General features: G+C 30.5%; 4 protein-coding genes across 4 annotated transcripts; 3 read left to right on the forward strand and 1 right to left on the reverse strand.

The window, feature by feature from the left end:
* Window positions 1–25482: 25482 nt before the first annotated feature.
* LOC124945221 (protein-tyrosine-phosphatase IBR5) lies at window positions 25483–30033 on the forward strand. The gene is made up of 5 exons (XM_047485611.1): window positions 25483–25923; window positions 26944–27043; window positions 27823–27880; window positions 28031–28137; window positions 29453–30033. The coding sequence occupies exons 1-5, from the start codon at window positions 25687–25689 to the stop codon at window positions 29779–29781; spliced, it is 831 nt and encodes a 276-aa protein (XP_047341567.1). The 5' UTR covers window positions 25483–25686; the 3' UTR covers window positions 29782–30033.
* A 6027-nt stretch (window positions 30034–36060) lies between these two features.
* LOC124945100 (GDSL esterase/lipase At2g42990-like) lies at window positions 36061–38567 on the forward strand. Its single transcript, XM_047485472.1, has 3 exons — window positions 36061–36462; window positions 37659–38157; window positions 38236–38567. Exons 1-3 carry the CDS (start codon window positions 36088–36090, stop codon window positions 38433–38435), a joined length of 1074 nt encoding a protein of 357 aa, XP_047341428.1. The 5' UTR covers window positions 36061–36087; the 3' UTR covers window positions 38436–38567.
* Window positions 38568–46620: 8053 nt separating this feature from the next.
* On the forward strand, window positions 46621–47422 carry LOC124910355. Its single transcript, XM_047450989.1, has one exon. The coding sequence runs from the start codon at window positions 46684–46686 to the stop codon at window positions 47284–47286; it is 603 nt and encodes a 200-aa protein (XP_047306945.1). The 5' UTR covers window positions 46621–46683; the 3' UTR covers window positions 47287–47422.
* Window positions 47423–49753: 2331 nt separating this feature from the next.
* LOC124945027 (protein disulfide-isomerase like 2-2-like) lies at window positions 49754–53956 on the reverse strand. Its single transcript, XM_047485390.1, has 9 exons — window positions 53740–53956; window positions 53394–53552; window positions 52384–52497; window positions 51663–51820; window positions 51246–51345; window positions 50992–51168; window positions 50763–50908; window positions 50493–50639; window positions 49754–50076 (listed from the first exon to the last, which is right to left on the reverse strand). Exons 1-9 carry the CDS (start codon window positions 53866–53868, stop codon window positions 49896–49898), a joined length of 1311 nt encoding a protein of 436 aa, XP_047341346.1. The 5' UTR covers window positions 53869–53956; the 3' UTR covers window positions 49754–49895.
* Window positions 53957–72089: the final 18133 nt, after the last annotated feature.

Raw genomic sequence — 72089 nt, forward strand, 5'->3', positions numbered from 1 at the left:
GAAGAGGATGAGTCTAAACTCTTAATGAATTTATAGCTCATGCATGAGTGGTGTGTTTGACTACAGTACACACTTGATAAATTTCACCCATGTGAGAATAGAGGTGGGGCCACTTCTATGAAAGTTAGACAACCTTTAAAGAGCTCTCACGAGATGCAGAATCGACGCAAGGCCAAAATGTGTCACACTGCGACGGATAACTTTGGAAGAGAAATTAATGTGACAAATAAGTTCACTAATTCATGTCTGAAATGAGGTTCATAGAGGTTTTAATCTCACAGACATTTATGTGAGTCTTTACTTATTTTTTCTATGTACAAGTTCATAGTCCAAAAGACACTAGTACTGATGCATTAATTTTTTGCGCTCTCGAGAAAATGTTTTTTAATTAATTTTTAAATATGTGGGGATTGTTGGATAAATATAAATATTAGTTATTTCTAAATTATTATTCTAATTTAATCATCTATTAAATTATGTAATTAATTTACAACGTTCAAATTAAAGATTTACATATGATTAATTATCCCTTAAGTTGCGTTACTGATATACAGTAACAACCTAAATCAAAATTTTAATTACCGTTACTAATATCTTAATTTGTGGGATTGATTTGCATTAATTGTGATCAATTAAGAAAACGTTTTGTCATTATATTATTCTCTCTCTCTATATATATAGAAAAGAGTACACATATACTTTTTCAAAAGAACAATCCATATTATCGAGAGCATCTAAAACTATTATCTTTTGAGCTTCGTTAAGAAGATTGCGACATTAACGAGAAGAGTTGTTGAATCCTGAGAGGGAGCGTCATTAAAATTTTACCGCAATGAGTAACCTACTCGAGGAGGCGAAATCTCTCTAAGGATAGTGACCAGCACGCCTTAACTACAAATCTCGATACGTTTTTTTATATAATTTTATTTAGTTACAATTGTTTGTGGAACTTATTCTTTATGTCGTATTCATATAGATCTAATTTCTAACAATACATAATTACGTAATATGTTTAATTTATATAACTGTATATACAAACATCACCTTAATAACATAGAACTCATAATGACCAATTCAATCCAACAACAAAAATTATAGTAGTGGTTTGGGTTAAATGATTTTTTTATCAAATCTAAATTAAAAATTATGGAATAAATTGGAGTTTTAAATGGTTGGATTCATTCTTTTATAAAAAAAAAAAGAGACAACATTTTAATACTAATTAATTTGGAAAACTGAGTTTTGGTTTTGAATCAATCCATTTAAAACTATGAATTAGATTTACATAGCTTGAATTAGAATCCAAAGTTTGGTCTGAACTAAGCAAAATAGATTGTGTTATCCATCAATCACCCCTATATTGCATGTACGAGAAGCCAACTATAATAGAGATGACAACATATAACATCGATATAGAAACTAACTGCAATGTCTTCACTCTTCCAATGCATTTTTATATTTGTCCGAAAATGTTATAGTTAATCTAATCACTATGCTTCCATTATTTCCCGTGTTAGAATATTAAAGCTCAAGTGAATAAAAAATATGATGCTTGAATGCATTTTGAACATATGAATTGTATTATGATATAAAAACATGCCACATCTAAAACAATTTTATCAATGTTTCTTACTAAGAGATGCATCCAGAAAATTGTTTATGTTTGGGATCCAGAAACAAATACATTGACCCAAACTCTAAGTTGTCCTAATATTCTACTTATAAAAAACTAAGAAAAAAATTACCTTAAAAATGTGACTTTATAGTTTAATTCAATATATTTTTTATCTAATTATTAAAAAATATAATACAAAATAACAAATTTGATAAGTAGGCATTCATTTAACTTTTTTTTATCATTAGTTCACTGATTTTAACTTCATTTTTCGGTCAACCAAAATTATCATTTCTTACATAATAGACATCTCATATTACTAATCTCTTAACCTTATTTTTGCACCCTATCATTTCTTAAATAATAAACATCTCATAATACAAATCTCTTAACCTCATTTTTGCACCCAACTATCTCAACAGTACCAATATTTTATTACCAGTCTCTTATCCCTCGACAAATCAATCATCAATCTCTCTCTCGACCTGACAATCCGGACATTTTAAAAATTAAACATCATTATATATATAGATTAGTTAGTTAAAAAGTTGAACTTATATTATTTTAAATGTCCCACGTTCATCAAATTTGGTGTTGAATTTAAAATATAAAATGTTATTAGCCTAGTTGGTTAAAGGGTTATACTTGTTTTGTTAAGTTGCAAGTTCGAAACATACATATAGTATTTTTAATTTTATTTTTAACCGTTTTAAGTTTATGGGTGGGTCAACCCACAATCCGACCCAAATATTCATTTACTCTCATATATATATATATATATCCAAATTAACCACAACTCTCGACCCGGAATTCTGGACACTTTAAAAATTAAGCATCATTATATATATATATAGATTAGTTAGTTAAAAAGTTTAACTTATATTATTAAAATGTCCCGCGTTCATCAAATTTGGTTTTGAATTTAAAATATAAAGTGTTATTGGCCTAGTTGGTTAAAGGGTTGTACTTGTTTTTATTAGGTTGTAAGTTCGAAACATACATATAGCATTTTTTATTTTATTTTTAACCGTTTTAAATTTATGAGCGGGTCAACCCACAATCCGACCCAAGTATTCATTTACTCTCAAATATATATTCAAATTAACCACAGCTCACGACTTGGCAATCCAGACACTTTAAAAATTAAGCATCATTAACTATATATATTGTTAAAATGTCACACGTTCATCAAATTTTCTTTTGAATTTAAAATATAAAGTCTTATTAGCCTAGTTGCTTAAAAGGTTGTATTTTTTTTGTTAGATGCGAGATCGAAAAATACATATAGAATTTTTAATTTTATTTTTAACCGTTTTAAGTATCCATTTACTCTCACATATATATCCAGATTAACCACAGCACTCGACCCGATAATCCGGACATTTTGAAAATTAAACATCATTATATATATATATAGATTAACAAGATTTTTCAGCCATTTTCTAAATCATTATTAATGTTTTGTAATTCAAGTCTAAGTATCAAAACATTAATCAAATAACATTCTTTCTCAAAGTCTCTTTTCAAAACATTCTAACATTTGGTATCAGAGTCTCCATTTTCTACCAATCCACATAACTTTTTATTATCTAATCTATCCAATCCTCTAATTTTATTCCAATCAACCTTCTACCAATCTATCCAAATTTATTGTCTCAACAAATATCAACCATCTCATTCCAGAGTTTAATGTCGAAGACTATGATTTTTGGTACGTAAATATGAAGACTATCTTTTGATCTCTTAACCAATGGGAGATTGTGGAGAATGGAGTGAATGAGCCAGAAGAAGAAACAAAACTCAATAAAGCTAACCTAAAGGAACTAAAGATGTCTCAACAAACCGGCGCAAACGCCTCTTTCCATCCTCCATAGAGAAGTCACTAAAACAATCTTTACAAGAATCATGTGTCCGATACAGCCAAAGAGGCCTGAGAGATCTTATAGAGTGAATTTTAAGGAGATATGAAAGTCAGAGAAATTAAGCTCCAATCACTACTTAAGAAATTCAAAAATACAAAAATGAAGGAGACATAGACCCTCATGGAGTTCTTGACCAAAATATTTGATTTGGTCAACTAGATGAAATCTCATGATGAAGATGTCATAGACTAGAGAATGGTGCGAAAGATTCTTATATGCCTTCTTGAGAAATACGATCTCATCGTAGATATCATTGAAGAAAACAAAAAATTTGTCAACACTCACCGTCCAAGAAGTGATGTCGTCCTTAAAATCATTTGAGCAACGGTTATCTAGACACTCTGAAAATCCAATAAAAAGTGCATTTAAGTCAAAGCTCAACACTAAAAACAACGAACGAGATGATAACTCAAGTTCTAACCAATCAAATCAAATATGGAAGATATTCAAGAGGACGAGGTGAACGTAACTCAAAAGGCAAGAAAAAAGATATCACATCAAATTGCAAAAACTGCTATAAGCCAAACCACTCCAAGAGTGACTATTGGTATAAAGGTCAATCTTGATGCAACAGATGTCATCAATTCGGTCACCTCACTAGAGATTGCCGAAGTGGAAACACTCATCAAACATGTTAGGCTGAGGATGAAGGAAGGACCGATCTATAATAACAATGTACTATGTGTGTCGAGTTTGAGCTAAAATTACTCAGCCTCGAACAGTTGGTGGAAATGGGTATAAATTGTGCTTCAATAACAATGAGTGTATTATCTTTTATAAAAAAAGATAAGTCAAAGGTGTTCATCAATATCAAAATGGTCGATCAAAGTTTTGCTCTAAACATCAATATTGTATATTTAAAAGCTCACTGAGTTTTTACCTCGAATTACCGAATCTCAACGTTATGACATGAACGACGTGATCATCTCAACCTCCAAAACCTAAAGGATTTGCTTGAGAAAAATATAGTTCAAGGATTTCCTTGTATAGAAGAAAAGCAACATGTATGCGAAGGACGTGCGTTTGGAAAGCAACATCGACTTCCTTTCCCAAAAGGAGTATCATGAAGAGCTAAAGAAAAACTAGAACTTGTCCACAAAGATGTTTGTGGACCAATGAACTCTCTTTCTCTTGCTCATAATAGGTATTTTGTTATATTCATCGATGACCATACTCGTTTGATTTGGGTCTATTTCATGAGACAAAAGTCTAAAATATTTACACTATTCAAAAAGTTCAAGAGGCTCGTTGAAAAACATACTGAATGAATGATAGAGGCAAATAATACACTTTTAATGAGTACAAGTTTGTGAAGATGAAGGAGTACAACGACAATTAATAGTAAGGTACACTCCTCAACAAAATGGTGTTATTGAGAAAAAAAATCACACGATTGTTGAAATGGTAAAATCAATGATTCACGAGAAATTTTTACTCAAAACCTTCTAGACTGAAGTAGTTTACACCACTATTTACCTATCCAATCTATGTTCATCCATAACCATACCAAACAAGACTCTGTTTGAAGTATGGAATGATAGAAAACCATCAGTGAACCATCTCAAGGTATTCAAAAGCATGTGCTACTCTCAAATTCCAAAAATGAAATGAAGTAAACTTGACGAATCGAGTGGAAAATATATTTTTGTTGGCTACAATACCATTAAAAAAGGCTTTAGACTATTTAGCCTAAAAGAATGTCAAATTATTATTAGTCAAAATATTCAAGTTGATACAAATTCTTCGTAGAATTGGGAAGAAAACAAAGTTGAGGAAAATGACGTTCTAATGATCACTAATAATGATGAACATATTTCATTAGTGCCAAGTACACCATATCCTAGCTTAGATTAACTCAATGAAGAAAGTTATAAATTAATTGATCTGACTTTATCAAACTCCTCATTCCTTAGTTCAACTTCAAAGAAGTACAGATCAATTGACAATAAATATTCTACATTCAACTATTGTTCAGTTGAGTTCGAGAATTTTGAAGAAGAAATCAAAGAAGAATTGTGGAGAAAATCAATGGAGGAGAAAATTCATGTGATCGTGAAGAATCATACATGGAAGCTCATTGACAAGCCAATCGACAAAGAAGTCATAGGTGTAAAATAGATCTACAAAGTCAAACATAACACATATGAATCCATTCAAAAGAATAAATAAAGGCTCGTTGGGAAAGGTTATTCTATACAACCATGAATTGACTACGGGGTGACATTTTCTCTAAAAGCTCGGATAGACACAATCCAAGTTATAATCATAGTTTTAAAGTACACGGTCTGACCAGAGGTCCAACCGGTCCGACCGCCAAACGGTTGATTGGGCGGTCCGAATTTTTACTTCAATATGCTTACCTTTCGAATCGGTCAAAATCTGGTCCGACCGGACAGATCAACTAGAAAACCAAACTAGATATTTCCATTTCGAAAGGTCTAATCCAAATGTATGTAATGAACTGAAATACATTCATCTTGTTCAGTATTTCTCCTCTCTCCTTTGGAAGCTCTACTTAGTCTTTCAGATCTATTTTATAACCTCTCGATTGTTTTTTTCTTCTCTGCAATCCGTTATAGCCTTCAATCCTCAATTCTCTTCCACGACTTCTTCAAATATATATCAAACTACAATAATTTTTTATGCAATTTCTTGGTTTTCATTTCCGATCAAACAACCTGGCCGCCACTAGATCTGTCTGCATTTCTTTGTACCATATCTTTATTTCACTTTTTTTTCATACAACTGTTATGGAAGGATAATAAAGTATCATCTGTACTTTTTTTCATATTAGCTGTTATGAAGGATAAGAAAATATCATGCTGTAGTGGTTGGTATTATTGCCTATGATAACATCTGTAATTATTGTTGGGAAGGAAGTCATATAATAAAGTCTTGTAATTATTTGGTATGTTATTAATTTAATTTTCAAATTATTGTGTTTAATTATCTATGTATTTAATTATTTTTTATATGCTTAAATGATTATATATATAATTTATGTACCAATATATTTAAATTTATTTAAAAAAAGAAAATTATTCCGGTCTAACTTGTGGTTCAACCGGTTGGACCAGTCGGACCGAAGTTCACAAAAGAAACGGGTTGATGACCGAAACGGTTTTCAGAACAATGGTTATAATTGCATTCGCCGCTAGTAAAGGATGAAAGCTTTATCAATTTGATGTCAAGTCAGCATTCCTCAATGAAGAACTAAAAGAAGAAGTGTATGTAGATCAACCACAATGCTTCATTCTTAAAAGAAAATAAGATAAGGTCTATAAGATCCATAAAACATTATACTAACTAAAACAAGCTCCTTGCGTTTGGTATAGTGAAATCGACAACTACTTCAACCGAACATTATTCGAGAGGAGTAAAAGTGAAGCAACATTGTATATCAAAAGACAAGGTATTGATATTCTTGTAGTGACTTTGTATGTTGATTATTTGATTTTTACTATAAAGAACAAGAAATTATCAAAGAGTTCAAAGATGACATGACTCACATGTATGAAATGAACAATATGGGTCTACTTTGACATATCTTGGGCATGTAGATCTACCAAGAAGAAGATACAGTCTTTATCTGCCAAAACCTAAAGGAATTGTTTGAGAAGAGTATGGTGCAAGGACTTCCTCGCATAGAAGAAAAGAAACACGTATGCGAATGATGTTAGAAAGCAACATCTACTTCCTTCCGTATCATGGGGAGCTAAAGAAAAACTAGAACTTGTCCACACCGATGTTTGTGAATCAATGAAATCTCTTTCTCATGCTTAAAATAGGTATTTTTTTATATTCATCGACGACCACACTCGTATGACTTGGATCTATTTCTTGGAAAAAAATGTCTGAAGTATTTACAATATTCAAAAAGTTCAAGAGGCTTGTTGAAAAATAAAGTGGATGCTTCATCAAAACCCTACGAAGTGATAGAGACAAAGAATACACTTTGAAAGAGTTTCACAAGTTTTGTGAAGACAAAAGAGTAGAACGACAACTAATAGTAAGGTATACTCCACAACAAAATGGTGTTATTGAGAAGAAAAATCAGACGATCGTTAAAATGAAAAAATCAATGATTCACGAGAAATGTTTACCCAAAACCTTATGGGTTGAAGTAGTTTACACCGATGTTTACTTATCCAATCGATGTCCAACCACAACCATACCAAACAACACTCTGTTTAAAGCATGGAGTGGGAGAAAATCATTGGTGAACCATTTCAAGGTATTCAGGAGTATGTGCTACTCTCAAATTCCAAAAGTGAAATGAAGTAAACTTGACGAATCGAGCGAAAGATGTATTTTGTTGGTTAATGTACCATGATAAAAGGCTATAGACTATTTAGTCTAAAAAAAGTCAAGTTATTATCAGTCGAGATGTTCAAGTTGATGAAAATTCTTTGTGGAATTAGGAAGAAAACAAAGTTGATAAAAATGACATTCTAATGAACACTAACAATGATGAACATATTTTATCAATGCTAAGTACACCAGATCTTATCATTGATCAATTCAATGAAGAAAACCATAACTCAACTAATCTAACTTCATCAAATTTCTTATCTTCGAGTTCATCTCTAAAGAGGTACATATCAATAGACAATATATATGTTACATGCAATTATTGTTTAGTTGATCCCAAGAATTTTGAAGAAGCAATCAAATAAGATTCATGGAGAAAAGCAATGGAGGAGAAAGTCTATGTGATCACGAAGTATCACACCTATGACATGCTAACCGACAAAGAAGTTATAGGTGTCAATTGGATCTACAAAGTCAAACATAAGACAGATGGATGCATTCAAAAGAATAAAGAAATACTCATTGGTAAAAGTTATTCTTAACATCCAAGAATTGACTACGGGGACACATTTTCTCTAGTAGCTCGACTAGACACAATCCGAGCTATTATTGCATTCGCTACTAGTAAAGGATTGAAGCTTTATCAACTCGATGTCAATTCTGCATTCCTTAATGGAGAACTAAAAGAAGAAGTGTATATAGATCAACCTCAAGGCTTCATTCTTGAAGGAAACTAAGATAAGGTCTAAGAGCTCCAAAAAATGTTATACTAACTAAAACAAGCTCCTCACATTAGGTATAGTAAGATCAACAACTACTTCAACCGAACATGATTCGAGAGGAGTAAAAGTGAAGCAACATTGTATGTTAGACAATAATGTATCGATATTCTTATAGTCACTATGTATGTTGATGATCTAATTTTCACTATAAAAAACAAGAAAATGATCGAAGAGTTCAAAGATTACATGACTTATAAGTATAAAATGAGCAATATGGGTCTGTTAGACATTTTTTGGGTATGAAGAACTACCAAGAAGAATATACAATCTTTATCTTCCAAAACCTAAAGGAGTTGTCTGAGAAAAGTATGGTGTAAGGACTTCCTCGCATAGAAGAAAAGCAACACGTATGCGAAGAATGTGTGTTCTGAAAGCAATATCGACTTCCTTTTGTATCATGGAGAGCTAAAGAAAAAGAGGAACTTGTCCACACCGACGTTTGTGGACCAATGAACTCTCTTTCTCATGCTCATACTAGATATTTTGTTATTTTCATCGATGACCACAATCGTATTTCTTGGGTCTATTTCGTGGCAAGTTAGTTGACATGCAACCTAAACTATTAGCAAAATATTATATCATGTAAATCTATGAACGTGACTTTTTGAAATGTTGGAGTACGAATTTAACAAGTACGATTTTAACTTGATTCCTAATCAAGTATATTGGACGTTTATTTTTTAATGAAGGAGAACTAGCATGACACTCCACAGCCATGACCTTCACTTAAACTCAAAGCGCTTCTAGATGGAATCAAACCCGTAACCTTTTGGACTCTTAAACCGACTCTTAAGTATATTAGACATTTCTAATATCAAAGAATTGGAAGATATATGGCGTTCTCAACGTTTATGAAGACATGAAAACAAGTTTGACCAAAGGAGGCCAAAATTCGCGTAATCGAACTAAAATGAACAACTCTTAAAATTGTTAATTTGTGAACTATGTGGAAAAAATCTACCATGCTTAATTTGAGATGCTTTCAACATGTTTATTAATATTTAGGGTAGGCTTGTTTGAGGATTTTTATATTAGGTAATGAGAAAAGGAATGATAGGTGATGTTTAGTAAAAATATCTAATTAATGAATAGTAAAATGATTACCCTATACTAAGGATTCGTTCATTCTTCTTTAATTTGGGAGTTATGATATTTCTTTCTTTCAATCCTCATTCACTTCATCAAACCCTGTATCCTGGCCTTATTCTTTTCAATCATCTTCTATAGCTTCTCCAACTTTCCTAATTTACTTTATGGAATTCTAATCATCTTCTCCACCAGATGATTTCTCACTGTGTTTCTACTACTGGACACAAGCACAACACAAACCCTAAACATAGCTGGTAATTTTTTTTTGCTTTTAGTTAGTGAAGTTATGAGGCATATGTTTCTTTATTTTTACTTTTTCATGTATATGATGGGTCTAGTCACTCTACTTCTGTTAGTTCGTTGGTAGATTTTTTTCCTTTACTTTCAGATCTATCGTCTATTTTTAAAATGTATTGAAGAGTTCTTTTAGTATTTTTGTTCTACAAATTTTGTATGTATTACTGATGATATCTTTGACTAGGAAAATATATTTAAAAGAATGAAATTTTTTATTTACATTTGCATTTTGTTGGGAATAGGGTTTTTTGGACCGTTCTATCCATCAGAATATCATTCTTCTTAGCCTTGTTCCAGTTCTATGATGTTGTAGACAATTACTTTTTGGAAAAAAAATGTTCTTTTTTTAACCTTAGCTCATACGGCTTAGGCAGTGAGTTCCTCTTAGTTTTGAAGTTGACTAATATTTCACCTTCAATCTATAATCTTGTAACTTGTAGCATTTTCATCTCTCATTACAGTTTTGACTATCTTTGCACATGAATTTCTAGTTTGGATCATGTCATATTTGAATTGAAATTATTTATTTGAATCAATGTCTTATTTGGAATGAAACTATTTGTTTCAAAGATATGTTAGTTTCTCACAACAACACATATAGATAAAATTGCTTCCTTAATATGATCCCATTTCATTGATAAAAAATAATTTTTTATATTTGTTATTATTTTCTCCAAATAAAAATGAATCCATGATGTTCTTTTGCTTGGTAATTGAACTAGATACGGTTAATTGTGAAGAATCTTAACCCATTGTCATTATCTTGTTTTGGTATTGATCCTAAAATTTTCTTCTTCCTAGTATTAAAGAAAACTCATCTTTGTTGCCTTTAATTTTAATTCTCTTTTCATTGTCTTTTTTTATGTTGAGAAAGCTTGTTTTTTTGTTTATATCTTCAATGTTAATAAATATGACTGATTTGGTTAGTTTGTAACTTTGTCGTTTAATAGAGACTCATGATTGTAATAAATCTATTGTAACATAGGTTTAAGAAATAGTTATTTTCTTAATTTTTTTGATATAGATAAAATGTTTTGCCCTCTTAACACCCAACAACGACAAAAACTAAAGAACTTATTTTTACTTCAACAAACAACAAAGAACATGTTCGTTTTTTTATTTTCTCAATAATTTGTAGAAATTTGTTCCTACATTTGAGAAATGTTTCGTGATAACAAAACAAAAGAAGAAAAAATAATCTCTCAAACTAGATGATGGCTAGATTGACAATAGAATGTGATTCATCTTGCATTAGTGAACTTCAAATGGACATGGCAACATTTAGAGTATTATGTGAAATGGTAAGAGATATTAGAGGCTTGATGCCTACAAGGAACACATCAATAGAGGAGGTTGTAGCAATGTTCGTATATATCTTGGCCTATCACAAAAAAGTAGGACAGTTTCTCTACTTTTTTATCGTAGTACAGAAACTGTGAGTCGACAATTTCATGGGGTTCTTAATACAATTTGGAAATTACATTAAGTTTTACTGAAAAAGCCAGTACACATCTCTTAGGATTGTCGCGATGAAAAATGGAAATATTTTCAAGTACATTGAACATTATACATTTATTATTATAATACATAAAATTTTAAGTGAATAATTAGTTTCTGTTGGGTCAATTTATCTTGACTAACGATATTTTGATGATGAACATGAGTAAAACTTAAATAAGAACAAAGCTAAGCCGTCTAATTACTTTTGTGCAAGTGCATAAAAAATATGCGAAGTTAGACTTGGTTTGAAACAGGTCTATTAGACGTGCTGGTAGTTAGACGTGTAGTCTAACAGATATGTAGTTAGACGTGCAGTCTAACAGATACGTAGTTAGACGTACTGTCTAACAGATACGTAGTTAGACGTGCAGTCTAATATATACGTAGTTAGACGACAGTCTAACAGATACTTAATTAGACGTGTAGTCTAACAGATATGTAGTTAGACGTGCAGTCTAACAGATACGTAGTTAGACGTGCAGTCTAACAGATGAAAGTTAGACTGCGGGTGTCTAACTCCTTCAGACTAGTCTGAAGTGAAACGTAGTTAGACGTGCAGTCTAACTCCATTAGACTTGGTGGTCTAATGGATCTCTTTATTAGACGTAGAGAGTCTAACTTCTTTAGACTTGGTAGTCTAATGGAGCACGTCTAATGCATCGCTTCAGCAGTTGCTTGAACTTAGCATTCGTCTACCCACGATCAATTAATTGTATACTACTCCTACTCCACTCATCCGTGTAGCTTAGTACGACAGCCTGTTGCACCCAATGAATGAATGCCACATAAGTAAATATTCTTTCCACTACTTGTTCCTTGTAGGAGAGTTCTAGAAGAATGTTTGGCGCACTATCAGAGTGGTACGGCCACGATCTTTGTGCACAAAGTCTGTTGTACTCTTGTATTATGGGCGTCTTTCTAATGGATGCTCGTCACGTTTCAAAACAGAAGATTCGACCATTAGTATTTGTTCTCTATTTAAAGATCCTCAAGGACAACGGATGCACTGCTGGTTTTTGGCACTATCTCACGAATTGATATATGCTTGCTCACCTACTTACTGAATTCATACATCATCTTTAAGAGAGAGATAGCTAGCCAATAAACTGTATTTGATTCAAAGAAGTATAGTGAATCCTTCCGGTGGTTGAAAGAAGGGGTGACGTATGAGAGTTCGCTCTGATCATCCATAAACATCTTGCTGTGTCTCTTTCATTATGTCTTCTCTTTTCTCATTAGTTCTTAGCTTCAAACCTGAGCAAACGTTTCTACACTTGAATCGCTTCAAGAGTTTACAAGGATTTGTGAAGAATAGAAAGTCCCTAACAAGATTTCTATCAAACCGTTTTCCAGAAGTTGTCATTAATAGTTAGACCCCGTCTCTATTGATTACACTGATCCTATCATTTTATTTATTTACTTATAAATTTCACGTAAATAATAAGTCTTATTTTCTATAATTTTATAATTTTAAACATATAAATTAAGAGTCTATAATTATCAACTATAGTAAAATTATAGGAAATTGATAAGATCAGTGTAATCAATAAAGACGGGGGTCTAACTATTGATGACAACTTCAGGAAAAATGATTTGATAGAAATCTTGTTAGGGATTAATGTCACTTTCTATTCTTCACAAACTCTTGCAAACTCTTGAAGCGATTTAAGTGCGGAAATGTTTGCTTATGTTTGAAGCTAAAAACCAATGAAAGAAGAGAAGACAGAATGTAAATGACACAATAGTTTGTTTATGGATGTTCAGAGCAAACTCTTCTACGTCACCCCTTCTTCTAACGATCAAAAAGATTCACTATACTTCTTTGAATCAAATACAGTTTACTGGCTAGCTAACTGTTGAACAAAACAGACTCTGTTCAACTTACAATATGTTTAAGAATTTCACTCAACTAGACAGATTTTGATTATCAAATTAATATGTTTACCTGAAATTTATATGTTTAAAATTATAAAATTATAGAAAATAAGACTTATTATTTACGTGAAATTTATAAGTAAATAAATAAAATGATAGGATCAGTGTAATCAATAGAGACGGGGATCTAACTATAGATGACAACTTCTGGAAAAAGGTTTGATAGAAATCCTGTTAGGGATTAATATCACTTTCTATTCTTCACAAACTCTTGAAGCGATTCAAGTAAAGAAACGTTTGCTCAGGTTTGAAGCTAAGAGCTAATGAGAAAAGAGAAGACAAAATGTAAATGACACAGCAATTTGTTTATGGATGTTCGGAGCAAACTCTCCTACGTCACCCCTTCTTCCAACCACCGGAAGGATTAATTATACTGCTTTGAATCAAATACAATTTACTGGCTAGCTAACTGTTGAACAGAACAGGCTCTATTCAACATACAATATGATTAAGAATTTCACTCAGCTAGACAGATTTTGATTCTCTCTTGAACTTGAAGATGTACAGATCAGAAAATACAAGAGTATGAGATTGATAGAAAGTAAGGTTTCTCAAATCAGTACACTCGTAAAAACATGTTGTTCACTGATCAAAACTGGTATGTCGATCGTTTTTCTTGAGGATCTATATATAGAAGATAATCATCAACGGTCGAATCTTCTAGATGGACATGTGGCAAGCGCCCATTGGAAAGCTTCCATAGTACAAGAGTACAACAAACTCTGTGCACAAGTATTGTGGACCTACCGAACTAGTAGTGCACCGAATATTCTTCTGAAACTGTCCTTTACTGAACAAGTGGTGGGAGGAATATTCGCGTACGTGACATTCATTCATTGGGTACAAATAGCTGGTGTATTGGACTGCAAGGATGAGTGGAGCAGGAGTAGCATACAGTTAGTTGATCGTGGGTAGACGAATGCTAACTTCAAGCAGCTGGTGAAGCAAGGCATTAGACGTGCTTCGTTAGACTGCCAAGTCTAAGGAAGTTAGACGCCCACGTCTAATAGCGAGATCCATTAGACCACCAAGTCTAATTGAGTTAGACTTCACGTCTAACTACGTATCTGTTAGATTGCACGTTTAACTACGTATCTGTTAGACTGCACGTCTAACTATGCATCTGTTAGACTACACGTCTAACTACGCATCTGTTAGACTTCACGTCTAACTACGCATCTGTTAGACTGCATGTCTAACTACGCATATGTTATATTGTACGTCTAACTACGTATCTGTTAGACTGCACGTCTAACTAGAAACAAGTCTAATTAGCTTGGTTCAAACTAAGTCAAACTTAGCATATTTTTGATGCACCTGCACAAAACAATTAGACAGTTTAGCTTCATTCTTAATCAAAGTTTTACTAATACATCATTAAAATAACGTTAGTCAAAATAATTTGACCCAACAATTTCCCCCTTTTTGATGATGTTAAAACTTTGCACAATTAATAAGATAAGATAATCACTCATCAAATTAAAATAAGAATGACATTTATTCACAAACTTCAAGTGTAAGTTCCAAAAACCAAATTCCAAAAGCCAAGTTCAGAAACCAACAAAAATATTTTAAAAGAAAATAGATTATTGTCCTTCCCTTTTCACGTTTGGATTAGCAAACCTTTCACCAGTCAGGAGGTTGCGAAATTGAGGGAGGAGAGCACGACCACCTCTTCTACCACATCGGTCACCACCGCGACCTCCACCTCTTTTGGTTAGTCTGCAACTTCCTTCATCAACGGCTTTTCTTTTTGATCTGGTGCATGTCGAAGCACCTACTCTTAAGCTACTGCTGCCACCTCCTCTTGAGCTTCCTTCCCCCTTTTTAACATAATCAACATCAAGGGCAATACGACTTTTCTCTTTATCAGCGGCGGCTTCAGAATTTTCCACGGCTTGAATTGATCTTGCAAAGGAATCAGCTTGTTCCATACGTTCAGTGTCGGCTCTATTCATATGATTGGTTAGCTCGACCATTTAACCTTGAACAAGATTCATTCTAGCCATAACTTCCTAATGAAGATCCAGGTTAAATTCCCTTTCACCCTCAAACCTTTCAGACTGTCTTTTGAAGAAGTTTTTTTCGAATTTGGAATAGGTGTTGTTGACGATGTTGATCTCATAAGTGTTTCTCTTCATGGTCTTCTCCAATTCTTTCTGAGTTGCAAGAAAAGAAGAGAATTCTTTCTTGTTTGAACTGTGACCCTTCTCGAGTGTTGACATTCTAGACTGTAAGTCCAGCATATTCTTATGAATAGACTTCATCATCTTTTCCATAGAGTTTAAGTTCTTTGCACCTTCAAGGGAGATTTCTTCAGCAGATGACATCTCTGGAGGGCTGGCTGGAGTAGTTCGAATGGGACTAACATGAGTATGAGCATACACAGAGTGCTCTGGTTCATCTGCCTCAGAAGCATCCTTAGAATTTTCTTTATCTCTGAGAATATTTTCACACACCTTAAGAATCTGTTCAGAAGGTCCTTCGGAGTGAAGAGGTAGATCAATAACTTTTTCAAAGATATTCGCGGTTGTTATTTCAGGAGAGGATCGAGGAGATGGTGAGCTGGGAATGAACCATTGTGATAACATTAGACCTTGTGACGAATTATCATTGTTGTCTTCTTCCCTCTCAGCGGAAGGACTCTTATCGGATTCGTCTTCTTTCGATGGTTCCCCCTCAGATTGTGCCTCAATAGGCGGATTAGCTTCAGCCTCTTTCACTGGAGATTTCTCTATTTCAAGAACAGGGGATTCCAACACATCTGATTCCCGAACCATCGTTTGAATAAGTTCATCTATATTCTCCTCTTCTTCAGGTTGAACAGGATCCCGAGTCTAATTGATACAGGACTGAGCCAGAAGACGTTTTTCTTCAACAGACACATTCCCTAGTTCAATAAGGTGAGCAACAGCTTGCTCTTCTTCCGGTAAAATCAAGTCATTATCCTTAGAGATTTGTATCGGCTCGTCTTCATCTGAAGGATTATAAAACGGATTCAACCCTAAACAGTTGGCTTCATGAACATATCTGAGGATAGTTGAGCTATAGTTTTGCATGATTTGATCAAGTCTCTTTAAGGCCTTTTCTTCTGCATCAACATTTCTTTCCATTGGATTTAAGATTTCTTTTCTTGCTTTGAGCACAGGAAAAAGAGCTCGACCTCTGAGATTGGCTTCTACCAGTTCTTTCCTCTTGAGAGTTTCATAGGCCTCAGAGGTTTTAGCCCATTTTAGGACTCGTTTCTCTATGTTGACCAGCTTCAACCATTTCTCGCTCACACCTTTTCCTTTGATAACTTGATCATACCTATTGGTCATTCTGTTCATAACCCGTGTATCGAAGATGTTAATCTTCACAGCTGCTTTCACATTGGCTTGATCCATCATTAGATTGACAATGCAAGTTGCTTATAAAACTTTCTCATTGGATTCAGTTGCAATAGCCTTGCCCTTTCCAATAACCTCAACAGGTTTAGGAGTTGGCCTTGGTTCATCGATAGTTATGCCAACAGCACCCCTAGTGACTCTCATGATTTCGTGAGGAGTTAAGGGCTTGGAAAAATGCCCAGATAAGTCATTAGACTGAACTCCTTTTCTTGTCACAACGGACTTTTCATGAACACTTTTAGATATAGGTGGCTCGGTATTTGGCAAAATGGGAGCATGTTCAGATGTTGTTACAGCTATAGGGGTAATAACAGCACCCTGCTCTGTTTCGACAGTAATAGTAGCTTCAACAGCTATAGGTTCATTTTGACGGACAAGAGACTGAATCCTGTCAATACTTTCAACATTTAAACCAACTAGCTCAACAGTTGGCCCAACAGCATGTTCCAACACAGGAACAGAAGCATATACAAGTTGTTCCAACAGAGGAACACTAAACTTAGGCACTTCGGTCAGAGAAGAAGGAGGGGTTACCTTCGAGGATGCTTTGGATGATTTAGACGCCCTAGGCGCCTTTAACTTTTCACCTTTTGAAACGGAGGACTTCGCCGGCTTTTTCAACTGGATGGTTGATTGAGAAAGCAAAGACATCAGGATGGCTACAAGTGACGAGGAACCTTGCTTTGTTCTGGAATCGACCACCCCAAAATCTTTCTTCGAAGAACTCTTCTAGATATTAGAACTGGCCTCCGATTCGTTTATGGTTCTTGCTCTTTTATCCCCCGTAGAGAGGATAGAGGTTGTTGGTTGCTTGAAGCAAGTGACGGATCTGCCACCCGTCTGTTGGCTAGACGCGCCAGAGAAGGAATCCTTTGTGTTCTTCATTCTTGTGAGGGTGTTGGCAATGGTAAAGATGTTGAACACACGAATAGAATGAATAACCTCTCTTTCTCCCATAGGAACTCCCAAATGTTCCAAAAATCGGTTGAATTGGATAGCGAATCCCACACTCTCCTTGTTCTTAGAGTCAATCGACCCACACAGATTAGAAAAGAGCGTCGAAGCCTAGTTGACTTGATTTCCCTTAGAGATAGACGTCATATAGTCAAAACGATCCTGACTATAGAGATGAAATGAACCTTATCTTCCTTGAAGAGCCTTCGCAATAATGTTCCAAAAATCGGCTGAGTTGGATAGCAAATCTCACACTCTCATTGTTCTTAGAGTCAATCGACCCACACAGATTAGAAAAGAGCGTCGAAGCCCAGTTGACTTGATTGCCCTTAGAGATAGACGTCATATAGTCAAAACGATCCTGACTATAGAGATGAAATGAACTTGATCTTCCTTGAAGAGCCTTCGCAATAATGTAATTTAAGAGAATGAAATGGGGTTTAAGAACTTTCTTACTCTCATTCATCCTGATTTCCGAATCGTCGGTTAAAAATGCAGTCTTCATTTCCGTGATAGTTTCCGCTGGAAGATGAAGATTGAACGTGTGGCCCTCCAATGGAAGTTCAAAGAACTCCGCATAAGATGCCTCATCAAAAGATATAATTGTTTCTTTCACTGTTGCAGAAATAAAATCACTAACCATGGTTGTCGATTTGAAGAACTCCCGGACTTCTTTCTCGTAGAAAATAAAAGGGCCGCCGAGATACTTTCCGAGGCCGGAATACTCCAAAGATCTGAACATGTCAACCACCTTTTATTGATCGAAAGCATACACCGAGGCGAAATCCACCTGCAAAGTACAGTGACCAAGGGCAATCTTCTTGTAGGCCATTTGAGAGAAGATGAACAGACTCAAGATGAACAAAGTTCTTAAGAGAGAAGTATGGAGAAAGCTAAGGTTCTTGAGATATTTGAGAGCGTAAACGTTTCAATCGCATGCAATATGTCCTTAAATAGATTTCGAAGAGTCGCATGGCTTAACCGTCATTTTTCATAAAGATAGGACCCACTACTTAATGTTAGACGTCTTTTCTCACAGAGTCATCATTAAATTTATGGGTATATTAGTCATTCTCTTCTAACTTGAAAGACACGTGTCTTCATGTTATTTGAAAGTGACTGTTTTAATGTTTGAGCGGGAAAGTTATATGACACAGCATATAAGACAGCTGTCCTTGATCAGTCTAATGGCACACGTAGTTAAACGTTTTTCTTACTTCTACAATCCATATTCTCTAATCGTCTATTAGACGCATGATTTTATTAGACGCAAGCGTCTAATCATGTGTCTTATATATGTTTAACGTCTATTAGACGTCGACGTCTAATTACGCATGAACAACACGTATTAGACGTGTGTTTGGTTAGACGTGAGCATCCAATTGCTCTTGTCTTATAAACATCTAAACGTCTATTAGACTTCAACGTCTAACCGTGCAGGTTATTAACCAAGACACTTTAACTTAGAGACATAGAGTGTGTAATTAAAATACGTCTAAGTACATGCTTTTCCTTTTAGACAACCTTGTCTAATAGACCTATTAAAGCTTTATTCTGTGTACATCTTTATTTTTACAATAAATTTCCCTCTCAATTTATGCATGTACAGAACGAATAAATAAATGTTTTGAGGTCCTTAAGACCAAAAAATATTTTAAGACAGAAAACACTTAGTCCTTAGGAGTGGCAAGAGCCACTATTGATATTATATAGCATGTACTTAGAAGAGTATGCTTCAAGCTTCCTTCCTGCAGTTTCCCTGTATCACCTACACAAGAAATTATTTACAAAATTTTGTACTCACTTTAACTTGGGTCCTCAATCAATCAGTCCCTGAGTTATTTTTATGGATTTCTCATTTTGTGTTGCAATTAATGCGTATGATTTTGACTTAGGAGACGTCTTTCTACTAGCCACCAATCCCTTAGCTTTTGAGGATGTTTTTCTTTTAAAACTCATTGACTTTGAGTCAGGTTTTAGATAGTCGAACTTGCTAGTTGCAGCTAACTTGTTTTTCAGCCAACTAACAGTCGGTGGAACATAAGTTATTTCATCTTTCAAAGCTAACTCCCCATGGATTGGATCAGTGTCAGTTAGACTCCCTTTGACAAAGCTTATTGGCTTAAGCTTGTTAGTTACTGAGTTTAACTTTTTATGGGACTAGTTTGGGTCATTGCTATCAAATCCTAAACCGGATTTAGATCTAACAGGTTTCAACAGACTAATCTAATATTTGACATCTTCTCCACACCTTGTCCAAGTGCTAACAATATAATTTAACCTTTTGTTTTCAAAAGAAAGAGTTTGAATCTATTCTTTGAGCATCTCATTCTCAGATGAGAGCTCAACCACTTTATTTTTAGTAATGTTTGATTATGGAGTTTGAGATAAAATAGGTTGAGACACTTCAGAGGAAGATTTTATTTCATTCTGGGATTCTGATAGCTTTCTGTACTCTATGACAATGTCATTTAGTGCATCTACCAGTTCTCCCCTTAGAAAAATTTTAGAAGAGAAGTTAAATACCTCAGATTCATGAGCTTCTTCTTCTCTTGTCATGAAGTAAGCAACCTCGTCATCATCACTGTCACTAGATGAAGAGTCAGAATCACTATGGTTCTGTTTGTTCTTCCTGTCGCCTGCCAAGAGAGCCTTCAACTCCTTTTCTTCTTCCTTCTTCTTCTCATCACGCTTCGGCTTCCGACATTCCGATTGATAATGACCTAAAATACCAAAGTTAAAACACTTAACATTAGCTTTAGATTTCTTATTGTCGTTTGTATTTGAAGAGCTTGAGTTAGAGTTGCTCTTCTTCATGAAGTTGCCAAACTTCTTCACGAAGAGAGACATAGCATCGCTGCTGAGCTGTTGGGCAAATGTCTTCACATCAGGGGCAACTGGTGGCAGTCACCAAGGCTTTGGTAATGATGGTGGATGAGGGTTGATCTTCTTCAATCCTTGAGTTCAGCTCGAACTCATAGGCATTGAGATCACTAAACAGATCGAAGAGCCCGATCTTGTTGAGGTCTTTGGATTCCCTCATTGCCATCGTATTTATGTCCCACTCCCTTGATAAATCTCGCATGATCTTGATAGCAATCTCCATGTTGCTATAGGTCTTGCCAAGAATGGATAGAGTGGATATAACATTGTTGAACCTTGCGTTAAACTCAGTCATTGTTTCTCTAGGACGCATTTTAAAGCTGGCAAACTGCTGAGTGACAACCATGATTTTGTTCTCTTTGGTTTGTTCATTGGCCTCACACAGTTGGGTGAGTCTGTCCCAGATCTCCTTGACAGTTTCACACTCGATGATGTAGTTGAACATGTTGTCATTAAGAGATCTATATAGAACGTCCAATGCCATGTTGTTGAGGTTGTTCCTCCTCTTACCTTCGCTGATCCATTCGAATTTCTCCTTTTCTATTTTGATGGGACCATCTGTGATAACACTCCACATGTCATCATGAAGAGAAGAAAGATGAGCATGGACTCTCTTCTTCCACACAATATAGTTTTCTTTTGAGAACGTGGGGATTGCGGTAGCATTGGAATCTTTGGATATGATCGACATTTTTGGTGATAGCTTAAGAATAGAAACAAGGCTCTGATACCAATCTGATAGGATCGGTGTAATCAATAGAGACGGGGATCTAACTATTAATGACAACTTCTAGAAAACGATTTGATAGAAATCCTGTTATGAATTAATTATCACTTTCTATTCTTCACAAACCCTTGCAAACTCTTGAAGCGATTCAAGTGCGGAAACGTTTGCTCAGGTTTGAAGCTAAGAGCCAATGGGAAAAGAGAAGACAAAATGTAAATGACACAATAGTTTGTTTATGGATGTTCGGAGCAAACTCTCCTACGTCACCTCTTCTTCCAACCACCGAAGGATTCACTATACTTCTTTGAATCAAATACAATTTACTGGCTAGCAAACTGTTAAACAGAACAGGCTCTATTCAACTTACAATGTGATTAAGAATTTTACTCAGCTAGACAGATTTTGATTCTCTCTTGAACTTGAAGATGTACAGATCAGAAAATGCAAGAGTATGAGATTGATAGCAAGTAAGGCTTCTGAAATCAGTACACTCGTAAAAACTTGTTGTTCACTGATCAAAACGGGTATGTCAACTGTTGTCCTTGAGGATCTATATATAGAAGACAATCATCAACAGTCGAATCTTCTAGATGAACACGTGGCAAGCGCCCATTGGAAAGCCTCCATAGTACAAGAGTACAGCAGGCTATGTGCACAAGGATCGTGGCCGTACCGAACTGGTAGTGCGCCGAATATTCTTCTGAAATTGTCCTTTACTAAACAAGTGGTGGGAGGAATATTCGCGTACGTGGTATTCATTCATTAGGTACAAATAGCTGGTGTACTGGACTGCAAGGATGAGTGGAGCAGGAGTAGCATACAACTAGTTGATCGTGGGTAGACAAATGCTAACTTCAAGCAGCTGCTGAAACGAGGCATTAGACGTGCTTCGTTAGTCTGCCAAGTCTAAGGAAGTTAGACACCCACGTCTAATAGCGAGATCCATTAGACCACCAAGTCTAATGGAGTTAGACTACACGTCTAACTACGTATTTGTTAGACTGCACGTCTAACTACGTATCTGTTAGACTGCACGTCTAACTACGTATCTATTAGACTGCACGTCTAACTAGCAACACGTCTAATTAGTTTGTTTCAAACTAAGTCTAACTTAGCATATTTTTTATGCACATGTACAAAAACAATCAGACGACTTAGATTCATTCTTAATCAAAGTTTTACTAATACATCATTAAAATAACGTTAGTCAAAATAATTTGGCCCAACACAATCTCAATTGATCACAAACCTCTTATCCAACGTTTAACCAACCACTAACCCCCAATTGACCATCATCTTGTGACTCGCACTTTTTTCATATGTCTCTTTATCCCTTTGGTCGACAAACCACCCACCACCCGACCTCCATCTTGTGACCTCACACTTTCAAATGATCGTTAAACTAACCATTAATTCTGACCTCACACGACAAACCTCCCATCACATACGACCTCCATTTTATGATCTCACACTTTCAAATGCTCGCCAAACCAACTACTAATTCCGACTTCACACTCTTAGATGTCTCATATCATTTGTTTAAAAATTGTGCGTCATGTTTTTGGATTCAAACTCTGATCTTAAATATGAAATATAAACATTTTAACCCCGACCACTCAAGATTATTGAAATAATTTTATTATTTTGTGTATTTATATATATTTTGTATTTAATATTTATTATCAATTAGTTAATTTTTATATTAATTAATAATTATTTATACTCGTAAAAAATATTATATATATATGATGAGAGAAAAAAATATATTTATATAAAATTAATGATGAAAAATAATATAATATATGAGGAGTGATAGGAGAAGGAAAATTGAGGAAGGGATTATGTGTTATACTCATTTGTTGGAAAAATAGAAAAGTAAGAGAAAAGAAAGAAGAAAGAAATTATTTGATTTTTTCAATAAATTATGTCATGTCATTTTATTTCTTATTCTCTCACTCAACTTTTCTTTTTCAATCATTTCTCGTAAGGTAATAATAATTAATTTAGTATTAAACTCAGTTTTTTATTTTTTTATTTTTAATTTTTTTTAATTAATTTATTTATTTACATTTAAACTCATTATTATATATATATATATATATATTTAAATTATTTTTTTTAAATGTGATAGATTTAAATTATTATTTTTATAAATTAAATTATTTTTATTTTAAAATTTATTTTAATTTTAAAATTTAAAATTTAAAATTTATATTTTAATATATATATATATATATATATATATATATATATATATATATATATCAAATATTAATTTATATAACTTTTTAATAAGAAAATTAATAAGTACACCAACCACTTTTACTAAATTTTCAAAAAATTATTTTGTATTTCTATGCAATATATTTAAAATATTATTTTTTTTATAAATATGTACTTAATGTAATTTTTATTATGAGTGGTGTAATTTAACTTTTTCATTCAATTATTTATTTATAACAAATTTAGTAGGACTAGTTAAATTTTTTATTATATTATTATTCATAACAAATTTTTATTAGTATTTAGTCTAACTTTTTTATAAAATAATAATTTAATATATATTAAAATATAAATAATTAAAGTTATAAAAATAATAATTTAAAATATATATCAAAATATAAATAATTATGTGTGATAAAAGATAAAATATATTTATATAAAAATAATAATGAAAAATAATATAATATATATATATAATTAATGTAAGAGTAAATAATTAGGAAAAAAATTAGTTATTATTATTTAATATTTATAAAAAAATTATATATATTATATTATAGTGTTATTATATATATAATTATTAATAAGATAATATATTATATATATGGTATAGGATTAGTGGGTGAAAAAATATAAAATAAAAAATATTTATATAAAATTAATAATTAAAGAAAATATATATAATATAGTCTTATTATAATATATATATATATTAAGAAAAAAAATGATATATATCCGGATAAAAAATAATTATTATTATTATTATTGCATGAGTTTAAATTTTAAATAAAGAGAAAAAAAAATTAATGATAAAAGATAAAATATATTTATATAAAATTAATAATTAAAGAAAATATATATAATATAGTCTTATTATAATATATATATATATATATATATATATTTTAAGAAAAAAAATAATATATATCCGGATAGAAAATAATAATAATTATTATTATTGCATGAGTTTAAATTTTAAATAAAGAGAAAAAATAAATTAATGATAAAAGATAAAATATATTTATATAAAATTAATTATAAAAAATAATATAATATATATAAGATAATAATAACTAATTTTATTATTCAAATTTCAAACTTAATTTTTTATTTTTTATTTTTAAATTTATTTATTTATTTATATTTGAACTCTTATTATATATATTATATATATATATATATATATATATATATATATATATATATATTTAATTTTTTTTTATAAATGTGATATATTTAAATTATTATTTTTATAAATTAAATTATTTATATTTTTGATATATATTTTAAATTACTATTTTTATAAGTTTAATTATTTATATTTTAATATATATATATTTCAATTATTAATTTATATAACTTTTTAATAACAAAATTAATAAGTTTACAACTACTTCCAACAATTTTTTTTTTAGAAATTATATTCTATATTGGCATAACAACATATTTAAAATATTATTTTTCATAAATATTTATTTAATACAAGTTTTTATGATGAATAGTCTAATTTAACTTTTTCATTTTGTAGTTAATTTTTTATTATATTTTCTATTTATACCAAAATTTTATTAGTATTTAGTCTAATTTTTTTATAAAATCACAATTTAAAATATATATCAAAATATATATAATAAAAAATAAATTATATATTTATATAAAATTAATAATGAAAAATAATATAAGATAATAATAACTCATTTTTATTTTTTCAATTATTTTCTCTCCTATATCCTATATAGAATATTAAAGGAAACTATATAGAATATTAAAGGAAAAAGACATCTTTGTAATTAATAAGACATTTTGACGAGAATGTGTATATCCTTAGCAGCTAGGACAAGCGCCCAAGTTGTAAATAATACATACTACTGGAACAACAACAACTAGTTTGCCTTTGTCTATTATCTATTGCTTCCTGCAATGAATCTCTCCTCTCAATTTCGATAAATCTTTAGTTGTCAGACCCAAATCACCGATCTATTCGCATCTACAGCTTTCTTCAAGGGCCGACCGCTGTCCAATTTGCACAATTTTTGATCTGAATCTCATCTTAATCGAAATGAGGAAGAGAGAAAGAGAGAACCCTTGTGGGGTTTGCGGCCACTATCACAAGTTCGAAGAAGGAGAGGTATGTGGGATTTGTGGACATCGGATGCCTGTTCTATCGGAGAAAACTTCTCTCCAAGTCAGTGCTTTTCCTTCAGAGATCTTGCCGGAGTTTCTCTATCTGGGTAGCTATGATAACGCATCGCGCTCCGAACTGCTCAAGACTCAGGGTATCTCTCGCATTCTCAATGTAAGTCTAGTTCTCAAAAATTTCAATCTTTGGATTCAGGTTAAGGATGGAGATTGCGATTTGTCAATGGACAGTCTTGATTCTGAGATTGCATTTTATGTTAACATGCTCTAATGCTATTTGTCCCCTCAAAGGAAGAGAGTGATTAAGTTAGGCAAATAACCATAGTGAACCTTTCTGATCAAGTAGATTTATTAATTTGATGAAGTCTCTTTACATAGTAAGAACAAAGGGATTGATTATTAACAAATTCTGAAGCTTTTTGCAACTGTTGGTGGAGAAGATAATGTTCACTTCATTTCGAAATACCATTTCTGTCATATTTTTCCATCCAGATGGGGATGTATTTGAACTTAGTCCCGAACTTATACACAAATTTACTGGAAGTTTCTATGTCATATCTGGATTTGAAAACAAAAGTGTTGACCCAACAGGGAAAGGGTTAGGGCCTAACAAAATTCTGCCAAAAACTTGTCCATTTTGTTCTATAGAAAATGTAACTAAACAAGATATGAAGAAAACTGTTTGCTTCTTTGACTGGTCTTTTGAGATGACTATATATGGGTGTATTTGGCTAGACAAAATTTGAGCTGGATAAATTCCGTTTGGTTATCAGTCTACACTGTTTTTACTAAACTTTGGAATCATAATCGAGGTTTAATCTCATTCAGCCACACATTTTGTATGAAATGAGAAAATATTTGTGACAACTACAAATTTGACGATTTCTGATTGCGATCAACTGAAATTAGTATTGTTGATTCATTGGGTTATTCCTCTTTATTATCACTAATATTTTGGGTGATACAAACATTTTAAATTTTCCATTTGTCTTATGAATCCCTAGTATTTGGATGAGATTTCCTGCTACCACTATCATATTCATTCACATCTATCATCTTCGATGTCATTATATAATATATCATCTAATTTATTCATTGCAGGAGTTTTTTAGTCTGAAATAGCAGTTTTTTCACACAAATTTTAACCTGAAATTTTCATTGGCCTATCTATATGTAGACGGTACCTTCTTGTCAAAATCTTTACAAGAACTCTTTCACTTATCACTGTCTCCAAGATGATAAAAGCCTATCTTTTGATGATGCCATCCTGTTTCTAGGTATGTGTCTTTTCATTATGTTAATGTGTATCCTATATTGTTATTCTCTTGTTTTACCCATAAGTTAAATAGAAGATGAATCAGATTAAATGTTCAGCATGCCAACCTTATTGGTTTTTTGAGGATGTGAAGAATGTATCCATGGATGATTTCTTAAGTTTGCGCCATTTCATACCTTAGTAAAACTTGATGGGTCAATAGATTGCTTAATGTTTTAGTATTTTTCACTAAACGGAGGGAACAATTATACCTTCTTTTGTAGAGTGCCAATTGAATTTTGGGTGGAAACTCATTGCACGTGAAAGTGGAGTATTTCATATGAGATTCATTTTTGTTCAGGTCACGTTTTGAGTGTGCTTGATAAAATTGAAAATTATGGGAATATTGAATTGTAAGTGCCAAACTAATTAAGTGTCTTAGAAAATAAAGGTTGATAAACCAAAATGAAAATATCGAATTTATGAGAAGCCAAAATGATAGATCTTTAAATACAAACTTTAATATTGAAAAAGAAAAAATTCATACATGCACTTGTTCGCCTAGTTTTAAAGACTTGAAATTCTCCCTCCCTTCCTTTCTCTTTCGAGATGTCCTACTCTTGGTTGTTGGTATAATGTCTATGGAAGAATCTAGGATTGGGTTTCCAGATGTAAATCATTGGTGTAGTTTTTATAGTTCAGATCTTCCTGTCTGTTAACTCTTCACAATTTAGGCCTATTCCACTTGAAGTTCTCAAGTGTTGATAAACTGTGTAACAACTCGTTTTCTTTTTTGGTCAGAACAATGTGAAAAAGATAGAGCCCGTGTTCTTGTCCACTGCATGTCAGGGAAAAGCAGGTGAATTTCTTTGTGCAGACATGATTTATTCTCTTTTAAGTTTTATGTTTATAAATAGCATACAGATTACAGATGAGAGTTAAAATTTAAAAAAAAAAAAAAAAACTGTTGGTTTATTAGAAATAACATAATTCCTTGGTTCTTGAACAGGTCTCCAGCTGTTGTGATTTCCTTCTTGATGAAAAGCAGAAGATGGACACTTGTACAGAGTTATCAATGGGTGAAAGAACGAAGACCATCTGTTGAAATCACTCAAGGTCCTTACATAATCTCTCTTACTTGTTTTTTGTAAAAAATAATTTAATAAAATCTCTCTCTTTGTTACTATTCCTATTTTTTTTCAAAAGGTTGATAGGGTTTATATATAGATCTTTGAATTTGCACTTGACTGACTCATATTGAAGGCTTTGAAGAGCAATAATATAGTATATTCTTTGATTCGATTGGGAAAAAATTGGTTGATTTGATTGAAAAGAAGTGATAAGATTGGACATCTATGCCATATACACTAGGATTAAAATGTCATCTATCTCATATAACATATAAAAAACTCTCTTTTTTCCGACCATGAATATCATATTTCCTCTAGTTGATATGTACAAGATTGTTAATATTCTTCTTCAGGGCATTCATATTGTCTTATTTCGAGAATCAGTTCTGAATTTCCTAGAGTCAATACAAGAGGCTTAGATTAAATTTTTATTGAGAGCACCTGAATTGGAGTAAGGGTAATGAAGTTGAGTTGTTGTGCTAGTCTCCTCATGGCTTATTGAGGGGCCCACAAGTTGGCTTGGAGCCCTATTCATAAAAGAAAATGTATCAACAACTAGGCCTATTTTTTTTTTCTCGAGAGAAATTTATCATGAATCGTGAAACATATAAATAATTATAACAGATAAAAAAAACTCTCATATACTAGGACATATCCCTTTGTATAACCTAGAATTTAATCAAGAAAAGATGAAGAGATCAATAACTAGACTTTCTCTATTAGATTCCTAAGAAAAACTTTGGCAACTCAAGTATTTGATGAGTTTTGGTTACCCCACACACAGATTCGGGTTGGTAGTTAACTACCTCATGAGTTTGATTGAAGAATGTTAGTTCATAAACACAGATTATTCATAATCAAATTTCAATTTCGTAATAAACTATTGTGCCGGTTTGAAAACACTATTATTTTGTCGCAATCACGATTTCATTGGATATCAAGTAATTCATGATCCAGATAATTTCTAGAGCATGATTAAGATTATAGTGTGATTTTTGGCTGGTATATAGATTGTTGTCTTGATCATGAACAGATTACAATGTGATTTTTGGCTTCATTCAATACAAGTTCAGATTATTGTCTACATCTTTCTGGTTACAAGGGTGGAAAAGAGATTCGATTTCCACGTGCAGGGTCCTGCTAGGTTTTCAGAAAAAAGAAAATAATATAAGATTTTTCTAGATTATAATACAGTTTAAAAAATGCGTACCTTAAACAGCCCAACAATTAAAACTAGGTTATATTTTGTTTTCTTAAAAGATCTAATATATATAATGAATTTTGTTTTCTTGATTCTTTAGCTGTGAACCAGCAGTTACAGGAGTACGAGCTGAAGCTGTTTGGCCTGATTGAGAACATCAGCCCTCCTGCCTTACCAACCTTTCAACCCGAAGGTATGCAATCCTTCACCTTCGGATTCTCAAAACCGAGTGATCCACTAGCTCCAGTCCCAACATTCGGTGGTCTTCAAAACAACATTACATCGTCAATATTTTCCCGTCCGTTGGATGTTTCTCCTCTAGAATTCACATTCGGGGCTGGTCAAGCTCACAAGAACGCTTCTGGATCTTCTTATATGGCAAACCAAACGAATCCTAACAGCAACGATGTACACATGGATGGCTCTTGAACACCTGAGTATCTTCGGGTTTTATAGTCTTTGATCAACTAGCAGAATTCTGAAAAAACTTGGTGAGTTTTTATACAATGAAATATTTATGAATGTTGTTGTCGGGTTTTTATTGACTTTCATATGTTGCTCGTCTGGTTTGGCATGCAATCAAATTTTTTTAGTTTGTATGAGCCCCCTTGAAATCAGATGGTTTGCAGCTTCAAAGTAAATGAATTTATATACTTGTTTCAAGTGTTCTTATTTCTCTAATGCATGTGTTTAGATCCCTTTCCTTAGTTCATTTGGAAACAATTTTGTATTTGGATTTGTTCTCGATCAAGTTTAAACAAAAAAACGTCAATAATTCTATGTTATCTCATAAATTTATTGATAATTTCTCATACAAAACTTAGATTGAGGCCTAAAAAGTGTTTCTAAATGTGCTAGAAATGAAACTAGTCTAAATTAGTATTGGAAATAAAATATTAGAGAAAATAATATTTTACAAATATATAGTCCAATATGGTTCTTCATAGTAATATTTTTGAATGATTGTGTAGTTTATTATTATATATTATCATAAAGAGGATTGATAAACTCAACTAAAGATTCAACGAAAGCAGGTCCACGAATCCGACGTGGTCTGCTAGGTGTTCCCAAGTCATTAAAGCGTTCATTTCGGGTCTTGAAACCACTAATTTTGAGAACAAAAAAAAAATAAAAAAATAAAAATCCCGAAATGGCCGTTTCGGAACCTAAAATTACCGTTTTCGGACATTTGAAAATTTTCCCTCTTCTACCCACGTGACATATCGGTCATAATCGTGAACTTACTTTCATTGAATATTTTATTGTTAAGTTATCATTTTTCTTATCATAAAATGCTATACTATTAATTTATTAAATAGTCTAATATATCACTGTGTTAGCATTAAATAAAGAAATAGTTGATGTGACATTAAGCCTTTAAGTAATTTTGTTAGCTGTTCCAATAAGAATCAACCCCCAACTGAATTCTATAAACCAACTTCAATAATATTTAATGTCATGAGAAAAATAATAATTAATAATGTCACATAAATTACTTCATTTTTTTTTGTTTAATCTTCCCCATGAAAACCAAGCACTATAAGGAATTTATTCAATTATCAATTTATTTATTTTCAAAATTAAAACATTTAAGTAAACTTTTGTCCTAAAACTTGTCCAATAAACTATTTTTCTTACCAATTTATTTAGTTAAAGTGAAAATAATCTATCTTAAAAGGATCAAAATCTTCTATTTAATTTTTATTAAGAAATAATACTTTAATTTATATATATATATACTAATCACCCAGAAAATAAAAATAAATAAATAAATTCATTCAAGTATTGTTTTTTCAAACTGAAATTAATTCCATAATAATTGTTAACAACTATTGCTGCCATTAATTAATACTACTACTATTATTATATTACCAACTAAATCGTTATTCACTTCTCATTTATTTTCTTGAATTAGTCAACAATTTTTTTTTACTTTTGATATGAAATTAATCAATTATAAGTTAATTAATTAATTTTGGAAAAGAGTTTTGAATTAATTAATTAAAATGAGTTTTAGATTTATTAATAGAAAATCAATAATCCTAGAAAAAGGGTTTGAATTAATTAATTTTAGAAAATGAATTCTGGATTTAATTAATTAATCCTTTTGAAAAGAGTTTTTTTAAATTAATCAATAAAAAATCAATTAACTTAAAAAAAATTAGAATTAATTAATTCATTCAAAAACTTACAGATTTAAATATATATATATATATATATATATATATATATATATATATATATATATATATATATATATATATATATATATTTGTTTTTGACTAATTTAACAAAATATTTTTTTTGATTATTTTTGTGGGTAAAAAAAGAAGTGTCTATTTATATATTCAAACAATAAAACAAATTTATTTAGTATTATAATTTTACATATTTTAAATATATATATTTTTACACAAAATATTATATTATTATTGTTAATAATTAATATTATTATTTAATAAAAATTATTATATATTTTCTTAAAAATAATTTAAATTAAAAAAATATATATGTATCTAAAAATTTGAACGAGACTATATATATTTAAAAAAATAATTTAACATAATGTTTACCCAAAACAAATATCAATTATCTCATCCATTAACTCTTTAACAAAAGTGTGTGGGTAATTTTTTTTTAATTATATTAAAAATTATTTTTTAATATCTTATTTGGTATTAATTAAATAAAATAATGTTATTTATTAACAAATTTAATAATAATTGTTAGTTTAAATTTAACTTCAATCTTCGAATGTTTTCAAAGATACCTATATATGTTATTTTATTTTTGCTCTATTATAATTTGGGGAGTCGGGTCCAATTTAAGGATGCTTTTATAATATGTGATTAAACTTTGAATTGCTTTATATAATATATTTTCTTAATTGCTCAAATGTAACATTTCATTTATTAATAATAATTTAGTGTCAAATATTTGATTAATTTATATAAACAAAAATGAATCTCTACTCTCTTTATTTTTTCTTATTTGCCAAGCAGTTTATTTAGGGAAAAAGTCTCAAATAATTTTTAAAAAAAATGATCAAATTCTAATCTCCTAATACAATTTAAAATTTGAGTTTTGTATGATAAAAATAATTTAAATTCTAGTCCAAGTTTATTTTTCTTAGATTATAGATAGTACTTAATGGCCTATTTTTCTGTTGGGAAGCCTTAAATTTCTTATAGTTAATTTATTTTCCTTTGTCAAAAAGAATGAAATGTGACAAGAATTGAATTGGTGACCTTCAACTACTCCAAACATGAGGGCTAACATTGATTCTGGTCTTTTAACTACACTATATTGATTTTCATTTAATTTGATTTATATATATACTGGTTTTTAGTATTTATGATTTTGATATACATACTTTTTTATTTGTTTTGTATACACTATTGTTAAATAAGTAAATTATTAAAGTTGTTAGTAAAAGTTTATTAATAGTAGAAGATATTAGTTTCAATCATTTTTAATAACTCTTTTTAGGACTAATATATATATTCATCCTTAAGATTATTAGTGAATTTGAAAAATTTCCTTAAAATATACATCATCTAATAAGTCCTTTTACAAACAAAAAAAATTTAAAACCATTCATTTTTTTACACATCATAAGACATCTCATTACTATGTAATATAATTTTGATTTCATATATCTTTCTTTCCCGATAACTAACGAGAGAGAAACAAACAAATATTATTAAATTTATTAATATATATCTAATTAAAATATATTTTAAAATATTATTTTATTTAAATTAATATCTTATCAAAGATATTTAAATAAAATAGTTTTCAAATATATTATTCTTTATTTTTATTTTGTTTTTGTTCAAACTCAACTTCACTTGAACCTGCACATTTATAAACGAGCTCAAATTTGTTGTTTGAGATTAGTTCCACTCTACACCACATTTATAATATAAGTTGAATTTTTATTCACATTTTACCTGAAACAGCAAATTTAAGGTGATTTATAACAAACTAATAAAATTATTATATTTTACTCTCGTTATTTTTATAATTAAAGAGATACATTTTTATTTAGGAGAAAAATATTTATTTTATTAAATAATATTACTCTCAAGTCTCAAGTAAACTTTATTAACATATCAAATAATTTTATTTTATTTTTATATTGGCCTGGATTTAAACTGAAAATATATGACCAAGGAATTTGGGAAACAAATTAAAGATTTTGAGAAGATAAAAAAATAAATTAGAAATTTTTTTTGTTTATTGCACTTATTTTAAAATGATATATACTTTAAGTTTAAGGATTGAATTTTAAATTGGCTTAGACCAAATAAAATGTTTACTTGATTTGCAAAAGAAATTGTGAAGTCTTCTCTAGAACAATTAAACTAATGTACACGTTTATTAATTTTGAAATAACTGTATTGAAAAAAAAAAAAAAAAATTTGAAATAACAGAGTTTATAAATGTCTACTAGAGACATGAAATAAAAAATGTATTTATTATATACAATGTGAAAGCAAAGGCTTTAAGATAACAAGATTTATGAGTTTCAGAAACTAATGTCATGTAATTTATTGATCAAATATTTAATGACATGTAGATAAGATTCTATTTAAGACCTTTTATTTTTTTGATTTTATTTATAAATACAAATAAATTGTGATTTTCTAATAAGATTTTACAATAATTTTTATGAATAAATTATTCTAAATAAAAAAAATGAAAGATAGATGAATATTTATCATATAAACTAGATAATTTAGAGCAAATACGAATAAATAAGCTAAAGTCATTAAGATATATAACGTATAAGCTGAATAAGTTATAACAATAAACTGTGTTAGCTTAATCAAACTGAATTTATATGTTTTATCTCAACATTCTGAAATACTTTCCAATATGGCAGCACGAAATGTGTTCAATTTATGGAAGAAGATAGGAGTCTAAAATCAAATAGCAAAATGTGGAAGAAAAGAAAGAAGCGGAAACCAATGAGGACTCTAAAAGGGAATAAAACAATGAAATTGAAGGGAAAATGTTAAGGGACTACGTTTCTGTTGGAGAAGAGAATAAAGGTAACAATAAAACAGAAAATAGAGAAGATGAAGGAATTTGATTCTTAAACAAGTCAAGCTGTAACAGAGAAAACCAGAGAGGATGATACTTGTAGAGGATACCATAGCTAAAAGAAGCAAATACAAGAATCCTGAAACTCAAGTTGAGAACAACAAAGATAAGAATTCTAAAATCCTGAAAAAAATATTTCTATCAGATTAGTACGGGCTCGTTCAAAGAAAGATTACACAATGAGAATAAACAAGTTTCATCATCTTCATCGATTCAATCTCTTTTCATCGCAAAAGGAAGGGACAAGGGAAGGAGAAGAATGACACATGACGCAGTAGACTTATATGGAAATAAACACCATGATTGAGATAATTATGAGTTGCTATTAATTATAATCTTTTAGTTTGTAATGTTTATTATATGATTGTGTGAATGTTACTAATTAGATACTTTAGAATACGTTGATTGTCATCTTTTAATTATAGTTAGGTTCTATTCTAGTTATGATTCTTGACACTATCACTTTTAAGATTTTTAATGAATTGGTATTAACCGTTTATTTTTTAAAAAAATATCGTTGATCATAAAAACTCATACTATTAAAAAAATATATATATGTATGTATATACATTCCTTATTAGTTAATCTAGCTATCTGAACACTATAAAGCACAACCAAAATTTTCCACAAAATGAAACATTAAATATCCACACAATTATTTTATTCATAAAGTGAAAAATCTCTTTATTTTAAATGAAAGTTCATTAAAACCTACCACTTAAAGAGTTACAAAGATTATGGTACTATCTCTCCTTGGGTGAGTAGTGCTTTAACAAAAACTATTAAAAAATTATATATCTATATCTATATTTTTTATTTTTTTTAATATAAGAAATAATTTAAAATAATATAAATAAGAGTTGCATATAACACACAATATCAGGATAGATACATCATACAAAATACATGCTTGCTCTAATTTTTAAAATCTCTTTATCTCAAAATTTGAAGAAACTGTAAAAAGAGTTTAATTTATTTCTAAAAGAAACTTGCATGAGATGAAGAAAATATCAAGAATAACTTAACTAAAACTCATTAAAAAAATCTCACACGATTTCAAATCTCGATTTGAGTTTTTCCTTTTCATTTTTTTTTATGGAGTCTAAAAGTTTGTTCGAGATTTTTTTTTTAAATTCAACAATAATCAAAATCAACATCAATTAACATTATTCAAATAAATTAAGTTTATTACAATAAATCCAAACTGAAAAACTCAATTTGAAAAAAGTTTTTCACTAGAAATAGATTGTGCTAGATTCTTAATATTTTGTTAAAACAATATATAAATTTGCCATAAATAATGCAATCTTTACTCTAACAATGAAAAATGTTATCTTTAATTTCATTTTTTTTTTTAAATAATTTAATTTGTCTTGGAAATGAAAAGATAATATCATAATTATTACCACTATTTACTCCTCCACCATTACCTCTTTTCTTGAATTTACCTCTTAATGAATTCTGTTTCATGCAGAATCAATAAGGCTGCCAATATTTTAAAGCCAATTTAATGCTCTCAAACCTCACCCACATTAAATTCATCATTTTCAAATAAGATCCATCTCATCAATCCTTTATATTTATCATAGCCCCAATTCTCCATTTTTCTCATATCAGTAATCAAACATGTCTTCTTTCTACACTTTGATGATTCCATCCCTAATACTCTTAACTATTTTAAGAACAACCCTTTTCGTCGGAGCTAAGATTCCGGCGATTATTGTGTTCGGAGACTCATCAGTCGATTCCGGCAACAATAATGGGATTTCGACACTTTTGAAAAGTAATTTTGCTCCTTATGGAAGAGATTTCTATGGAGGAAAACCAACGGGAAGATTCTCCAACGGTAGGATTCCGCCGGATTTTATATCGGAAGCTTATGGACTCCGACCGTTTGTACCGGCTTATTTGGATCCCATGTTTAATATTTCCGATTTTGTTACTGGTGTTTGTTTTGCTTCTGCTGGTACTGGATATGATGAAGCAACTTCTCAAGTTCTGGTAATTCATTCATTTATTTATTTATTAAATATTAATTTCTATAAGTCTTTTAATTTTATTAGTATTAGACTTGTAAAATTTATTATTACTTTGTGGGTTCCTAGTACCTGTTACTATTTCTGGAAATCTCTACTTTCCCATACTTATATATCATACTTATATATCATACTGATTAGATCAATGTTTTCTTGAATTATATGGTAATTTTTCTAAATTTAATATTTCTATTTTAATTAATTAAATATTATTTCAATTGTCCTCTAATTCTTCACATTAATCACTCTATTAAACAAAATATTAAAAAAAATAAAATATATTAATACTTTTAAGTATTTTTACAATAAAATATCTTTCATCTCTTCAAAATCAATATTTCTAAGTTATTTGAATAAACTAACCAGTTATTACTTGTAAACTGGCATTTTATTAACTTAGATAAAAGAAAAAAAAGATTTTTTGTCATTTGTTTTTCTTCTTATCCTTTTCCTTTTATTTATTAAGTATTAATTCTTTGAGATTATTTCAAAATAATCTAATCATCCCCAAGCTTATATAAAACATCACTTTTTTAATCTCATTCAAACATGAAGTTAAATAAATTTACTTTATTTATAAGATTTTAAAATAAGGTATTAAAATAATTTGATATGTAATAATTATTTTGGTCAAATAATTTTGCCTTTTGGTATAGGATTATTTATATGCAATAATATATATTGATAAAATAAATTTATAAAATAAAAGATATTTTAATATTTTAATTAATGAATTAAGTGATATGATTATAAGAAAAATAATAAAATAATGTTTAATTATATTGAAGTTGTTACAAATATATTAACAGTACAAAATAATTTGGAATTAATCTTATGTGGGATGTTTGATCACTCAATTAACTAAGCTATAACTATTTGATATTGTAGTAATTTGATAGATTGATGGTATATTATTTTAATAATATAGTTATTTCTGTTATATATATTATTAAAGAAATAAAATTACAGATATTGAGTTTTAAATATTGGGTTTGGTTAGGTTGTAATTGTATTGGGCGGTGGTTGTTGTGGCACCATTATTTCTATTAATAATGTGTCAACATCTATACATAAAGAGAATTAAATTTTGATTTTTGTCATTATCAAAGTTAATTTAATTTTGTTTATTTGGTTACTAGTAAAAGATATTTATTTTTGCAGTCTGTGATACCTCTCTCGAAAGAAATTGAATACTTCAAAGAATATCAACAAAAACTAAAGGCGTATGTAGGCAATCAAAGGGCTACTTCAATAATTTCCGAGTCCCTCTACCTCGTAAGCATAGGTACCAACGATTTTCTCGAGAATTACTACCTTCTCCCAAACCGTCGATCCCAATACAACATCGATCAGTACCAGAATTTTCTTGCGGGGATCGCAGAAGGTTTCATAAGAACACTTTATGATTTGGGGGCTCGAAAAATCTCATATGGAGGCTTACCTCCAATGGGATGTCTACCACTAGAAAGAACTACAAATGCAATTATTGGAGGCCAAGGGGCAGCATGCATAGAAAGTTATAACAATGTGGCATTGAATTTTAATGGAAAATTAAGCGGTTTGATTGGTAAATTGAACAAGGAGCTTCCGGGAGTAACAATCGTTTTCGCTAATCCATATTACGCCTTGTATGATATGATCGCGAAACCTTCTATATACGGTAATGTTTTGTGTTAAGTTTTTTTTTACTATACAATTATTATCTCATAACTAATTGTTCTAAAATATTAATTATCAGGATTTGAGACGGTTGCTGTTGCGTGTTGTTCAACCGGGCTAGTCGAAATGAGCTATATGTGCGACCAGTATAACCCTTTTACTTGCGCGGATGCAAATAAATTTGTGTTTTGGGATTCATTTCATCCTACGGATAAGACAAACCGGATCGTATCTTATGGTTTATATAATGAAATCTTAAAACATGTTTTTCCTAATTAATTAATTTATGCATGCATATATTATCTTCAAAATAAAAATAGTTATTAAAGTATGTGTATGAATGTATTTCCTTTTTCTATAGTATTGTAATATATTTTGCTACAATTAGTAATATTGGCCATAGTATTATTTATCATTTAATTGTGCTTAATGATGTTAAATAAATTGTTTTTTTTTTCATATATATATATTTGGTTCCAGACATATGTTCATGCGATGCTCCCACTTCTAGTGACAGTGTGTGGTTGATTCTTTAAATAAGAAAATAATTAAGTCAATTATTTAATTCTTTTGCCCTTAATGTCCATCATCAAAACTCAACCTTTTTTTTCGGGGGTTGTTTTCAACTTTTTTTTTATTAGTATTCCACTTATTTTATTTCTTAATAATTAACTTTTATGTTTTTTTAAGTTGAAAAATATAACACAAACATTTATCTCCATTACTTTCGTTTTAATGTGTTTTTATTTTGAATCAAAACTCAACCTTTTTTTTCGGGGGTTGTTTTCAACTTTTTTTTTATTAGTATTCCACTTATTTTATTTCTTAATAATTAACTTTTATGTTTTTTTAAGTTGAAAAATATAACACAAACATTTATCTCCATTACTTTCGTTTTAATGTGTTTTTATTTTGAATCAAAACTCAACCTTTTTTTTCGGGTTGTTTTCAACTTTTTTTTTATTAGTATTCCACTTATTTTATTTCTTAATAATTGACTTTTATGTTTTTTTAGTTGAAAAATATAACACAAACATTTATCTCCATTACTCTCGTTTTAATGTGTTTTTATTTTGAATCAAAACTGAAACTTTTATAAAAATACATATCTACTAAACTATCTTAACTAGCTAGTTAATAAGTTATAATAACAAATAATTATTATTCAAAATTAAAAAATAATCATATTATTCCGAACAACTCTACTAATTTTTCGTTGATGAATTAGCTGAGACTTGTCTAAGTGGAGCGCAATTTTTCCTATTTCAATTTAAATCAAATAGTTAATGTTTGAACTAATTTCAACATATTTTATTTAGTAATTATATATTAATTTTTATTATAATTAAGATTAAACTTTATTAAAATACAAAGTTTAAAAACTTATTTAAACATCTATAATAGGTGAGTAATATATGTATAAAATAAACACATTATTTATAATTTTTATTAATGGAACGAATAATAAATTTGTATATTAAAACTGAATATAAATATTTGTTCTTTCAAAAATATTTAAGAATTTTTGATAGAAAGTTTAAGATATAATCCTCACAAGACAATTCAGAAAAATTGATATATATTTAGATCTAGAACATGACATTATAGATCAAATAAAGATCCTCGTTAAATTTTCGAATATATTTTTGTAATAAATTATTTTAATTTTTCGAATATATTTTTGTAATAAATTATTTTAATTTTTCGAATATATTTTTGTAATAAATTATTTTAATTTATCAAGATAAAGTATTAAGATTAATAAAATTAAAGTTATTAAAACTTAAAATATAATAGTATATATATATTAAAAATATTTGTAAAAAAAATAAAAAAAATTGAAGTTTAAAATAGGGCAAATTACCTGGGCGGCCCTCGAACTATCTCGATCGCTCATTTTTGGCCCTCAAATTAATTTTTGAAACAAATTGTCCCTTCAACTTTTATAAAGGTCACCGGTGGCCATTTCCGTCAACTTTTTAGTTAAGTTTAAGTTTAAAATATTATTTTTTTATATATTATCTTTAATCTTATATTTTATATTTTTATATATAATTATTAAATCGCTTATATATAATATTATATATATTATTAAATTTTATATAATTATTAAATCTTTTATATAATAAATAATATATATATTATTTATTTTTATCTATATATATAATTTATATATATTATCTTCAACTAATTTATATATAATATTTATATAATATATATTTTAAAAAATAATTTAAGTGTTAAAAGTATTTGAGTAGTTAGAAGGTTACAATTACTTTTAATTTTTCAAATTATTTTGTAAAATATATATTCTATAAATTATATAAATTTATTTATATATATATATATATATATAATTAATGATTAGGGATAATCCATATAATTTATTTTTAAACTTTGTTTTATATATATTAAAAATAATTTATTAATATATATATTAAAAATAATTTGAAAGATTAAAAGTAATGTAACCTTCTAACTACTTAAATACTTTTAACACTTAAATTATTTTTTAAAATATATATTATATAAATATTATATATAAATTAGTTAAAGATAATATATATAAATTATATATATAGATAAAAATAAATAATATATATATTATTTATTTATTATATAAAAGATTTGATAATTATATAAAATTTAATAATAATATATATATATAATATTATATATAAGCGATTTAATAATTATATATATAAATATAAAATATAAGATTAAAGATAATATATAAAAAAAATATTTTAAATTTAAATAGTTAGGTTTAACCAAAAAGTTGACGGAAGGCTACCGGTGACCTTTATAAAATTTGAAGGGAAGATTTGTTTCAAAAATTAATTTGAGGACCAAAAGTGAACGAGATAGTTTGAGGCCTAGATAATTTTCCCTTTAAAATATGGTCAATATTTATATTATTTGCATTAATGGTGGTAGATACAATTTCCACCTACCAACCTTGTGGTTTCACTATCGGCCAGCTCTACAAATTAAGAATCATGTCAATATATTGTCATCATAGAGGTCATATTTTAAGGTCTTGTTTGGAAAATTTTCTAAAAGTTGGCTATATATATATATATATATATATATATATATATATATATATATATATATATATATATATATATATAATAGTTTTAATTTTATAGTTGTATAAATAAGTAGTGAAATTTTCTTATATGAAAGTTGGAGATATTTTTGAACAATTTTATTACAATTTGGATATAAGACTAAAAATACTTCATCAACTATTAACAATCTTGTTGTTTGAATTTTATGATTTTATTACACTTATTATTAAAACTTGACTAAATTCATTTTCAAGATAGGTTTCAACCTATAGTTTTACAATAATATCAATATGATTCATGGTTTGATTTATGAATATGAATTCACTATGGTCAATAGAATTAATGTTTTTTCCGGATGTATATAAAATATCTGTAATCACACATCGGTTTCATAGACTTGATTACGAGATAAAAGAACTCTAAAATGTATCATTAAATTTATAGATTAGGTGTGATAAGTAAATTTTAAAAAATCAAATAAGTATTCATTAAAATGTTAAAACAAAATTACTAAATGTCATCATGCGAAGATTATGCAAGGATTAAGTTATCCCAACTTTAAACAATTACAACATAACAAAGTTCACGAGAAGGAATATCCAAACATATGAAAACAGTTTAACACAAATGAAAAGTAATGTTAATTAACTCTCATTTAATTAATATTTATTGACAAAAATTCAACAAAAGAAATATATAAAAAAAAGTAATAAAATTGTTGCCAAGAGACTCTTGGGGAGGGTGCAAAGTTCAATTTGATATTTAATTATAACATTTTCAATACCCAATAAAATATAGCTATGAGAAGAAAAATAAAAATAGAAAGTGGCTAAATAATTTTGATATATAATTTATGTAATTATAAAAAGTATAGGTTCATACAAGAATAAATATCACGAGTTCGATTATCATTTAAAATTCTTTAAGTTAAAAATCATGACAATAAATGTCATACTATTTTTTTTACATTCAAAACAAAAATAAAATAAAATTTGATAAGTGATATTATAATATGTTTTATTACTTATTATGAGATTTTATGTATAACACCCAATAGTGGAAAATATGATTTCATTAGATGTTTAACTACAATAATAATTTGTCATTATATTTGTTTGGTATCATGATGTTAGTAATATATATAAATAGTTCAAATGAATCAAAATTATCAAATAGTCCATAATTTGTAAACAAATTATCTTTTCAAACAAACAATTAATCTCACATTGGGATCATTATCTAATTGAGAGGCTTTGAAAGCTCTTGTAGTCTTGTGGATATAATTATTAAATCAAAGTTGGTGAAAACCTTGACATGTTATTGAGTATTATAATACTGTTTTCTAGACAAAAAAAAAAAGAAAAAAAATTGTCATTAAAATACTGTTTTTTACACAATTTTCTATCTGCTCATTCAAATCCAAGTTCTAAGCAAAAAATAATAAAGAGAAAATCATTCAAATTCAAGAATCAAAACTCATTGGCTGCAATTAATAGTTTCATTTCAACCATTTCATTATTGTTTTGTAATAACAATATTTTTTAGTAGTTTAAATAAATGTGTATATATTAAAAAGAAGTACTAATTTTATTTTATTATTTGCTAAATTAATAGTTTAAATGAGTCAAAGGCGTATGCATCTTTATTTCTCTTCTTTCTATGGTCAAAGACGGCTATATGTTTCACTTTTTTTTGAAAAAGAGGAAACACACCCATATTATACGCTGTTCTTTAATTATTTTTAGGAATTTCCATGTTATTTACTTCGAACTTTGTTTTTTTATGTTCATTATTAGCCTAGTTTAATTATTAATTATAGAGCAACCAATAAAATATTTTAAGTGACAATAATAGAAAATAAAACAAAAAATGAGATTAAACTTTTAAGCTCTACCAATCGTCAACAAACAGTCAACAAACAATAGAATATTATAGGATGATTTGTATATTTTTTTTTCTTAAACTTTGCGTCAGTTTGTATTTTTTATTTCAGAATTTTCAATAATTTTTCAATTGTTATGTGTTCTTGTTAGTGTAATTAATGAGCTTCTTGATTAGTTATTTTTTTGAAAAGATGTGGTTATTTTCCAAGTTAGATCAATTCACTTATTCTTTATGCTCTTTGAAATACATGGAGAGTCATCATATTATTTCTCATTACTTTTATAACCGCGTACTCTCTTGTTTACTCGAGGTTCCACACCTCAACTATGGTCCGCCTCTTTAAGAACATCTATTAGTGAGTTAACTTTCGAAATGACTTCATATATATGTTTTCGTAATTCAGTCTATTTCAATATTTCTTACTTATTTTATTTTATTCTCAAGAGTTTCGTATGTAAAATTTACTAAGATATATAATATTTACTAAGATAAGATCATTTTAGCTTAAATTTAACTAAGCATTTTCACGAGAATTGATACTTTATTGCTTTACATGATATTAGAGATGTCAATTTCAAAATAGACAAATGATAATCCAACATAATTGAACAAAATTAACATGATAATTTTATTTTGTTTGGTTTAACACACTTATGATCAACTTCAGTTGTTACATGTGTGTTGTATATTTAAATTTTATTTTACTAATTTATACCACTTTCTAATAAATATTTTTATTTATTAAACTATATATATTAGAATTATTTTAATTAAAATAGGTTTTAATATAAATACAAATATTATTTATAACATCTAAATTATATTGGTTTCATGTCACATGTGGAGATTATTCAAATGATAACATCACATCCTGTCCTAATCCTACACATTCACATCTTCAAGTGATTTACAATTTGCACTTTATTTAGTTATTTTTCTAGTACATATAATTAGGTATGATCTTCAAACTTAAAAATATCTCAATTTTCAAAAAAAAAAAAAAAATTGGGGTGAGATATAGAGGAACATATCTCTTACCAAACTCATCTATATCATACTAAAATTAAACAAGATATAAAGTTAAAGATATAAAAAGAAGATTTTCTAGCATGATCAATGCCAATGGATAATTTAATTAATTGTGCTACAACTTTTGACAATTTAATTATTTGTCTTACACCTTTTAATAACTATAGTTGCAAATTTACTTCTATTTTTTAAGAATGAACACTTGTATTATATATATTATAGTTATTATTTAATTTCTTTTGAAATTACTTCATAAAACAAACATACATCATTTTCATTTGATGGGGGTTATTTGATACAAAAAATAAAATGGGTGTGGATTTCTCTCTTTTCAAGCAATTTTTTCTGTCCTTTTTATATTTTGTTTTGTTGATTTAGTTTTCTAATGGTTAATTTTAGTTATTTTATTTTACTTTTTACAGAATATATTATTTTATTTTTTTTAAAGATACAATTAACTAATTGATTTAGTTTTCTTACAGAATGTACGTATAAATAGACGTATAAATATATTAACTAATAAAAGTTCATTAAAACGTATCTACTATTAAAAATTGATTCATCTATCCTCTATTAGAAATATGGATATTTTTTTTAAATCTTATATTTATTTTACTTTTCTTCTTTTTTATTATTAATTAATTAATTTATCTCATTTTATCTATTTCTTTTTTATTTTTACTATTTATCCTTTTTTCTATATAACATAGATTATTTTAAAATTATTTGGTTTTTAGAGACTAATACTTAAATATTGTAATGTATAAAGTAATTTAGTTTATAATAATATTTATTTATATTAAAAATTATAAATCATGGATCAAAGATTAAATAGAAGCCGGTTAATTTCATTTTTGTTTATATTAAAAAACACAAAAAAAAAAAAAAAACTCCACAAAAACATTACACATATTCTAGTAATTTTTTTTTTATAAAATTAGAAAACCTATTATAATAAAATAAACTCTTCACAAAACATTATAATAGAACAAATTGAAAGAGGATATAATAGAACAAACTGACAGAGGATAGAAGATGAAAAGAGAAAAGAGAAATTTAATAGATAAAGGAAGAAAATAGAAAGAGATAAAATGAGTATTTAATTAATAAAATTGAAAGAAGAGAGAAAAGAGAAAATATAAATATTTAATTAATAAATATTATTTTAAAAAAAATAATTAACTCTCTCTCATAGCAAAAGTTTAATATATATACCTTTAAATAAACTTTTATTAATATATATACTTTTAAATGAAAATTAAATTTATATTGAGAATTCATAAATAAATCAATAAAATTTGATCAAATCATACACTATCTATTTTAAAGATATATTTTAAAAAGTTATATTATAATTGACACACAATTAAAGAAAAATATCAATTATCCCTAATTTATACTAATTTTATTTTATTTAAATAATTTATATCTTTTGATCAAGTATATATTCATCCTTTAAATTAATTAAAATATCTTCAATTTGATTTTATAAAAAAAATCTTTCTATTATATATTAATACCTTTTATAAAAAAAATTCACCAAAATCTCTCAACATTTTAGAATCAATATCGGTCCAAATTTATATATATGTGGAATAATATATATATGAAAATTTATTGAAGCCACATTAAGTTTAACTTATTGTTCGAGATATCAATATTATCTAGACTTAAATACAATTTTTTTTTTTTTAAATTAAGAAAACTATCATTACACAACAGGAAATTTTTCTATTCAAAGTGTTTTTATACTCAAACACAAATTATCCCAAGTGCATATGGGATTTTTTTTATTAAATTAATTATTAAGAATGAATCAAACTACTCATCATTATTTGAACAAATAAAACAAAATATTTTCTATTGAAAAATCTCAAATCAACTTCTCATTAATATCAATCTTCTATCAATAAGTTCTTAGAAACATTATTCTAAGGGAAATTTTTTTGTTTGAAATCATTTATAAAAATATCATTAAAATCCAAGTCTCATTTTAATATTTCAACCAATATCATATAAAGAGTATCTAATATGGATTCTAATAAATCTAAAATAAACCCAGAAAATAAATAAATCATTTAACTCTATGGATGTAAATGAATTTATTAATATAAATTTTCATAAAATTATTATTTGTATGCAAAATAAAATCATCACTTCTTTATTATCAAGAATCCATAATATACATAGTGTTATTAATGAAAATCAAATCTCAAAAACAAATATTAAATAAAATAATAATTGATTAAATATTAAAAATATTATTGAATTTAATTTGGGTTCCAATACTTTAAAAGGATAGAATTTACTTAAAACAAGCATTTTTTTGCAGCTGAGCTGTAAGATTCTCCACTCCTTTTGTTGATGTGTTATATGTGATTACAATAAATTTTTATTATTTTGAAAAAATTAATAAATAATAATTTTAAATTAGTATAAAATTCAAATAAAAAGTGGTCTAAAGTCTCTAAATAATCTATTTTCTCCTTCTCTCTCTATCTTTCTTATCTCTCTCTCTCCAGTCTGAACATTACTTAGCCATGAAGAAGCTCTACAAAGGAAAAGTCCATCCATCATCGCCGTCGCCGTCGCCGTCGATCACCGACCGTCTTTCTCTACTCCCGGCCACCATACTAACCCTAACCATCGCACTTTCTCCTGAAGACAGGGAAGTTCTTGTTTATCTCATTTCTTGCGCCGGCGCCGGCGTTGCCTCAAAGACACCATCTTTCTCCATCGCTTGCGGCGGTGGAAGCGGCGGTGACCATTCAACGAAATCCGATTGTAATTGTTTTAGATGTTATATGAGTTATTGGGTACGATGGGATAAATCGCCTAATCGTGAATTGATTCATGAAATTTTGGAAGTTTATGAAGATTGGGTTTTTAATCAGAAGAAGAATAAGAAGAAAAGGAATGGAAAGAAAGGAAAGCGTGTTTTTCACGCACTAGATAGTACAGAGGAGATGTCTGGAATTGACTTGACTGAGTCGAAACGAGTTGATCTGAGTCGACCCGACGGCGGGAGTGGTTTTCCGGCGACGGCGCTGGTGCCGGCGATGGAAGAACAAGATAAGACCGGTCCGGTTAGAAAGATTGTGAACTTCATTGGAGAAAAGATTTGGGGAATTTGGGGGGTTTGATTTTTATTTTTGTTTTTGGTTGATCATATAATAGAAAATGCATAAGATGCTTTGTTAGAATAATAATCCTTTGTAGAGATGTAAAATTGTAATAATTTTTTTATCTTATAAAATGGGTTTGAAATTGAAAGTGCTTAACTAAATTTCATCTCTTTTCATTCTAATAATAGCAAAAATAAAATAACAATTTCAGTTTTGGAATGAATTAGGACAAAATTGATTATGCATGGTAAAGGCTACACTGTCAAAAAAGGGACCATTTTTAGATAATAAATATATAATCAAAGCTGATAGGAAAGTTACATATTGCCTCTTAAATCATATTTATGAACCCTAAGTTTTGTCACATTTGTTAGCTTTTATAAAAGTTATTGTAATTATAAGTTTTTTTAAAAATTTATTTGATTATCTATGATTATAGTAGAGGTGGCGATTCAAGTTAGTTTTAGGTTAACGAGTTCGGGTTGAGCGATATTAAACATAACTTGATCCGTTTAGTAATTTGTGTCAAAATATTTAACATGAATCAGACATGTTTATTTATGATATTTATATATCACTTAAAATGTAAGAAATTTAAACAAATTATAGAAAGATATCTAAAAATGTCTCAAAATTATTTTTAGTAACTCTTCTTTAAAAAAAAATCAAATAAACATTTCAAATATATATTTGACTAATTCAAAAAAATTGAAAATAGAGGATTCACAAGTTCCATTGACTTGAAAATACAAAAATAAAAAGTAAATAAATTAGTCTGAATTAGTCAAATGCCCAGAAAAAAATAATATATAATTATTTATATAAGATGATTTGCTTGGTGGTTGGATATGGAATGAAGACAATGATGGTCTTATTTTAAGTTTTGTAACACCTCTTCTGAAAGCTTGACCTTATTCTTTATTTTTTTAATGAACAATTATGGTCTTTTTAAGTCTACATTTATGTGAAAGCTTGACCTTTCCTGTTCTATTTTGAAATATTTTTTAAACTTAATTTTGAATTTATAAGGAAAAAAATACTAATAAATTTATGAATATCTGTTTTTTAGAATATTATCTCATTCAAATTAACAATTTAATGGTACATACAAATAAATATTTTCAAATAAATTTATTTAAAAAATACAAACAAAAAATAAGAGTATTTTTATCTTATTCTTTTCAAATAAGCTCAATTTTGAACATCTTCTGTAAAAGAAAAATAGAATTCTTAACCTAAAAAAAACTACCAAAGTTAGTAAGTCAACACACATTAGAGTTTGAATTATTCAAATAGTAGACCAAATAGTTAAGAAATTGTTATTTTTTTTTATTTTTATTCTTGAATGAAGGATGCTATCCGAATCTATAATTAAGAAAATGTTATTTTGATTTCAAGAAGACTAAACATGTGGGTGAATTTTTTTTCTTTCAAAACTCAGTTTTAATTTTGGTTCACACGGAGCTATAAATTAAAGTTAAGAGACTTGCATTATGTAAGAGAAATTTCAAGTTTTAGAAATTAAAATTAAAATTAAGATGACACTTTTGAAAAATTGAATCCTAAAGACAAAATATGCAATGTCTACTACTAATAAAAAAATTATTATTTTTTAATATTGGGATTCCTACTTATTTGATTTGATAATATTTCTGTTGGGTTGGGATTAAGCTTAGTACAGAGCTTGTATTATTTTTGTTGGAATTTTGGAAGTCAAAATATTCTATCTAAATTCTCGATTCAATCGATAACTCATTTATTTTTATATTGAGATGTGACTAGTATATAGTGGAGTTTTACGAAGTATGACTGATATTCATTTTTGTAATATTTGAGTTTTGAATATTTAAACTGATAATGACAACTTTAAATTTGTAGGTAATCATCTCTCGATTATTTTTTTTGATAACTATCTTATTCGAAAGAAACTGTCGAACATTTCAATAATCATAGTCGTCCGATATATATTATTTATAATGTTATTATTATTACGATTTTAAAATTCATTCGTAAAATCTGTGGTGTTTGAGGTTCTAAAAACTCAACCTGTTAGTTATTTTTTTTTCTTATTTTCATATTTGGTGAGTTTTCTTTTATTTTTTCTAATATCATTAAATAACTTACTATTTATCTTTGTACATAATGTTTTAAAATATACATGAAAAAACCCATTAAAACACTATTATTTGATAACAAATTATATTTATACAAAAAAAAAGTTTTTTTTTTTAAATTGAACTAATGAATAATTTTAATATCCTTACTTGTTTGAAAAAAATATTATTACTGCTGAATACTTCAACTCTATTAGAGTTGACTTCATGACTTCGAAAGCAAAATAGGTTTAATTCTTGCCTACTAAAAAGAAAAAAAAAACAGTTCTTACCATCTAGCAAATAATTATAAAGATTCACAAAAACTTTGGCTGAACTTTCTTCAATTATTCATTGAACAGGATAAGTCAATATCCAGAAAGAAAAAAAAGTGTACACTGAAAATAAGTTTAATAAGGAAAAATTCAAACAATTACTTTATCCATAATAATCTTTAAACATACACTTAACCAAATACCACATAAAATTGTTTGCCGTAAATACCAGAAATCCTCTCCATAAACTATATCTATCTTACAACTCATCTTTGGTCGCGGTTTCCTCACTCCCGCCCATAAGTTCTTCAAGGGAGAATTCGTCTTCTTCGATAATTTCTCCGTCTTTACCATCCCAAGCTTCAGTCTTCAAAATAACCGGGGAGTTACCAAGTGGCAAATTACCTCTACCTCCGTCTCCAGCTTCCTTTACAAACTTTCTGAAACACAAACAAATAAAATCAAAATCACATTTTAGGATTTTCCTAAAATTTCTTTTACTTTCATAAAGGAGATTTTTGGATTTTCCTACTGCAAATGTGCAAATGTGGGAGTTATAACCTAACATGTAGCCCAAGTGGAAAATGTCTTTCTCGGGTTCAATTCTCATTAAAAACGCTCTATTGAAGTGGGGAATCGTGCTAACTTTCTCCAAGAAATAAACCATGGTTTTCTAATAAAAAACAAGGATTTCCCTATCATAATTTTTAGACTAGAGTTTATTACATAGGAGACATCCTACATGAACCTCTTAAGTTCAAGACTGTTATCACTTAAGCTACAGTGGATACAAAACTATCATTCAGATCGAAAAATCATTTTTCTGAAAAAAAAGAGGAAAATGAAGGAAACTCACACTATGGGATCACGTTCAAATGCACTCCGAAGAGGAACATACACTCCTTTCTTCATACTGACAGCTACCATTGCCGGATAACCATATCCACCAACTCCTACATTCTTCTCCAGATCCGCCTGCTTACCTGCTGACGCCCACACGAAACTGCAACGGCAGTTGAATTGCAACAACATCAAGTACAAGCAGAAAAAATAAGCTGATTTTCTTTCCTATTTTGTTTTTTTTTTTAAATTCATTAAAGTTCTTAATTGCTTATGTTATATTCACCTGTATGGACTCCTCTTATACTTCTCGGCTGTGAAAAGCAACATTTCTAGGTATTTATTTCTTCCTTCAGCTTTAGAGTCAAGAATGTCAGGAAGGAAAGATATAAAACAAATGGCTGCTGAACCACACTTCTCATCCATCACATCCTGAATAAAATATATATAAAAGAGACTAAGTAGACCCAAATGGAAAAGTCTGAATTTTTTGCTTCTAATGGAGAAATGCTTACAGGGCCAGTCAATTCTGTGACTTCAGCAGGCAAACTATTTGTTTCCAGGATCACTTCAGCAAATGATTCAATTGCTGAGGCAGTTCTTGCACCTTCATAAGTTGACGGACTTCCCTTGTCGGCACCGAATACTAAGATGGTGGGAAATCCTTTCACATCGAATCTGCTCATCAGAGACTGGTAAAACCCACCTTATTAGTTAAATGAGAAACTAGTTAAGTTCATTCTGTTAAATCCGTCTAACCAAGAATTACCTTGTCTGCATCACAGTCCACGTGACCCAGCTTGACCTTTCCTTTCAAGTTCTTAGCAGCCTTCTTCCACTCAGGAGCAAGATTCTTGCAGTGTCCACACCTTTAAAAACATCGTGTTAACAAATTTAGTTGTGGAGTTTCATGCTTAATTCACAACATTTCATTTCAATCAAGGTGCTTTAAGTGGGAATCAAACATGAGACCTCAGTCTCTTAGTTCAAGACTCTAACCACTATTGGGTGAGTAAAGATCATCTTCAATCAGTAGAGAAAACCAGAAAGGTTGCATCATCTTTGGAGATTCGTAAAAGGATCACCAATTTGCCAGATAAACAGCAATTAATTGTTTACTTTACTTTAGTAACAATATCAAGACTGCTAATGAAACTTGCTGAATTTTTCAATAGCCAGTAGTTACCAGGGAGCGAAAAACTCTACAATCCAGATATCTTTGCTTTTAATCACCAATTCATCAAAGTTGCTTGAATCTAATTCCACTGATGCACTAGGCTCTGATTTCTCTTTTGACGTTCCTGAAGTCTTTCCATCCAAACGGTCCTTGAGAAGTCCTTTTACCTAAATGTGACAATAGAGAAGTTAGGAATGGGATAAATAACAAAAACTAAATCTAGCACATTTTTCTCTAAGCACAATTAGACACTATTAGATCATGTGTAAGACATACAAAGAAAAAACATCATATTGAAGTCATTACAGGAAATACATTTGTTTTAGCATTATCCCTTGAAAATATGGCATATACTAACAGGGAAGAAAAATTAGGTAAGGGTTAGTGGCAATCTTGTAAATAAGGTATATGGTAAATTTGTAAGTAATGTGAAGATGTGTATGTAAGGCATATAAATAGGCTGTGAGCACTTGTTCAGCTTGCAAATGAAACTATTTCAGTTCCCTCTCTCTTATCTATTTCATATTTCCCTTTCTCAACCCTAGTTACATTTTTGTATCACAATCCTAAAACAGACATATTGCCATAAAAACTGAGAAGAATACTTCCAAAATGAAGAAAAGTTGTTTCTCTTCCTCTCTTTTTATAAATGAAAACCTACTTCTAATCAAAGGAAATGAAAAACATCATATATGGCGGTTCTGAAGCTCATGTGACAAACAATGCTAACCTGTTTAAATGCAAAATCTGCAATGGGTTTTGCTTCCCTGGCTCCTTGGTAATCAATAGGAGGTTTCCCAGGAACAAAAACCTTTATTGTTGGAAATCCTTTAATCCCATATTCCTACAAAGTATAAAAACATATGATCAGAACAACAAATAACCAGTCCTCCACATAAGAACATGTAATAAGAGTCATTAAGATGTCTTTCTATTAAATAAGAAGGAAAACAGTTCAAAAAATAGGCCTTCCATTGTATAAGAACACTAGTTAAATGCCAAGTCACGTTAACATTCAGATTTCTGAATGCAGCATTGACCATTGATGTAAGCCTTTGAGAGACTGCCATAGTACAAATGACTTTTTTTCTGCTAATAAGTAGTGCAGTTATATTGTAGTAAAAGGAGTGTTACAATCAGTAATACAACACGAAGGAATATTGTTTTCGCAAAAAAAAAAGAGATCTTGAAATCCTATTTTGCCTTGTCTAGATACAAAGTTCATTGGGCTGACAGCACAAGTTTAAATAAAGGAGATGGAATGAGAAGCTTGAGTGGCTGTAGAATTTCCTTTGTTTGTCCATATAAGAAGGAAACAAGGTGGAATGAATCAGAAATGATTATAGAATTAACATCTTAAGCTATTAAACACGCCTGAAAATCAAGTTGAATTGCCATAGCTTTCATAGTATCACCTATCCATGATTTAGCAAATAAAGCTTTTCTACATTGGGAAACATAGATGAAGGAAGCACAGTTTCAATATCCAATACACCATTTTTTTTAAAAGAACCATCCAATACACCCCTATATACTAATAAAAAGGGACACAATCCAATAGCTTATTGGCACCTAATGCAAAAAGAAGGCACAATCCATCAGGAAACACACCTCACTCATAATTGAATATTTACTCAGGTACTAAACAACTAAACATACAGTTATTGTCAATTCTCTGATTTAACAACTTAAATTTGAGAAAAAAAGTTGAGGCAATTCTAAATCACAACTACAATGAACCTGAGCAAGACTTTTATGAGCATCTGCATCAAGTGCTGCAACAGTAACAACCCCTTTCAAGACCTTAGCAGCCTTTTCCCAGATAGGTGTCAAAGATTGACAGTGACCACACCATGGTGCAAAAAACTCAACCAAAACAACCCCATTTGAATTAAGAACCTGGCATGAATACAAGAACATGTCAGTAATCAACCAAACTGCAAACTTAACTGACATAAATTATTCCCTAATCTGTTTCATTCCAAAAAAAATGCAACCCAGATATTAGGAAGAAAGTCTTAGGTTGAAATTAAGGCCTTTTTGGCATCTGCTACATATTTCTTTAAGAAAAAAAAACTGGGTGTACCTTGGATTTAAAGTTTGAGGAGGTTAGCTGAACTACGGGAGACGATGGTCCATACAATGCATCTGCACGTAAACAGAGCTCAAAGGTTGACAAAGAAATCAATGTCACCAAGATCCATAGCTTATACATCTTTCTCTCTCACACACTGTCTCACTCTCTCACACACACAATCACTCACTCAAGTTTCAGAGAGTCTCTCTTCGCGGGTGAATCAAAACAGAGCAGACAACTTTGGTTCGCAGGGGAAGAAAACCCTCCCAAATCCGGTGAGCTACGTGTTACAACCAATGATAATTAGACACGTCATCATGCCACGTTGTTTTTCCTAAATATATACCAATTTTAAGTTATAAATTGTGTAATTAAAGTTTATATTAAAGATTGATATATGTGTGATCAAATATTGCTATATTTAAATTATAATAAAAATAATTGAATTGGGATTATCAATTGAGATTTGGACAACTTTTTTTTAACTTTAAAATGTGGGATTCCTGTTTAAAATTATAAAATTAGAGAAAATAAGATTTATTATTTACGTGAAATTTATATGTTTAAAATTATAAATAGAAAATAGGACTTATTATTTACGTGAAATTTATAAGTAAATAAATAAAATGATAAAATGATAGGATAAAGATCCGGATTAATATCACTTTCTATTCTTCACAAACCTTGCAAACTCTTGAAGCGATTCAAGTGCGGAAACGTTTGCTCAGGTTTGAAGCTAAGAACCAATGAGAAAAGAGAAGACAGAATGAAAAAGACACAATAAAATGTTTATGGATGTTCGGAGCAAACTCTCCTACGTCACCCCTTCTTCCAACCATCGGAAAGATTCACTATACTTCTTTGAATCAAATACAGTTTACTAGCTAGCTAATTGTTGAACAAAACAGACTCTGTTCAACTTACAATATGTTTAAGAATTTCACTCAACGAGACATATTTTGATTCTCTCTTGAACTTGAAGATGTACAAATTAGAAAGTGCAAGAGTATTAGATTGATAGCATGTAAGGCTTATGAAATCAGTAAGTCTGATACGCTTGTAAAAACTTGTTACTCTCTCTCTCTGATTGCGGTATCTCTCTGTCGACCGTTGTCCTTGAGGATCTATAAATAGAAGACAGACACCAACAGTCGAATCTTCTAGATGGACACGTGGCAAGCGCCCATTGGAAAGCCTCCATAGTACAAGAGTACATCAGGTTCCGTGCACGTCTAACTAACAACACGTCTAATTAACATGTTTCAAGCCAAGTCTAACTTAGTATATTTTTGATGCACCTGCACAAAAACAATTAGACGGCTTAGCTTCATTCTTAATCAAAGTTTTACTAATACATTATTAAAATAACGTTAGTCAAAATAATTTGACCCAACATAAAATATTGATATAACTAATTTAACTATCGAATTTTATCGAAGTTAAGGTTTTGATTATCAACTCACTGAAATTCGGTAATAAAAACTCTTAATTCGGTAGTTAAATTAATGACATTAATATTTTATTTATTTATTTATAAATGTCACGATAACAAGTTAACGACATTTGAAACCGTAAATATAAAACTTAATTTTGTATAACTTTAACACTAATGAACTTCAAATTGTGAGGCTTTAAAAAAGAGGACCGAAATCTCAATTAACTCTCAATAAGGAGTCACATTATGACCATTCGACCTAAATATTTAAGTATAAGCTAGTTTTTAAAGTTATTTATTTGTTGGTAATTTAGTAAGTTATTGACAAATCTCACATTAATCAAATTCACCAATTCACGTACACTTAAAGGTGTTTTAAAATGTTTTGAATTATCTAATGGGTTATGTTAGTTTTTTTAAAAATATTATTTATATTAAATTATATAATTTATTATAAAAATATATAATGTATTGAGACTCCAATTAAGTGATATAAATTTTGATTAGTTTTTTTTCTTCATTTTTATTATGATAAAGTGGGGTTAAAAATATCAAACAAATTTTATTTTTTAAATCCAAAGAAACAAAGGAAACATTATTCTAATCCAATTATATTATAAAAACTTAATTAAAATGCCTTAATTGCCTAATTATACAACATAATTTTTTTTTAACTAATTAAGCTCAAACAAAGCCACAATAGTGCAACGAGGGTTAACCATCCAGAGACGAATCTATATAGAGGCTCGGGTGGGCCGGAGCCCACCTCGAATATTTTTTTTTTTTTAAATTATATTTTATTTTTTTTTACGGTAAAAATTTGACATTATCCTTAATTTCTTAAAATAATTTAATATAATTCATTGTTTTTTTATCTAATTATTACAAAAATGGTAAAACTTTACTTTTACATACTTGTTTTTTTCAAAATTTTCTCGTTATTATTTTAAGTCCATCCTAAAATTTTTTCAAGCCTACCCAGTTCGAAATTCTGGGTCCGTCCCTGTAACCATCCAAACTTCGTATCCTTCTTCATCGGCCAATATGAATGGTGTTATAACGGATGCGAGAACAATGATAATAATAATAGTAAAAGACAGAATGAAAGCGACACCCGATTTAACGTGGTATCCAGCAAAAGTACTAACTAATCCACGGGCAGAGCCACTGAAAAATATTCCACTATAATTGTTAACACGAATTATAGATACTCAATAGTTCTAGAGAAAACTAACACCTAAGCCCTTTATTTATAGGGCCAGGTCAAGACATTTTTCTTGCTCACTTCCTATGTGAGACAAACACCCAAAAAGAATATTCTAGGCAAAGAAACCAACAAATCTCCACCTTGACTTGAATATTTTCCCAGATAGCCATATGCACCAGATGTACTTTAAATACTAGATGTGCCAGATGCATTATACTGAATGCTCAAATAAACAAAACAGATGCATTACACTGAATGCCCAGATGTGACCTGCTCTGCCTTAGGCCTTACCCCTTCAAGGGCAATCAACAACTTCTAACATTGAGCAAGTTCAAACAGTGTTGAAACTTGCTCTGCAGAACCGGCTTGGTAAACATATCAGCTGGATTGTCTGCAGTCCCCACTTTGTTTACCTTGATCTTCTTCTCACTTCTCAGAAAATGGTACCTCACATCAATGTATTTTGTTCTTTCATGGTGAACTTGATCCTTGGTTAAGCATATTGTACTCAAACTGTCGCAGTACACTGAAGCCTAATCGTGGTGTAGACCCAAGTCACTAACCAATCCTTTCAACCAGATTCCCTCCTTAGCAGCTTCTGTCAAAGTCATATATTCTGCCTTTGTAGTAGACAAAGTTACTATCGGCTGCAGAGTATCCTTCCAACTCACAATAGAACCACCAAGCGTGAGTACATAACCGGTCATCGATCTTCTACTGTCTACATCTCCAGCATAGTTAGAGTCTGAGTAACCAGATACTAGACACTGGCTATCACCACCATAACTGAGACCAATATCAGATGTACCCCTGAGATAGCGGAAAATCCTCTTCACTGCTTGCCAGTGTTCCTTACCAGGGTCTCCCATGAACCTACTGACAACACTAACAACATGTGCAAGATCCGGTCTAGTGCAAACCATAACATACATCAAGCTTCCCACTGCACTAGCATAAGGAACATGTGACATGTATTCCTTCTCCTCAGATGATTTAGGTGCAAATACTACAGACAAATGTGCATTTGAAGCACTAAGAGTATCAATGGGCTTAGGAGTAGCCATTCCAAACCTCGATAGAACTTTCTGAATATATCCCTTATGTGACAAGAATAGCTTCTTATGACTTCTATCTCTGTAGATCTTCATTCCCAGAATTTTCTTAGCAGCACCTAAATCCTTCATTTCGAATTCTATACTGAGTAGTCCCTTCAACTTTTGAATGTCAAACTTCTTCTCAGCAACTAGAAACATATCATCTACATACAATACCAAATAGATGAAGGAACCATCTTTGAACTTGTTGTAGTAGACACAATTGTCATACGGACTCCTTGAATATCCAATCTTAAACATGTAGCTATCGAACCGTGTTAGGATCTAGGTCGCCGCTGGTGGACCGGGGGTTGGACCGGTTAGCGGTTCTTACTCGTAGGGTGGTGGTTAATCCGGTTAGAGATTAACACCGGGGTTTCAATACTACACAACCTGTCACAAACCCTTGAACTAGGTTCAAGCGCGGAAGAGGTTTGCTTTCAAGTTGAAGCGGTACACGTGTATGATAGGCGGAGTCGGTTTCGGATGATGGAGATTTGAAGGATGGTGGGTCGGTTTCGGTTATCTGGATCTTCGGTATGGTCAGTAGGGAGTTGGTTTGGAGCGGTATGGTTAAGTTAGTCGGTTATGTGATGAAGCCAACAGAAAGTAAATAACACAACAGATTTTATGGATGTTCGGAGATAAAACTCCTACGTCACCCCTTCCTCTCGAAACCGCGAGAAGGATATTCACTAAGGAATACGATTACAATTCGATCGAGACTTATTTCCTGCTCGATAACACTCTTACAATTTACACCGAAATTGTAGCTCACACTTAGAATTTAGCACTTAGGCTTTCTTAGAATACCACACTGTTATCACTTGTAGTAAATGCTCTCAACGCTTCACTTGTTTCACTTAATATCTCACTTCGTAACTTGTTGTCCCACATTTACTCTTCTGCAACTGCCTCCTTTTATAGGTGAAATATGCCAACGGTCATATTTCAAAGCCTTGAATCTGATTGGCTGATCAGAGATGCAGTGATTCAGTGATTCAGTGTCTCAGTGTCTCAGACCTGCGGTCGTCTCAGACCTGCCGGTCTGTTCTTCCGGTTTGCAAGACAGACCTGCTGGGTTTGTCTTTTACTCAATGTAGGCACTGTCTGCTTGGACAGTTGTCTGTACTTTGAAGATTTCCTTTCTGACTTATCCCGAAGTAGAAGGATCCGGTAGTACTGTCTTCTGCAGCCTACAGGCTTTCCTCAGACTTGCATGGATATGGAAGTATTCAGTCTGCTCCTTTGGTATCATTCTCAATAGATACCCAAAGTGTCTTCTTGTACTAGTCGGCCACTTGACTTGGCCGAATGTCTTTTGATAGTGAAGTAACCGGACTTCTTCCGGTTATGATTGCCTTATGGATTGATCGGCTGTATAATGGTTCCGGTTTTGAGCTTTGGCCGATCCTTCCTTTGTGCGGTCACGTGCCGAATACTCTTGATCGGTTTGGTAGCTTGACCGGTTCGGTTTCTTCAGTTGGTTTTCTTTTGTTCATCCGGTCCGGTTTCTTGTTCCTGCATGGGAAGTTTGTTTAAGTTAGGTTTATTCGAACCGGTATGAATTTATCTAACAAACCGCTTATACCACTGCCTCAGAGACTATTTCAGTCCATATAAGGACTTCTTCAACTTGCAAACATATTCCTCTTTTCTAGGTTCCTGAAAACCATCTGGCTGAGTCATGTATATCTCTTCTTCCAACTCTCCATGTAAGAAAACTGTCTTCACGTCTAGCTGTTCGAGTTCCAGGTCCTGATGTGCAACTATAGCAAGTAGCACCCTGATGGAAGTATGTCTAACTACTGGTGAGAATATCTCATTATAGTCCACTCCCTCTTTCTGACTGAACCCTCTAGCAACTAACCTAGCTTTATACTTGACCCCCTCAGCTGATGACAACCCTTCCTTCTTCTTGAACAACCATTTACAAGTGACAACCTTTCTCCCGGGTGGTCTTCTAGCTAATTCCCAAGTCTGATTCTTTTGAAGTGATGCCATCTCATCTTCCACGGCAGCAAGCCATTGGACAGACTCAGTACCCGTAACAACTTCCTTGTAGGTGGATGGCTCATGAGGATCCACTTCCTCTGCAACCTATAAAACATAGGCAAGCATGTCCTCAAAGCCATACATTATAGGAGGTACACCAAAATTAGCTCTTCTAGGGCGATTAAGAGCTAGATTTTGATGTTCTACAGATGATGATGGAGCAACTGAAAAATCTGCCACTGAAAGTGGTTGAGAAAAACTTTCCTCTGCTTCACAACTAGCCTCAGTCTTTTCCTGCTCTACCTGTTTCTCGACACCACAATCTACCGGAATGGTGAACTTCACAGTTGGGTTAAGCATGGAATTTTCATCAAAGACAACATTCCTACTCAAAATAACCCTCCTCTCAGAAGGGGACCAGATCCTATATCCTTTCACACCATTCCCATAGCCTACAAATACTCCCTTCTTTTCTCTTGGCTCCAACTTCCCCTCATTGACATGATAGTAGACCGTGCAACCAAAAGTTCTCAAAATAGAGTAATCAACAAGCTTTCCAAACCACAGTTCATAGGGAGTTTTCAGATTTATACATGTGTGAGGTTTAAGATTAATCAGATAGCATGCTGTGTTAACTGCTTCAGCCCAAAACATTCTTGTTAACCCAACATTTGAGAGCATACACCGAGCTCTCTTCAGTATTGTCTGATTCATACGTTCTGCTACACCATTCTGCTGAGGTGTATTCCTAACCGTATGATGTCTGACAATCCCCTCAGTCTTGCAAAACTCATTAAACTCAGACCAACAGAATTCTAAACCATTATCAGTTCGTAACCTCTTGACCTTCTTCCCAGTTTGATTCTCCACTAATGCCTTCCACTGCTTGAAGTTCTTGAAAGCATCACTCTTATGCTTAATTATGAATATCCAGGTCATCCTTGAATAATCATCAATCAACGACAGAAAATACATGTGACCCCCCAAAGACTCTACACGTGACGGCCCCCAACAATCAGAGTGGATGTAATCAAGTGTGCTTTTTGTTCTATGAATCGCTTTGGGGAACTTGTTGCGATGTAGTTTCCCAAAAACATAATGTTCACAAAACCCAAGATCCTTTATCTTATGCCCACACAGAAGATCATCTTTAGCTAGAATTTGCATCCTCCTCTCACTCATATGCCCAAGCCTCATGTGCCACAACTTCGTCATGTCTCCTTGGTCAATCTCGGAGGAAGCAACAGCAGTAGAATCAGATATCGTAGTACCTTGTAGAAAATACAAAGTGCCCCGCTTCACACCTTTCAGAATCACACCTGAACCCTTGTAAACATGTAAGGCTCCACTTTCACCTTTGAAGCTAAACTCCTTCTTGTCCAAAAAACTTAGAGATATCAGATTTTTCGTCATGTGTGGAACATGTCTAACTTCGTTCAGTGTACGGAATTTTCCATCATGAGTCCTAATATTGATCGAGCCCATCCCAACCACATTGCAGGTAGAGCTATTGGCCATAGAAATATTTCCACCATCCACCTGCTCATAGGTTGAAAACCATTCCCTCCTAGGACAAATATGGTAAGATGCTCCAGAATCCAGAACCCACACATCAGTGTAATGTGTGTGACCATCAGCAACTAAGGCAATATCCTCTTCGGAGTTTGTACCATCTTCAACAACTGCAACAGTACCTGGTGCCTTCTCATGTTGACTTTGTCTCTTCTTTGTACATTCATTCTTCCAATGTACCTTTTCCTTACAGTAATTGCACACATCTGTTGGTTTCGAACCCCTACTGACTGGTTTCTTGGGGAACTTCTTTTTCCCCGGTTTACCATATCCCTGAAGAAAGAAAGCCTTAACTTAATTAAATTAAGGCCGACGAAAATTTATTGGGCCTTGCACTTACAGATTGGTTGGTGGTTGTTTGCAACTAGCCCAACAGCCTGACTATCCGAAACAGTGCCACTGCAGCTATGTCGCAATTCCTTACTGTGAAGGGCAGATCTAACTTCTTCTAGAGCCAATGAATCTTTACCACTAATGAAAGACTCCCTAAAGTTTTCAAATGATATTGGTAAAGAAACTAACAGAATCAAGGCAACATCCTCATCATCTATCTTAATATCAATATTACGCAGGTCTAATAATATTGCATTTAATTGATCTAGATGGTCTCTAAGAGGTGTACCTTTCTGCATACGCAGACTGAACAAACGTTGCTTCAAAATCAACTTGTTGGTTAAGCTCTTCTTCATGTATAAAGTCTCCAGCTTAGACCACAAATCAGCAATGGTTTCCTCCTCAGCCACCTCAGTAATGATATCGTCTGCCAGAGCCAAGAGCAATGTTGAGTGTGTTTTTTCTTCCAAAGACTCCATATCAGCAGGTGGTGGGACAGGTGCAGGCTTCATCAAGGGAGCCCATAGGCCGTGTTGTTTCAACAATGCCCGGACCTTGATCTGCCATAGACTGAAACTATTCCTCCCAATAAACTTGTCGGCTTTCAAACTTTTACATCCAACCATCGTTCTTGCTTGAGCAGATCTGAACAACCCTACTCTGATACCAATTTGTTATAACGGATGCGAGAACAATGATAATAATAATAGTAAAAGAAAGAATGAAAGCGACACCCGATTTAACATGGTATCCAGCAAAAGTGCTGACTAATCCACGGGCAGAGCCACTGAAAATATTCCACTATAATCGTTAACACGGATTACAGATACTCAATAGTTCCAGAGAAAACTAACACCCAAGCCCTTTATTTATAGGGCCAGGTCAAAACATTTTTCTTGTTCACTTCCTATGTGGGACAAACACCCAAAAAGAATATTCTAGGCAAAGAAACCAACAAATGATAATTGATTTGTCGAGTGATTCAATAGAAGTCCCTGCATCCTGTAATTATATTTTATTATGCTTTATAGCATGAGTTCTAAGCTAAATCTAGGAAAAAAATAAATATGTTTGCGTTGAAAAGCAAATTAAAAAAAGTCATAGTGAAAATGAGAAGTATATTAAGATGACATCTTAATAAGTATCAATAGGTTGCTTAGTTTTTTTTTTTTTTATCTTCTAGTTGGTTAAATGTTAAGTCATTTTATTAAACAATGTATTAGTTTTTTTTTTCTATAGTTTCTTCTTCATGTTTCATTTTGAGTTTTATTTGACTTTCAATAAAAATCCTTTAAGGTGAAATGGTGAATCATCCAATTATGGGGGTGTCATGTTAATGTTTTAAATTAAAAAAGAAATGAGTTTTTTTTTTTTTAATCTTTAGTGTTATTTTAATGTTTTATACTTTATTTTACCTATTTTGGCCAATTTAGGACTTAAATATGATAACTCATAATACATAATGACATGTTTGGTTTTTCTACACTAAAAAAAATTACTTTGAAAAGAGTAAAATGTATAATTTGATTAAAATTATTTGTTAAATGTTGAACACTTCAAATAAGATGAAAAAATGTCGTAACAATATTTGAACCATGAACACACGGTGTCTTATCAATATTTATCTAATTAAATTAAATTATTAATTTTTAACAATGATATAAAGTATTATATTTACTCAACTTAATATATTAAGGTAGCGTTGAGTAAGTGGTACAAATTATATAGGGTATAAGTTGTATAAGGTATAAATTGTAACAAAGTATAAATAATATAGGGTAGTATAAGTTGTATTTGTTATTGATGTTTGGTATGAATTATAAGGAATGATATAAGTTGTATATGGTTTATAAATGTGTTTGGTATATATTATAAGAATGTAGTATAATTTGTATAAATATTAATTTAAAATTATTATTATTATTAATATTATTATTTATATTTATTTATATTATAAATAATATTTTTTATTATCATTATTATTATAAATTATTGTATTGCTATTATTTAATAATTAATATAATTTTAATTAAAATATAAAAAATTAATTATAATGTAAACATAAATTATGTTAATTTAATTTAAATATGATTAATAATTGTAATAAAATAAATAAAAATAAAAATATTATTTATAATATAAGTAAATATAAAAAATAATAATTAATAAAATTATTATTATAAAATAAATAAATATTTTTTAATTAAAATATTGAACTATTTTAAAAATATTTATATTAAAAATGATTATGTATAATAAAATTTTAAAATTAAATAAAATATATTTAATATATTATATAATAATAATAATTATATAGTATTAATAACGAGTATAATAAAAAATTAAAAATTAAATGATATATATATAAAAATAGTGTTGTAATAAGGGAGGACTATTTACTATTTTATACTAAATATGAAGTATAAATTATAAGTGGTATAAATTAGTACTAACAATAACAATACAAATGTTAAAAAACATCATATTAAAAGACTATTAGTTTATACTATATTACCCCTTTGTATCCCAAACCAAACTTGACCTGAAATAAACAAATAAGAACAAATTTATTTTTTTGGGCTTAAGTTGCTGCTAAATAATATATACTATATATTAAACTTATTTGACTATCTATTTAAAATCTTAATACCTTCTTTATAATACTAAATACTCGTAAAATATGTATTTATATTTTAAAATAAAATATATTTAATTTTAATAAATATATATAACAGTCTAGAGTTATTTATAAATGTGGTCATATTTATGGACATATATGTTTTTTATTATACATCCTATACTTTTACATTTCTTTTTAAAATTTTTCCAAAATGGTTTACACATTTATTCTTTAAGAATATACTACAACAAAATATAATATATACATTATTTCGAGAGTAAATTTATGAGAACTCGTCATAAAAGTTATTTTTAAAAGATAAAATTGTTAAATCTTGAAAATGACCGCCATAAAAATTCTAAAGTAATTTATTTGAGAAGATGAAATTATTCTCAAAGATAAGTTTTTTTAATTATTTTTTATGGAATATGAATAATAAAGTTGTGATTAATGTGATTTGCAGTAATATTTTTCACTAGAGGTGCATGATAAATTTAATTGCCTCAATTTATCCAAATTTATCCATTTTTTTTTTTTTGAAAATAAAGGCTCCATTTAATTTTATTTATTCAACATAGGATATATATTAAACCATATAAAACTTTTGTGAACAAGAAGACATATATATATATATATATATATATATATATATATATATATATATATTAAAATAATTAATTAATTAATAAGTCAAACCATGTTGCAAGAGAACATAATAATTTATATTACTGCAATATTGTAAAGTTTAATAAAATTATCTTTTATTAAATATATATATATATATATATATATATATATATATATATAATTACTGTATGGCAAGGATAGCTTTGTGGCAAGGCCATGGAATTGCAAATACCATTATTTATTGGTTATAATTACTTGTTGTAATTGTTATAATAATGTTTTTTTAATACTTTGGAGGATATCAAAAGGATAATGACATAATTCAGTATATTTATCTCTTAATTTATTTATAGGAAATTAACCAACTGGTTAGTTTGATTCAATTTATTCACTTTATATGAGCGAAATCAAACTAGCTTAATATGATTTGTTTTAGGTGGATTTCATATTTATGGGATAGGAGTTCAAATTAAGAATTGGATTTAGAATTAAAATTTCAATTAAATTAAATATAATTTTATAGTTTTTAGTTGTACACATTTTAGCTTAGAATCATAATTTTTTTTATTATATTTTTTCAAACAAAATATATTATTTTATTATTTATAACATAATTGATTTGTTCAATCTATATATATTTTTTAATTAACAATATTAAAACATTGAATCGATATTTGTATTTTTTTTAATTTTAATAATTTTTAAACTAAAATATTTTTTTAATTTAAAAAGTTAAATGTTTAACCGATTTTTTTTTTAATTTATGAAGTTAACATATCGAACAAATATATATATTTTTTTTAATAAGAATCCAAATTTAGACAAAATTCTTTACATCAATAAAAGAATGACATGGTCATTGAAGAAGATCTTAAAAATAAGAAAAGATGTCTTTTAAATGGTGCAAACCACAATTGAAAATAGAAGAGGAGTACTATTCTGGCATGATCTTTGGCTAGATAATATTCCCATTATATTCAAAGAAGAAATGCAAGGAAGTAGAGTTAGAAGAGAATGCATCAAGTACTCATTTAGAGACGTCTATAAAGGTAAATGTGATTCACTTCTAAGACATATTCCAGAAGGTGATAAAATCCTAAACCTAATGAGACAGAAGTAACTCAATGAAAGAAATGATGAAATATGCTGGAAAACAGAAAGCAACAAGAAGCTCATTACAGGAAAGACATGGAAAATAGTTAGAACAAGAGGACAAGAGGTAAATTGGCATAATGTGGTATGGTCTCCAAAGATTATTCCTCGTCACAAATTTATTCTCTGGCTGGTATACAGGAAAATGTTGACAACAAAAGACAAAATTTGAAAATACATAAACATTCTTGATATTAATTGTGTCCTATGTTCGGGAGTTGAGGAAAACATAAACCATTTATTTGGGGAATGCTCTTTTGTAACACAAATCTAGAGGAGGTATGCTGCAAACATGAACATCATCAACTTTCTAGGAACATGGGAAGAAATCCAAGAGTGGATGAAGAATAAAGCAAAAGGAAGATCCTTATATGTAAGTATACTGAAATGCTAATTTGAAACAGTAATCTACAATATTTGGAAAGAAAGAAATTCAAGGAACTCACAGTGAAAGAAGTAGAATTACTGAAGATATTTGGGAAGATATAACTTCAAATGGAAATGCACTCATTCAATCTTGGAGAGGAATGAAAGGAATGAAGAGAATAAAAAGCTCTGCCAGATATGAAATATTTAGTTTGAGAAAGTCACAAGTAGAATCAAAGTAAAAACGCTATAGGTGCTAATCTAATTCTTGTTTCATTGTCAAATCTAAAAATTGTCTAGATCTAGATATGATCTTAAACTTTTTTAATTTTATTTTCCCTCTTTTAGGTTTTTTTAATGAAATGTCACTAAGCTTTTTTCAAAAAAAAAAAATAATGAGAATTCAAATTTAGACAAAATTCTTTACACTTGAACTATTCAACTTAGTTGTGTAAGCTAATATTTAAAAAAAATAGATAATATATATTAAAATTATTTTTATTATATTTTTTTCAAACATAAGAATTTAAATTAAATTATAATTTAATTTCAATTCTGATAAAATTAAAATTCTAATTCTAGTCATCCAAACATATCCTAAAATAAAATTTACTAAGAAGATAAAAAAAAGGTCATGAAAAGCTAGGTTAACTGTACACGTTTCTGAACAACAACAAAATATATATATATATATATATATATATATATATATATATATATATATATATATATATTAATGTATTTGGTTGTTTAAGTTTAAAATAATATTATAATATAAATGAGAGTCATTTAAACATAATGATAAAAACATTATAAAAACACGAATGTCCATGATATAACCAAAAATACTTGAAACACAATCAAATTAATCATTTAAAAATAATAATAAAAATATAAGACAAAATGTTCACGAATAAATAGGGATGACAATGAGGCTATTGGAACGAGAATGCATTTACCATATTCTCTACTAGACATCGTTTATACCATATTCTCAAGAAGTGGGAGGAATATTCGCGTACGTGGCATTCATTCATTGGGTATAAATAGCTGGCGTACTGGACTGCATAGATGAGTGGAGTAGGAGTAGCGTACAACTAATTGATCGTGGGTAGACGGATGCTAACTTCAAGCAGCTGCTGAAGCGTGGCATTAGACGTGCTCCATTAGACTGCCAAGTCTAAGGAAGCTAGACTTCCACGTCTAATAGCGAGATCCATTAGACCACTAAGTCTAATGGAGTTAGACTGCACGTCTAACTACGTATCTGTTAGACTACACATCTAACTACGTATCTGTTTGACTGCACGTCTAACTACGTATCTGTTAGACTGCACGTCTAACTACGTATCTGTTAGACTGCACGTCTAACTAACAACACGTCTAATTAGCCTGTTTCAAGCCAAGTCTAACTTAGCATATTTTTGATGCACCTGCACAAAAACAATTAGACGGCTTAACTTCATTCTTAATCATAGTTTTACTAATACATCCTTAAAATAATGTTAGTCAAAATAATTTGACCCAACAATTTCCCCTTTTTGATGATGTTAAAACTTTGCACAATTAATAAGATAAGATAAACACCCATCAAATTAAAGTAAGTGACATTTGTTCACAAACTTCAAGTATAAGTTGCAAAAACCAAATTCCAAAAACCAAGTTTAGAAACCAACATAATATAATTTAAAAGAAAATAGATTATTTTCCTTCCCTTTTCACGTTTGGATCAGCGAACCCTTCACCAGTCGGAGGGTCATACCTTTGACACAACGCTTCCAGCTGAAACCATTTCAAAAATGCAAAATGTTTTCTCAAACGATGGCAGTTCTATTAGATTAAATGGAAGAAGAAGGCCCTGAAGCCGCATTTTATTCTTCTTAATGACATTGAGGTAAAAGCTCTTCAAGACAGGACAGGTTCGTTCAACATGTACAGTCAAGACCGTTTCGATTATATGACAGTTATTTCTAAAGGTATGTCGATCAACTGGGCATCTACTTTATTTTCAAATTTATGCCAGTTGGTTTATTCAAGGAACAAGTAGAGTATGGGCTTCTCAGTCCAACTCGGATGGTTTATGGAGCATTTGGGTGTTCCTATGGGCGAGGGTGAGGCTATAACCCTAGTTGCATATTCACTAACTTCTCTGTGAAGAGCACCCTTGCGAGATTGAAGCTCTCGAAGGACATGGTTTCTGGCTCATCTAGACAATAGACGGGTGGCCAGTCGGTCACTCGGTCTAAGCACCAAACTCTATCTGTCCATTCTACGGGGGCTAAAAGAGCCAAATCTTTCATGGAATCTGCGGCTAGCACGAATAGCCAAAAGAGTACGTTGAAGAAAGATTCTGGAGCAGTTGATTCTAAGGCAAGATAAGGAATTCCTCCCCTTGACTCTATTCCAATATCATCCTTTCCGCCCTCCCCCAGCCTGATGAAGAAGCAGGATAAATCTTCTGGTCCTGCTATTGATCAGATGAAGGCGTCTAAGGCGTCTAAGGCGTCTAAATCTGTCTAAGGCGTCTAAGGCATTTAAGGCATTTAAGAAGTCTAAAAAGGTAATTTCCTCTTCCCCTCTGGCCGAAGTGCCTAATATTGATGTTCTTGTGATGGAACAAGCTGAAGGGATGACTGTTGAGCTAGTTAGTCCAAATATTGAATATCTTGACTGGAATCTATTGCATGTCCTTCCTAATGAATCAATAGAAGATAAGGCTACTGATAAAGAAAATATTATTGATGAAACAAAGTAGGTTATTTCTCAAACTCATGTTGCTGTTATATCCTCTGAACAAACTCCCATTTTGCCGAATGTTGAGCCGATTGTAAACAAAACTATTGAAGAACAACCCATCGCTAAGGTAAAGGGAGTGGTGTCTTCACTTCCAAAAGAAGCAATTCCGAAAGTTATGTCCTCTTTCGAAATCATGAGAGAAGTTATGGGCGCTCCTGGTATAAACATCAGAGAACCCGTACCCACTCCCAAACCAGCAGTAGTTCTTGGGAAGGGAAAAGGCATTGCTAAAGAATTTCCGAAAGAGGTTTTGGAAACCAGCTGCATTGTGAATATTATGATGGAGCAAGTTGAAGTGAAAGCGGCTGAGAAGATTGAAATCTTCGATACATTGTTGAATCAAAGGTTAGTCACTCAATTTGATGAAATTATTTCTGAAGGAGAAATTGAGAAAGAATGGAAGAAGTTGATTAAAATGTTAAAGAGAGTCCTGAAATGGGCTAAGACAGATGAGGTCTTTAAAGCCCTCAAAAGGAAGGATCTCGTGGTGGCTAATATCATGGGACGTATTCTGTTTCCCATGATTGAGGCAAGAAAGGCCAACTTCAACCCACTCGACAGGGATGCTCGTGCAGAGCAAAATGCATTGAAGCGACTCAACCTGATCATGAACAACTATTGCTCAATAGTCCTTCAACACGTTCTCTGCACCGAGTCTTCCGGGTTGAATTTGTTTGATGATTTGTCTTCTAGTCAAGACGAGCTGATGCAGATATTTGAAGGTGATCATATTATTTCTGAAGAAGATGAGCATGTTGCTGCCCATCTTATTGAGCTGACCAATATTTCATTTGAAGAAAAGCGGTTAATGGCCCAGCGTATGGTTGAACAGACCCCGGTCTTGGTTCAATCCGAAATCAACTTAGAAGAAGAGGTTGTTATTGATGAAGCTATTCATACGCCCAGTCCACTGAAAGAGACATCTGAGGTGTCTCCTCCTATTCTTGAAGAAGAAAAATCTCCATTGGTTGAGGAAGAATTAGCAGATTTAGCTGATCAGTCTCCTAGATTAGAGGCTTAGGGGGAACCCTTGAAGGAAGCATATTATGAGAATATTCTCTCTATTGAGGGGAAACAATCTGATAAAGATGAATCATCTTCATCTTCGGAAGAAGCTCAATCTCCACATGTGGAAGAAAGTTCATTTCCTTCTCCTCGATCATCACCCATCAAGACACCGGCTGACATTGTTGACAAAGTTGTTGATTTACCTCTTCATTCTAAGGGTATTTCAGAACGTATTCATCAGGTATAAGTTGACATTCTAAATGAATAAGATCACTCCAAGGATGCATCAAAGAGTATTCTTCTCCTGCCAAAGATAAAGAACCAAAGCGTTCTTTACAAGTAAATGTGCATGTGAGTCCCATTCGCACTGCCCCAAATTGTTCCCAGGCCGTATCCTCGGCTGCTCGATCATCTGAAGAAGCTTCTCCCGGAGGAGCAAACTTTTGTAATTCTATGTTAGATGCGATGAATTCTATACAACAGAATATGCTAGACATGCAGTCCAGATTGGTTAATCTTTAGAAGGGGTCTACTTCTAGTAGAAAAGATGTGTCTTCCATTCTTGCTACCCAAAGAGAAACGGAGAAAATCCTGAAGAGGAACACATATGAAGTAAACATCTTGAATACTTAGTTCAAGAAGTTTGAAAAGAATTTATTCAATCGACAATCGAAGCTTCATGCTGAAACCAAGACTTTCACGGTGGAGCTTACCAAGATATTACATCTGAAATGGAACTCATTCAGGCACAAATGATGGAGATGTCAAACTCATTAAATAGAGCAAAAGTTGAGCGATTGGAGCAGGCTGACACAGTTGCAATGGAATTTCAAGCTAAAGAAGAAGCTGAAGTTGCTGCTGAGAAGGAAACGACTCTTGTTGCTGCCGAACCTGATAATGTTAAAAAGGGGGAAGGAATCACAAGAGGAAGAGGAACTCGATTAAAATCAAAGAAAAAAGCTAATGTTGATGTTGAAGATGACAAAGATGGTTGTAGACCAAGAAAAAGAGGTTCATGACGTGGAGGCGACAAAGGTGGTGGCAGTGGAGGCCCGATCACTCCTTTCTATAACATCTTAAATGGCGAACCAATTCTTGAAGGCAATGCAGATCCAATGTTGAAAAGGGAAGGACCCTAAATCTTTCTCTCTTTTTTTTCATACTTTAAACTTATGCTTGAATACTTTGGTGAACTACTTTGATTTTAATTTTATTTTGATGGGTCTTTATTATGCTTTATTAAGATTACATGGTTTTAACATCATCAAAAATGATTGTTGGGAAAAAGTAAAAACAAAGTAAAGAAAAGAGTTAATTAAGTGAGAAGTAATTAACTTAGAAATAAATAAAAGTTTTGAAAGATTAAACAACGGAATTCTGATGATGTTTAGAACGAAATTTTGATGATGTTTAATTGTGAATAAAGCTAAGTTGTCTATTTGGTTTTGTGTAGGTGCATTAGACTATGCTAACTTAGACGTGGTCTAATAGGCTATTTAGACGAAGTTAGACGTGGTAGTCTAACTCTATTAAACGTGGTAGTCTAATGGGATGCGAAGTTAGACGTTGTAGTCTAACTCCATTAGATGTGGTAGTCTAATGGGATTCGTAGTTAAAAGTGAACGTCTAACTCCATTAGACTTGCTTGGTCTAATGGGATGCGTAGTTAGACGAGAACATCTAACTCCATTAGACGTGGTAGTCTAATGGGATTCGTAGTTAGACAAGGACGTCTAACTCCATTAAACGTGGTAGTCTAATGGGATTCGTAGTTAAACGAGGAAATCTAACTCCATTAGACGTGGTGGTTTAATGGGATGCGTAGTTAGACGTGATAGTCTAACTCCATTAGACTTGGTCTAATGTGATACGTAGTTAGACGAGAACGTCTAACTCCATTAGACGTGTTGGTCTAATGGAATACGTAGTTAGACGAGGACGTCTTACTCCATTAGACTTGGTAGTCTAATGGGATGCGTAGTTAGTCGTGGACGTCTAACTCCTTAGACTTAGTCTAATGGAGCACGTCTAATGCCTTGCTTCAGCAACCGTTTGAAGTTAGCATACGTCTAACCACGATCAACTAGTTGTCTACTACTATTTCTCCACTCACTTATGTGTAGTCTGACAAGCCAAATAACTGTATCAAATGAA

Source organism: Impatiens glandulifera, chromosome 7, assembly GCF_907164915.1.
Source record: "Impatiens glandulifera chromosome 7, dImpGla2.1, whole genome shotgun sequence".
Taxonomy (NCBI): Eukaryota; Viridiplantae; Streptophyta; class Magnoliopsida; order Ericales; family Balsaminaceae; genus Impatiens; species Impatiens glandulifera.

Coding starts and splice junctions, on each gene's coding strand:
- LOC124945027 (XM_047485390.1), bottom strand. CDS start 53,868: ATGTATAAGCTATGGATCTTGGTGACATTGATTTCTTTGTCAACCTTT. Junction 53,553..53,739: donor CCTCAAACTTTAAATCCAAG/GTACACCCAGTT, acceptor TATTCATGCCAG/GTTCTTAATTCAAATGGGGT. Junction 50,909..50,991: donor TCACAGAATTGACTGGCCCT/GTAAGCATTTCT, acceptor TATTTTATTCAG/GATGTGATGGATGAGAAGTG.
- LOC124945100 (XM_047485472.1), top strand. CDS start 36,088: ATGTCTTCTTTCTACACTTTGATGATTCCATCCCTAATACTCTTAACT. Junction 36,463..37,658: donor AAGCAACTTCTCAAGTTCTG/GTAATTCATTCA, acceptor TTATTTTTGCAG/TCTGTGATACCTCTCTCGAA. Junction 38,158..38,235: donor CGCGAAACCTTCTATATACG/GTAATGTTTTGT, acceptor ATTAATTATCAG/GATTTGAGACGGTTGCTGTT.
- LOC124910355 (XM_047450989.1), top strand. CDS start 46,684: ATGAAGAAGCTCTACAAAGGAAAAGTCCATCCATCATCGCCGTCGCCG.
- LOC124945221 (XM_047485611.1), top strand. CDS start 25,687: ATGAGGAAGAGAGAAAGAGAGAACCCTTGTGGGGTTTGCGGCCACTAT. Junction 25,924..26,943: donor GTATCTCTCGCATTCTCAAT/GTAAGTCTAGTT, acceptor ATCTATATGTAG/ACGGTACCTTCTTGTCAAAA. Junction 27,881..28,030: donor TGCATGTCAGGGAAAAGCAG/GTGAATTTCTTT, acceptor GTTCTTGAACAG/GTCTCCAGCTGTTGTGATTT.